The sequence below is a fragment of the Mus caroli genome, unplaced genomic scaffold (genome assembly GCF_978045245.1).
Source record: "Mus caroli unplaced genomic scaffold, Mus_caroli_1 scaffold_5, whole genome shotgun sequence".
Lineage (NCBI taxonomy): Eukaryota > Metazoa > Chordata > Mammalia > Rodentia > Muridae > Mus > Mus caroli.
The window spans coordinates 123,583,883-123,655,971 of NW_028227260.1; the positions used below are offsets into that span (position 1 = coordinate 123,583,883).

Genomic DNA, 72,089 nt, shown 5'->3' on the forward strand with positions numbered 1-72,089 from the left:
TTCACTATACCTACTTTTTTTAAAGATTTATTATTTTTACTTTTCCTTAATATCTCCTTTCTTAAAAATATTTTTATTAAATATTTTCCTCAATTACATTTCCAATGCTATCCCGAAAGTCCCCCATACCCTCCCCCCCACTCCCCTACCCACCCATGCCCACTTTTTGGCCCTGGCATTCCCCTGTACTGGGGCATATAAAGTTTGCATGTCCAATGGGCCACTCTTTCCAGTGATGGCCTACTAGGCCATCTTTTGATACATATGCAGCTAGTCAGGAGTTCCGGGATACTAGTTAGTTCATAATGTTGTTGCACCTACAGGGTTGCAGATCTCTTTAGCTCCTTGGATACTTTCTCTAGCTCCTCCATTGGGGACCCTGTGATCCATCCGATAGCTGAATGTGAGCATCCACTTATGTTTTTGCTAGGCCCCGGCCTAGTCTCACAAGAGACAGCTATATCAGGGTCCTTTTAGCAAAATATTGCTAGTGTATGCATTGGTGTCATCGTTTGGAGGCTGATTATGGGATGGATCCCTGGATATGTCAGTCTCTAGATGGTCCATCCTTTTGTCTTAGCTCCAAACTTTGTCTCTGTAATCCTTCCATGGGTGATTGTTCCCAAATCTAAGAAGGGGCAAAGTGTCCACACTTTGGTCTTCGTTCTTCTTGAGTTTCATGTGTTTTGCAAATTGTATCTTATATCTCGGGTATCCTAAGTTTCTGGGCTAATATCCACTTATCAGTGAGTACATATCATTTGAGTTCTTTTGTGATTGTGTTACCTCACGCAGGATGATGCCCTCTAGGTCCAACCATTTGCCTAGGAATAAAGATTTATTTTTTATTTATATGAGTACACTGTAGCTGTCTTCAGACACACCAGAAGAAAATATTGGATCCCATTACAGATGGTTGTGAGCCACCATGTGGTTGCTGTAGTTTGAACTCAGGACCTCTGGAAGAGCAGTCAGTGCTTTTAACTGCTGAGCCATCTTTCCAGCCCTACCTACTTCTTTTTGATACTGTTCCAAAAGCACCAGCTGGAAAAAATATCACAAGGTAAGGAATTTAATGAGGTAAATAGGAAAAGAAGGGAAACTACACTTTTTTTGTTTTGGATTCTTTGTTATTAGAATTAAGAGATCTCACAAATTCTATGACTAGAAAATGATTAATAGTTGGAGCAAAATGGCAGGAGAAAATTCACTTTAAAAATTGTTGTCTTTTATACACAAATAAAAAGCATGTTGAGAAAGATATCATGGAAATAGTCTAATCTATAAGACCCTAAAAAAAATCAAAGAGCAAGACCTAAGAGATGGGAATGGAAACCTAAAGAGAAATGCATATAATCAAAGGCAGATCTTTTTTAAACAAAAGAATAATAATTACAGAACTCTATCCAACTTAAAAAAAAAAACAGTAAAGACATAAATCGAGAAAATTGGAGGCATAAAGGAAGAAACAGACTCTAATTCCTGAATGACTAGGAAATAAATTGAAAAGTAGTTTTATAATAAAGCTGAAATTTTTTAAAGAAATAGGATGGTTCATTAGCAAATATGACATACCAAAATCAAAACCCAAACCATAAATACATGAAATCTCTTCAAATGTCTATGAAGGAATAAAATAAACAGTTTTAACAAAAAGAAAAGCCTGTGACAAGACTGTTATTAAATTTTATTAAACATTTAAGGACAGAGTTAAGATAATCAAGAAACACAAGCACACATACACACACACACACACACACACACACAAACATACACACACAAACTGTCAGATGAGTTTCTTCGATGATTCTAGATACAAATATTCTCAATATTATAGGTGCATATCGGTGTTTATAAAAGTCACTGGCTGGTGAAGATTGCTGCAAAACTGTGTCTTCTGGGCATCACATCACTAATGAATTCACTGGATCTACAGTTAACCTGTACAAGGCCTGCATAAAATTGTCCCTTGAATGTTCCATCATGGAAATGTAAGTGTTCCTGAAGCTTCCAACCCCTTCAGGGTTAATGGTGGTTGTAAGAAAGTGTGGCACTGCAATCAGGGATGAATTTAGTGACAATTTGTCTATATAGCTGTAGCAAATAGCCTCTTTTCCATGCTCATGCAGGTACTATACTTAAACTCATTGGGAAATTCATGAAAAGAAAAAAAAAAACCCTGTAAAAATGGGAAAGGGAATTTGTAAAGAAGGGTTTAAATAGGAGGAATAGGGATGGTATAGAGTTATAAAGGAGCTAAGAATTGCTAAAATTTATTAAATGTATAGGTATATACATATATGTGTATGTGTAACATACAGAAGTATGGAAAATAAAAAAAAACTTTTAAAAGTAGCTAAGCATGAATACCAAAAGTGTATTATTATCATTAAACTCATGTGTTAAAATGTTCTATATTTAAACATGTCCACCAACACACATTTTGTAGCTCTTTGTCCACAGGTAGTAATAATGTATTTCAATGTTTTTCTTGATGTTATAAGAGGAAAAAGAGAACGGAAATGGAATAACAAATATTCTTTGAAGACCGAAAGAGAACTTGATTGACAGTCCTTAGTACTTATGGGAACACTGACTATCAGCAGCTTCAGCTACTCAGCAGCTTGTGCATATTGCTCTAATGCAAGATACAATGGAAAGGGCTCAAAGGCAATTAATTTGAAAGAAGTTAAGTGAATCACTCTTTGCAACAGATATGGTTGACCTGTAAATTTCTCTGGCACAGTATGCGAATAGGAAGAGTCATTTGTAGCTGTAGTAAGTATGAATCATAAAAGTTAAGTCACCGGAACTGAGGAAATAGCCTGAAGAAAATTAAGCCTTAAAAGGAAATGTGCCACCACATAAGTTCTATCTGAAACAAATATCTAACAGAATATGATACTAAACTATTGCATTGGAAAAAGATTTACATTTCATCTTCAAATGAATATATTTTTGTACTATTTCCCCTCACTTATCTGCAGCATGCAGAAAGAAACAGAGTATAAGTAATATCTATGTATTTTTATTTAACTAAATCCTATGCCTGAAAATTCAAAGAAATACTAACAAACATGCATTCATATGTGTAGTTTATTAGATTATCAAAGTATAATTTATATAAGTTTTTCTCTATGATATTTGTTAGTAAGGGCATGGTGAGGGAGGAAATCTATTTTTCAAATCTAATATTAAATAAGCATAAATGTACTTGGCCAAAAATATGAGGGTATATGTTTTCTTGCCAGATCTTTATATATGATACAGCAGATATTATTTCAGGAAATTAAGAAGGAAAAGTAAATACCATTATTTAGATTGGAAAAATAAATATTTTAGTCTGTTTGCTCAAATATGACAGGATTCTTGACATTTGGCAAATTATAAAGGAAAATAATTTATTTCCTCTGATGAATGCTAATGTGTCAAGATGATGGCATATCAAACTTTGATGTCTGGACAAAGTCTGTTTTTCATAAGAGAATCAATTTAAGCATCCTTACTTTTGGGAAAGAATGAAGGTAGATGGCTGGTTTATCTTTAATGTAGAACAATAGAAGAGAGTGATCCCAATACTTCAATCACCTCAAAGCTTTGCTTTGTTTTCATTTTCCTTTTATTTTCTTTCTTTCTTTCTTTCTTTCTTTCTTTCTTTCTTTCTTTCTTTCTTTCTTTCTTTCTTTCTTTCTTTCTTTCTCTCTCTCTCTTCCTTCCTTCCTCCTTCCCTCCTCCCCTCCTTCCCCCTTCTCACCTTCCATCCCCTCCTCTCCCCTCCCCTCCCCTAACCTCCCCTCTCCTCTCCTCTTTTCCCCTTTCCTTTCTTTTCCTTTCCTTCCATCCTTACTTCCATTCTTCTTTCCTTTGTCCCTCCCTCCTTTGTTCCATCCCTTCTCTCTTCTCTCTTGTTTTCTTGCTCCCCTCCTTTATTTTTTAATTTCATTGCTTCTTAGTTCCTGGATATAGGCAAGTGCTCTAGCAATGATCTCTATCTTCATCCTTATATGTGCATATTTGCATGTGTACATGTGTATATGTATGTGTTTCTTCTACACTCAAGTCTAACTAAGGAAATCAAGCTGATCTTAGTTTCACTCTGTAACCAAGTCTTGCCTTGAATTTGAAATCCTCATATCTCTTCTTCCTGAGTAGCTTGGATTGCTTGTCTATGCTACCAAACACAGTAAGCTTAAACAATTCTATAAGGTCTTATCAGCCTATTTATAAAGAGTTTGTCTTTGAAAGTGAATAATAAGCTGAATTTTCTGTCTCTTATTGTTGTCAGACTTACTATTATATTTCAACACACGAATTTAAGAGAATATATTCAGGTTATATAGCCATATGCCATGGTCATCTATATGGTAAATCTTACCCAAATAAATATATATTTTTTATTTGTAATTGAGAAAACAGTACACAATGGGTAGAAAAACACAAGAGAAAATGAGAAGCTTTGGAAGAAGGGACATTAATATGATAAAACACTAAACTCTCAATTTTAAAACCAATTTACAAATAAAACTAATTTCATATACGAAGCATTCAAATGGTAAATTGGGCTAGAGGGGTTAACAGTGCTTGCTATTCTTCCAGAGGTTTTTAGCTCATGTCCAAGCACCCACATTAGATAGTTTATAACAATCTAGAACTCTAGCTTTAGGGCATTAAAGACCTTATTCTGTTCTCCGATGACTCTAGCACACATGGAGCATACACACAGGCTCATAAACAAGTGTACAAAAGTAAACTTTCAAAGAGTAAATTTACTGTAATAAGTGAAGTACTTATAAATTAAATGCTGTAAACATAACTTAGGTAACCTAAAGTAGGGATAAATAACTGGCCATGCACCCCATTGTCAATGTTTCAGCAAAGGGAATGCAGTTATGATTAAAACCCTTCTTGTATATTTATAATACTTTCTAGTTCCATCTATTTGCCTGCAAAATTCATGATGTCCTCATTTGGGATAGCTGAATCGTATCCTCCACAAAGCAAAATGTCATTAATTCTTTGAGAATTTTATGCAATGTATTTTGAAACTATTCATCTGCCACTGACCACTCCTCCCACAATCACTCTCAGTGCCCTATCCTCTCTATACACTAAACTCTGAGGTTTCTTCTCGCCCTTAATCTTCATTGAGTCTAGTATGTGTTGTCTAGAGAGTGTTAGAAGTGGAGCTTGCTTTGATATAAAGTTGGCCTAGCATGGGTCATAGCATTAAATAAAACCAACTTCTCCTTTCCCACTAGGTAGCAAATATCAATAGCTGCTCATCTACTGTTTGGATCTAATATAGACCATTCCTCTTCTTTATTCCTTGATTATGTCTAGCTTGAGATCACACAGATCTTTTGCATGTTGACATAACTGCTGTGAATTCATATGTGCAACTGGCCTGTTAGATCTAGAAAATACTGTTTTGTTTCCTTGATATTATTTACCATGAGTAGCTCTTACAGACTTTCTGTCCCTGTCCTCTTTTACATTTACATCCCAATGTCCTGAGAAGAAAGGAATGATATGAATGTCACATATAGGACTGTGTACTTCCCAATGTCTTTTTCTTTGCATATTGACCAATGTGTTAATTATCATCTACTGAAAGGAAAAACTTTCTCTGATGAGGTGTGAGAGATGTTTGGATTTTTGGATGCATCAATAAATCATTAAAAGTCATTTGTAATTTTAATCCTATATTTGTTTAACATAATAATAACATTCAATTCTCCCATAGGGCCTATGACCTATGTAGCCACATGTTGTGGCCCCTTTAGTGATTCCAGATATGTGTTCTTCCTCATGTAGCAAGCCTCATGTGCAGTCAGAAAATATTTAATCATTCTTATGATATGCATAACACTATTGCACAAATGGGCATACCTTGTCATTGCTTATCTACCCTAAATATGCCCATTTTCATCTGATCTTAGATGTTAAGCAGAGCTGGACCTGTTTAGTTGATGGACGAGATCAATGACTTCTTTGATCTATTATTAAATACATAAATAACAAAAGAAACTATAACTGACTAATTGAAACTCCTTGTACTTTGAAGAAGGAACAAGTGAAACACACAGGACAAAATAGAAAATTTTACATTACATACAGTTCTAGTTTACTTTGTTTTTTATGTAATAAAATGCTGACCAAAAGTAACTTGGAGAGGAAAGGGTTTACTAGATCCTAGTCCATCATTGAGGGAAGTCAAGATATGAAATCAAGCAGGAGCAGAGACCGGAACCATAGACAAATATGCTTACTGGATTGCTTTCCATTACCTGCTTTACTGCTCTAATCGGTGATTCTGACTAGAGAAGGGACACTCACATTTGTCTGGGCCCTCTTATGTCCTTCATTAATCAAGGAGTTTCCCTTACATATGTCCAAAGACCATCTCACTATAAGCAATTCCTCCATTGAGGTTCTCAACCAGTACATATACTGATAAATGATATGTATTAAATATAACTACATCATCCCCATTTCTCCACCCAACCAAATCAACACCATTTCCATCCTCTCAGATTAGATTACAAACAACAATCTAAAACGAGATAATAATGAGATAAAATAAAAAGAAATAACTAGAATAGGACAAAAAAAAAGGAAAAACAAAAAATAGCCAAGGAAAAAGCATGAGAAAAACATATGAATGCACAAACACATATGTCCTAAAACATACACATCCCATAAAAATCAAAACAATATAAATGTAACTCATAATTGTATAAGAAAAGGGAGAGGCCCTTGCTCTTGCAAAGATTATATGCCTCAGTTCAGGGGAATGCCAGGGCAGGAAGCAGGAATGGGTGGGTTGGAAGGCAGGGCAGGAGGAGGGTAGAGGGGACTTTCAGAATAACATTTGAAATGTAAATGAAGAAAATATCTAATAAAAATCATAAAAATAAAGAAAGAGAGAAAGAAAGAAAGAAAGAAAGAAAGAAAGAAAGAAAGAAAGAAAGAAAGAAAGAAAGAAAGAAAGAAAGAAAGAGAAACTAAGATGAAGTGGCACAAAGTTCAGAGCTGAGACAGAAGGAAGGACCATACAGAGACTGCCCCACCCAGGGATCCATACCATAACCAGCCACCAACAACAATATGAACTAACCAGTACCCCCAGAGCTCATGTCTCTAGCTGCATATGTAGCAGAAGATGGCCTATTCAGCCATTATTGAGAGGAGAGGCCCTTGGTCTTTGGAAGATTATATGCCCCAGTACAGGGGAATGCCAGGGCCAGGAAGTGGGAGTGGTGGGTTGGGGAGCAGAGGGAGGGGGAGAGTATAGGGGACTTTTGGGAAAACATCCAAAATGTAAATGAAGAAAATATCTAATAAAAATGTCAAAAAAATAAACGACCTTTCTGAATGGGAATTTTAAAAAATAACACACACACAGCAATAAATGAAAACATGTTTAACATTAATTATGAAAGATAAATTTAAATTAAAACCTTAACAAACTGGTATGTTACCTGCACTGTTTATAAACAGTAAAAATGAAAATGAAACATGTCAATTTATGAGGAGAATGCAGAAACTTCATGGTTTGGTAATCAGATTATCTAAGTGCCTCCACTCCAGGAAACAGTATGTTAATTCCTCCAACAAAACCAATAATAACAACAACAACTTATTTATTTTTGTAATCCATAGCTAGGCAAATTTCCAATGTGTTGAAATGCAAACTAACACAAATTATGTACATATATTAGTATCTTATTTATATCTGTTCCAAAGTAGAAGCTACATATATATCCTTTTATTGAAGATTCAACTCTAACCAATGCCAGAACATAGATAAACATTTAAAACTATGGGATAAGAAAAAACATCAAGATAAAACACATACTTTCATTAATTGATCATGGATATATGGATGATAAACACACACAAATGAAAAGACAGAGAACAAATTAGTAGTTACAGGGAGGATCTTGACACTGAGTGAATTTCTTCAAAGTTATTTTGAATGTAGAAAAGTTGTAAATTGAAATATTGATGACAAAATAGTGAATAAAATATGCACTTTAAATGGTCAATATTGCCATATAAAATTTATTTCAATAAAGCTGTTATAAAATAGCGAGTTAATCAACCAACTATGTTATCAACATAGAATGTACAAATTAAAATAAGAATAAGTTAGGAACTAGATTTAATTCTCCTCCAAGGTTAAATATCCGAAAAAGTAGTAATGCAGTATAAACTATGCCAACACATCAGGGAAGAGATAATCTTATGAATTACTGATGTGCTTGTAAATTATATAAAGAAGAGATTTGATTAGGTACAAGTTATATTCACTAGGTAATAAACATTATAAAATAGCAGCATCTGATAGAAAAACAAATTGCAGTATTATCCATTATGAATGCACATATTCACATTCATAGAAGCACATTCAAGTATTCAATCAGAAATCAACAGATTTTATAATACACTCATTAGTATACTTGGGAGACAATTTGGGGGTATAATACATACCATATGATTACTCAGAACCACAACAAACATTAATTAAATTACTAGTCTTATCTTTGAGTTATGGTTTAACATTCAATAAATACTTATTTTCAAGATTATGAGAAAATATTGAACTCACACCAAAAGAATATTTAAATCAATATTATATAACATGATGGTGAAGGCTCTGCCAGAGCCTGACAAATACAGATGCAGATGCTCGCAGCAGCCATTGGACTGAGCACTGGGTCCCCAATGGAAGAGTTAGGGGAAGGACTGAAGGAGCTTAAGAGGTTTGCAGCCCCATAGGAAGACCAACAATATCAACTAACCAGAACCCCTGGAGCTCCCAGGGACTAAACCAACAAACAAGGAGAACACATGAAGCTATTCATGGCTCCAGCTGCATATGTAGCAGAAGACTACATTATCTGGCTTCAATGGGACGGGAGGCCCTTAGTCCTGTGGAGGTTCGATTCCTCAATTTAGGGGAATGCCAGGAAGGGAATGCAGGACTGGGCGGGTTGGTAGAGGGAGACCCTTATAGAAGCAGGGGGAAGAGGGATGGTATAAGGAGTTTCTGGAGGGGACTGGGAAAAGGGGCAACATTTGAAATTTTAATACATAAAATTTTCAATAAAATTATTTTAAAACAGTAGAACAAAATCTGATAAAATAATGGTGGATTGAACAGTCTGTAAGGTAGAGTTATAGGAAGCATTAAGAAAAGTTTTCTCCCATTGAGCCAATTTTAAAAAAAAGAAAAGAAACATTTTCTTAGTTGATACAACAGAAAATATTCTGAGAGAGAGTATTTCATGTGGCAAACAAGTAAAATATTATAATTAAGTGCTGATTTTAGTTTGGGGTTGAAACTCGAAAGTGTTTACTTCTTTATCAAATTATAATTCATTCTAAGCAGTGTTTAAAATATCCATTCTTGTTACTTGCACATTATTGATCTTTTACTTTTAGTCTGTACTCTCTCCACTTCCTTACAGTATGTATTATCGTTTCTTGCCCTTAGATATACCATTTCCACAAGGAACCTTGATTAGCTTTAGGTTAAATGTAGAAGCCAATGTCTAAGGATGTAATATTATTGCCAGTGATTTATGCTTACTTTCACATTTTTTCTTATAAGTTAATATAGTATGCATGCCTATGGGACATAAAGCCATGTTCATGAATGCATGTTAGGTGCCAGATCAAGTTATTAATGAATCAATCAATTCACAATTAATTTTTGATGAGAAAAAATTAAAACTTCATTATCAGTTGCTTCAGAAATATATATTGTACTATCATTTACTGTTTTAATCATACTTTCTATGTCAAAAAATCCTATATTTCTTCCTAAGAAGCATCATGTACTTTGAATATCATCTGTCAATTACTTATATTAATTTACAATTCCATAACAGTATGGAGGTATTCCCTTTGATCCGTATTTGCAATCACATTTTATCTTTTGTCCTTGCATAAGGTTGACACCCTTACAGGCTTGAGGTAGTAGCCCATTGTGGTATTGAATTGTATGGTCCTGATATTTGGAGATATTGAGATTTTTAAATGCCATTTGACCAACTGTTTCCAAATAATGACTACTCAGATCTTGTTTTCATTTTCAAAATCCATTTTGTGTCTTATTTTTCTATAGTTGTTTGAGTTCCCTATGCACTTTGTATATTAATCCTTTATTAGATATATGAGCTGTTGCTATTGATTCTAGTTAAACTTTTACATGGGCATCTAAGAAATATATTAGCAAGAACAATAATAAAAATCAATCATTCCATTTATATTCTTAATTAAATTAAATATAAAATAAAATATCACAAGATTTATATTTATATATGTTCACTTTCTGATTATTAACAATTATTAAATCATTATATATATTAATTTATTTGACAACATATAAACAGCTTCAGAATTTCAATGTTAATATTGCCACTAAAAGTAAAATTACTAAGTAGATGCTGAATTGTCTTTTCCTTTTTAGTGATCTTGCTGTATCAAAGAATGCTGTTTCAGTATTCTGTTCAAATATCACTTGAAAGAATCATTTTTCTGTATGTTTATTTTACTAGTTTAACATTATATTAAATTTGTTTACCTGGGATTATTTTCATTTGTAGAGTTTATTATTATTTTAATTTAATTATGCTTTGAATTGAATAAAACACATGAGCCAAGTTCTACAAATAAATGACTCTTGCCTGGGACTCTGATCAGGTAATTACTCAGCCTTCATTAGACACAAGAAGGCTGATACATATATGAACACACAGAGAATGTTAAAGCACACACAAGACCTGACCAGTTTCAAAACAGACAAAAAACTATCATTGAAGGGGTACGTGAAGACAAAAAACAAAAAACAAAAAAAAACAAAAACAAAAAAAACCCAAAAAATAAAAAACAAACAAACAAACAAAAAACCTTATCTCAACCATTTCCAAAAAAATTTGCAATTGATACTTGCTTGGAGATGGAAAATTATTTTTCTCTAATGTACTGTCACTGGGTGTATCAACCACATTGTAGGGCAATCCTTAGTCACAAAGGTCAACATAAAGCAAACTATTGTATAAATGTACCACATTTTCTGTATCCACTCTTCTGTTGAGGGACATCTGGATTTTTCCAGGTTCTAGCTATTATAATTATTATGTGGCGGTGCATGCAGAAGGACTGGAGTATTACAAATCCATTGGAAGAACATACGCTGGCGTGACTACCCAGTTCTCCCAGAAACTAGACCACCAACCAAGGAGTGTACCTAGAGTGATCCATGGCTCCAGATACATATGTAGCATAGGATGGCCTTTCCTGGCATCAATGGGAGGGGAAGATCTTGGTTCCCATTGAGGTTTGATGTCCCAGTATAGGGTGATGCTGGAATAGTGGGGCGGGAGAGAGAGAGAGAGTAGTTGAGTGGGGGAGTACCCTCAAACAGGCAAAAGGGAAGGGAGAGGGCAGATGTGGGATGAGTGGCTTGTAAAGGGGTGACTGGGAAGTGGGATAACATTTAAGATGTAAACAAATGGAATGATTAATAAAAAACAACAGACTCAATATTCGTTGTTTTATTATTTTGTATTATTGTTTGGTGTTTACTTGTTTCCTTGTTTTAAATTTTTTATATTATTATTTTGTTTTGTTTTTAGTTTTTTTAAGAGAAATAAAATGAAGTTTAAGTGGGTAGAGAGGTTGAAAGGTCGGGAGAGAATTGGAGGAGGGGGAAGAATGTGATCAAAACGTATACAATTTTAATAAACATTAATATACAATTTAAAAATAATTAATAAATTATTTGAAATTAGCAAACAAACATTAAATGACCTAAATTTTTAAGTGTGAAACTACACATTATACAAGTCTTAAGTAAAATCCTTCCTATTGACTTATATTCCCTTTGAAATAGGGAAGATATGAGCACGGCAAACTGAAACTCATTCAAACATACTTAAGTAAACTTATTTTGGAAAGATAAATGAAGGAATATGTAGGCATATTCACAAAGGAACTCACACAATATGTACTCACTGATAAGTGGATATTAGCCCAAAAACTTAGGATACCCAAGATATAAGATACAATTTGTTAAACGCATGAAACTTAAGAAGAACGAAGACCAAAGTGTGGACACTGTGCCCCTTCTTGGAATTGGGAACAAAACACCCATGGAAAGAGTTACAGAGATAAAGTTTGGAGCTGTGAAGAAAGGATGGACCATCTAAAGACTGCCATATACAGGGATCCATCCCATAATCAGCTTCCAAACGCTGACACCATTGCATACACTAGCAAGATTTTGCTGAAAGGACCCAGATATAGCTGTCTCTTGTGAGACAATGCCGGGGCCTAGCAAACACAGAAGTGGATACTCACAGTCAGCTATTGGATGGATCACAGGGCCCCCAATGGAGGAGCTAGAGAAAGTACCCAAGGAGCTAAAGGGAACTGCAACCCCATAGGTGGATCATTATTATGAACTAACCAGTACCCCAGAGCTCTTGTCTCTAGCTGCATTTGTATCAAAAGATGGCCTAGTAGGCCATCACTGGAAAGAGAGGCCCATTGGACTTGCCAACTTTATATGCCCCAGTACAGGGGAATGCCAGGGCCAAGGGGTGGGGGTGGGTGGGTGGGGGACTAGGGGGGAGTGTATTGGGGACTTTTTGGATAGCATTGGAAATGTAATTGAGGAAATTACCTAATTAAAAAAAACACAAAAAAAAATGAGAGTCATATATGTTAGGTATAAAATCTTATCAAAGCAATCTAGTTGGCATAAATGGGTCAGCAAATTGTATTTCCATTATAATTTCATCATGAATTTTCAAATAGCTCTCATGGCCACTTGTAGTAGAACCTTAATTTTCATAAGACTCAAGAAAGATTATCATGAGGTATCCAGGTGGTTCATTTATACAACTCAGCTATTAAAAACAATGAATTTATGAAATTCTTAGGCAAATGGATGGATCTGGAGGGTATCATCCTGAGTGAGGTAACCCAATCACAAAAGAACTCACATGATATGCACTCACTAATAAGTGGATATTAGCCTAGAAACTTAGAATACCCAAGATACAGTTTGCAAAACATGAAAATCAAGAAGGAAGACCAAAGTGTGGATACTTCATCCCTCCTTAGAATGGGGAACAAAATAACCATGTAAGGAGTTAAAGAGACAAAGTTTGGAGATGAGATGAAGGAAAGACCATGCAGAGACTGCCCCATCCGGGCATCCATACCATAGTCAACCCCCAAATTCAGACACTATTGCACATGGCAGCAAGATTTTGCTGACAGGACCCTGATATAGCTGACTCTTGTGAGGCTATGCCAGTCCCTGGCATACAGAAGTGGATGCTCAGAGTCATCTATTAGATGTATCATATAGCCCCCAATAGAGGAGCTAGAGAAAGTACCCAAGGAGCTGAAGGGGTCTGCAACCCTATAGGTGGAACAACAATATGAACTAACCAGTATCCCCTGAGCTTGTGTCTCTAGCTGCATATGTAGCAGAAGATGGCCTAGTCAGCTATTAGTGGGAGGAGAGTCCCTTGGTCTTACAAAGATTATATGCACCAATACAGGGGAACACCAGGGCCAAGAAGTGGGAGTGGGTGAGTTGGAGAGCAGAGTGTGTGGAGGGTATAAGGGACTTTTGGGATAGCATTTGAATTGAAAATGTAGAAAATATCTAATAAAAATTGTAAGAAAAATAGAAAGATGATTATGCCTTTGTAGCCAACAGTCAAAAAAAGGAATAAAGAAATCCTGAAACTTCACTTACTTCTAGAGAAAGCAAAGTGCTACAAGGGAGTGAAATTCACATGTAAAAACCTCTGGTTGAGTGTCTCAGCATGTATATTTTCCTAATTGTTCTCACTAGTGCTACACTACCTATCCTGATACTTTCACAAGATTTCAGAGATGAACACACTTGCTTTTGAATTTTAAGCTACAGAAAGTTTGAGTTAAATATGTCCCCTGTATTTATAAGCAAGCAAAAATCAGAGAAGGTATTTTTACAGCAGAAACTGTATTAATATAAATGACTGCTACTTTTATGATTTGAGATATATTGTATGCATTAAGCTATTGTGACCTATTTAATATATCAATTATAAATGAAGGGTGATGTTAACTAACATAAGATAAACTATATTTATATGTACAAAAGTTGAAAAATTATTTTTCCAGTGTCCATCTCTAACAGATTAAAAGAACAGAAATTAAATCCAAGTAAATTAAAAGAATATAAATATTATCGAAAGAGAAAATATAAAATGTACACAATCCTATATATTTTAAGCAATCTTTTCTTTTGTTTTAATCAATTTTATCTTTTGTTTCAAACTTCTCCACAAAGAGTATTTCAGGACCATATTTCTTTTAAAAATATTTCTTATCTTTTAAAATTATGTGTGATTCTGTGTGGGGTATGTGTAGTTGTGCCAGTGCCTACATAGACCAGAAGCATTGATCTCCATAGAGCTATTGCTACAAGCAGTTAGAAGATGTCCAATATCAATGCTAAGAGAGAAAACTAGATTCCTCTGAAAGACCTGTACCTTCTCTTAACTTCTGTGTCATCTCCCTAGCCCTAGAGAAACACAAAAGATCAAGAAATTAATGTAAAGACAGCTGCAGAGTCATTAGTGGAGCACAAAGGAGAACATACCAGCAGAGAAACAGCAAGGATAGGCTGGCTCTACACAATGTCAAAAGCTGAAGGAATTAAAGCTCTATGGTCTTCTAGAGGCTTCTGGCAGCATTTTGTCCTACCATCACTCTGGTTTGGGACACTTAGCTTCCACAATACTAAGACAATAAAAATCTGTTTGTTTCAATTACAATATTTGTAACTAATTCATTGCATCTCTTCTACAAAACTAATAAAATACCCAGCTACATATTCATTAAAGATTAAGTGCAGCAATATATAAAAAAAACGTGTATACTGTTAGCATTACTTTAATGAAAGACATAATTACTAAGAAGGCGAAATTTGTTACTCATATTTGTTTAAATAGAAACAATATAAATTGAGACTAAACTAATCCTACTTCAGTTTGATATTTTTCCAATAAAAACAACTATACATTAAAATGTATGGGATTTCATCAATATGATAAAGAGTAGAGTTTTATTTTTAAGGAAATAATGATAAGATTGCCTTTAATGCACATAAGTCATAGATATTTACTCACTGGTACATAGAAAGAAAATACCATTATTATGAATAAAAACCACTGATGTTTTCTGAAATTTCCTAAATGCTTCTTTTAACAGGACATGTTATACTGTCTATGTAATCATATATGGTTATCCAGGATTTCAGTCACGATGGAGCAATTTCATAATATTAATAACAGTGTGCATGGGTGTTTCTATCTCTAATGACCAAAAGCTTCTAAAAGTTACTGTGAGATTTTCATGACCTTTTCAAATTACTTTTATTAGTTTTTTGGCTGTTACCATACCCTTTAAAGTATTGAAAATGCTTGAACAGGAAGTAGCTAATAACAAATTCTTTATTTTTTAACTTATGTATTTATTCATATTATATCCCTATCGCTGCTCTCCATACTTGCCACCTTCTTCCACAATTTTTTAAAGAAGATTTTGTAGAAATTGAGCCTAGGACTAATATTTTTAAAAATTTACTTAGTCCTTTTTTCTGCCAGTCCTCTAAATCTGAAATTAATTTGTCTTAAGCTCCATCAGAACATTTTCAAAATGTTTTGTGGTACTTATAATGGATGTAGTGTTTGTTTATTCATTTATTACATATTCATTTTATATTCTGCTCACTGCCACCCTTCCTGAATTCCCCACCCACAATACTTCCCCCACACTCCCTCTCCCTTCTCCACTGAGCAATAGGGGCCCACTTTGTATCCTACAAACTCTGGCACAGCAATTCTTTTCAGTGCTAGGCACTTCCTATCCCAGTGAGGTCAGACAAGGCAGCCCAGCTAGAGGAACATATCCCATAGACAGGCAACAGATTTTGGGATAGCCCCTGCTCCAGCTGTTTGGGACCCACATGAAGTTGCACATCTGCTAGGTATCAGGAGAGAAACCTGGGTCCAGTTCCTGTATGTTCTTTGGTTTTGATTCAATCTCTGAGAGCCCCAAGGGTTCAGGTTAGTTGACTCTGTTGACCTTCCTATGGAGTTCCTATCCCCTTCAGCCACAATCCTTCCTCCTATTTTTCCATAAGAGTCCCCAAGTTCCATCAACTGTTTGACTGTGAGTATCTGCATCTGTCTGAGTCAGCTGTTGGGTGGAGCCTCTTAGAGAACAACATGCTCCTGTCTGCAGGCATAACAGAGTATCATTAATAGTGTCAGGAATTGAGATGCATCTCAAGTTGGAACAGTCATTGTTTGGCTGTTCCATCAGTCTCTGCTCCATCTGCAATTCCTGCATTTCTTATAGACAGGATACACTTCGGGCCAAAAATTTTATGGGTGTAATTTGGCAATATTAATAATGGCGCTCTTGGGTGTTTCTATATGTAATGAACAGATAGACTTACCAGAAGCTTTTAAATGTTACTGGGAGATTTTCAGGACTTTTTTCTTTAGTTTATTAGTATGTTGTCTGGTATAATACCTTCTAAAGAAGTTTTGAAAATATTTTAATAGTAATAACTAATAAATTCTTACTGTCCGATAGCTTGCACAATGACATATAAAAGAATCACCTAAAATACTCTTACTTATTAATTCCCATTATTCAATATCTATTGCTACTCTATTGTTAGAATGTCAGTTCTAACAAAATGTGTTCTAAAAGAGAATAAACTCTGGAAATTAAATTCATATACCTATGATTTTATAAAAAGAAAAGTACAGAAAAAAAGACCAATTATAATTTAAAGGATGCTGGAGTGCAGAAACTATATTATTATAATTGAAAGAAGCATCATGTGGTTCTAAAGAACATATGAAATCAAAACATTTAAAAATAGATTTAACTGGACAAAGAATTATCAAATAAAACTGTGATAATTGAGTATTATATTCCAAAATTAATTTTATATATTATTTATATTTTATATAAAATAAAATTAAGATAAAGACAATAGGTTGTAAAATACATAACTCTATAGAAAATCTAGAAAAATAACATATGGTATATATGAGAAAGTAAGATAGATGAAAATTTTTAATAATGTGAAACCCTGAGAAAATTTTTAAAAAGGAAGACTGAGGTATTCAATTATAAGGAATGTGAAACCACTATCCAATAGAACACAAAATAAAATGGAAGAGAAGACTATTAACTGTTATTACATCTGACAAATGTACAATTAATGTCAATAGTAATAGAAGAATTTAAATCAAAAAGAACAAAAATAGTAAGTGTAATGAACCGTCAGTAAAATAAAAAATTGAAAGAGAAAACAAAACATCATCATCATTATCATCTTCACCATCAACAACAACAAACCCAAACCAGATATATCATGGAAATGCCAAGCCTTACTAATAAATAATGCCATTTGAAATAATATTGAAATGCTATTTTATGCCCATCGAGGCTAGGAAATAAGAAGTCAACTTCAGGCAAGAAAGCCTGTGATTTATTGATATACTTTTGCAGTATGAACTAGTATTAAATGGGAAGCAGTTTAGAACTATATATTGTAAACCATAAAATTTGAACCACTTATTTTACTCTTGGGATTTCAGCATAAGGAGATGTTTTCTACAGCATTATCTATAATAATCCAAAATTTGGAATACATATGTATGTCAAAACAGTTGAATAACTGAATTATATTATAGAAACAGTATTCAATTATAACTATAAATGTATGATGGTTTGGAAACATAAATGAGGAATTATTAAATAAGGAGGACATAATTTAGAAGACAGTAAATACATATACCAAATGTGGAGATGTTGATTTAACAAGTATTTATTTTAACATCTTGAATTTTACCCTTGAGATCTCTGTTTAGTATGCAATTATGTACAATACCACTTTTGATAAAGGTATAAAATTTTGAACAACTATCATTTACTTTCCTATAAATAACAGCAATAAAGTGAAGGGTAACATTTTCTAAAATATATTTACATCTCTACTAACTGTGTATCTAGGCAATGAACAGCAGCCATAATTCAAGGAAAATGTGAGTCTTTTCAAGCATTGCTAAAGTATTTATGTAGCTGGGTTTTTAAAACTACTTTAACTTAATATTCAAGAATTTGTTTATATTACTGTATTAATTAAAATCCTTTTGCTGTTGCATACATGAATGAGGGTTCAAAGCAATTGTTTCCTGATTAATTTCAGAGAAGTGATGAAATTTGAATTACATAGTTAATTTTAAAGGTGTAAATTGGTCTTCAGGTTCTCTCTTTAGAGTATTGATTTACAGTTAGACATAAGACTTGGCAAGTTAACATGGTCAAAAGTAGAAATACTGCTGATACAGTAAAAATAAGAGTGATTCTAAATCACCGTCTTAGTAACAAATTATTGTTTGTATAAAAGGAGATTTCTGAACATATGGAAATACTATATTATGTAAAACATACAAAATTATCTACTGATCAACATTGTGACAAACTGCATTTGTTTCTATTTTCTTAAAAAATAGTATAACCTTACTAGGTGTTGTGCATACCTTTAATCCCAGGACTCAGGAGTCAGAGGCAGGTGGATTTCTGAGTTTGACACTAGTGTGATCTGTATATGGTATGTTTGTGGGAATGTATTCCTTTGTGCATATGCACACATTAATTCATGCATGTGTGTATGTATATGTGCATTGAAGGTCTGATATAAATATCAGGCATCTTTCTGATTTGCATTTCATCATATTTATGAATACTGGGTATTTTACTGAACTGGAACCTCAGTTGGTTTACAAGATTGGATGATCAGTGAGCTATAAAGTTCTGGATTTTCCCACCTTCCAATCAATGGGATTAAAGAATACATTGTTAAACTCAGGTTTTTTTGTGTGTCTGCCGAGCATCTGAACTCATGTCCCCATGTTTGTGTGACAAGCATTTTACTGACAGGGTCAACTTCTCAGAATCTGCACATACATTTTCTTTCCCAGTAACTAATGACAGACATTTCTATTTATTTCAAATTTTTATTTTCATGTACAATCCTGTGGCTCACATGAAATTAGATATGATATGATAATAAAATATAACGAATATCTTGAAGTATAATCTGTGTATCATAAATGTATCTGCTGTAAATACAAAAATAAGTTGTATTAGATTTATACAATTTTGAGTCAATCTAAACCTATAATATTTCTTTTACTTTAATGATTCTATGTGTACTTGCAAATCAATATCCAAGGGCTGGAGCAAGGAATCTTAATCTGACCTTGCTAATTTAGGAATTCTTACTTGGAAGGAATATACTGATTTTGTATTTTCATCTACCCATAAATTTAACATAAACTTATGAATGTCAGGCAGCACTTAAAATAATATTTTCAAAGCGTATGAGTTTGACCCAAGTAAATTATATTTCTGTAAGGTTACTGCAGATTTGTAAAATATTCCATGATAATACTAAGTTGAAATCATTGTTAAGAGTACATATAATTAGGGGCTGGTGAGATGGCTCAGTGGGTAAGAGCACCCGACTGCTCTTCCGAAGGTCCAGAGTTCAAATCCCAGCAACCACATGGTGGCTCACAACCATCCACAACGAGATCTGGCGCCCTCTTCTGGAATGTCTGAAGACAGCTACAGTGTACTTACATATAATAAATAAATAAATCTTTAAAAAAAAAAAAAGAGTACATATAATTATTTAATATATAATGAAAGCTTATTATGTAAGCCAAATTTTATTTTATTTATTTTATTTATTTATAATTTATTTGTTAGCATGTACTGGTCTGGAAAAATATCAGCAAACATTCTGTTTCTGATGTAGGAGTCATGAATGGACTTTCCAAAGTGTTTATAGTGTCCCCAAAAATCATTATCAAAATGATTGTGGTGGTGAATGTAAATTGTGGTGGTTTTCACGTCATCAGATTCACAAAGTTTCCAATGTATTCCAACATCAGACATTTCAAAGTGATTTTGAATTTCCACCTACCAAGATACATTATATGGAAGATCTAAAACGTATTATGGAAATTAGGCATAGGCTCACATTTTATTCTTTACCTAGTTAACACTTAGAGCAAGATTACTTGAGTAATAATCATCATTGTGGTTGCCACTCATTTCCAGGCACATATAATTGCACAGCACAAAGAAAGAATGATTATAATATAGAAACACCTAGTCAGGTTCTGGTTTGACAACAGTAGAGCAGATACTTCAGTGGTGAGTCACTCAATTCATGCTATTTATTGACATAAAAATAAATAGATAAACCATAACATGACAAAAAAATAAAGCAAATCTGCCGTGTATCAAAAGGCGAATTCCTCAGTACATTTAATGGCTTTATCAGGGAATTATTAAAGACATTGGGGTTGAATTTTTTAAAAGAAATTTAATTTAAATAATGCAATGAAAAATTCTCCTTTATACTGTCTGAAATACTTTAATATACATTAGTTTCTTGCTCATTGATATTTAAAATCAATCAACCTGGGTTTGTAATTATGGCTAAATATGGGACACAGTTGACCTCCATTTGACTGACAGAGCCGAGAGTCTGACTCCTTTGTAGATCCTTGAAGAGAATCTTTTCTTAGCAGAGAAATGTAGGTATAATCCTAGGCTATATATCTTCATTAGTTTTCCTTCTAACATTGCATTAATAATTTGTCAAAATATACTCCCTTCTGCATAAGTCACTTCAAACCTTTCCTTCTTTTTTCTCTTTTGTTTATTGTCTCTATCATCAGACTAAAATTTAACCCTAACCCCCCCAAACAAACAAACAAACAAACAAGCTGGCAGTGAGAAATTCCACAAACAGATAATTTCAGTATAGAAAGAGCAGTGCATTTTCTTAGAAAAAAATAAATAAAAAAACCTGACAGGTACTGCAATGAGGAATAGCAAACTTTGCACTATAGTTTCATTTGATGGATTTATAGCTTGTCAATAAAGATGTTTTGACACTGCAGTGACATACATATACCTTTGACTCAGGAATGACAGCCTTTAATCTTCAGTCATGTATTACAGTTTTTAGGAAAAGACAATTACCTTGTCATAGATTTTGTCCCAAGATCCTTTAGGTAACATTCAATAGCTGATTTCTGTAAAGTCCTGCTCCTTTTGCTCCAACTCATTAGAGATGTGGAATTATCTAACTCACTCAACATCCTGTAAATTGACTGATACCTTTTATTTAGTTTTTATTAGAAATAAACTTTTCTCTTTTCTGAATCCATTTTTTATATTTACTTTCATATATTTTTCCATTCAGAATGTCCCCTAACCAGTGGATTAGCATTTTATAGCACATGCTTCCTTGGGAAATAATTGTCCAGAGTTCTAACCAGTAGCTATATAGAATGACTAGATTATGTTGAAATTTTTGTCTGAATTATCTGATCTCTAGCTGGTAATGAAATATCTAGATCAGAAGTAGAGCTCTGACAACCATTGGGATAATATAGAGTCTTAATGTTTTATCCATGCATTGGGATGAATTAGGATAGTATGCTATTAAAAATTTGTGGGGAAACCCTGCTAATTAAGGTCACAGTCAAACATGTCCAGATAGCTCCTCTGAGCTCAGCACAAAATGGAGTCCTCCATTTAACCACAGAGCTTCCCCTTCTCTGATAATATCTGGGGAGACCAAACCCCATCTTTTACCTGAGGAAGGTCTCATAGTTCTTGGCAAACGTACAGGTTTATCTTCCATTTTCCTGTTAAGAACCAACCCAATAAGTCCCTGGGATTACTGGGATGCCTCTCAATAGAAGTGAGGCATTAACACAGTATTTTAAACTCCAGCTAATTATTTCATTCACTCTGAAAACTCTTTCCCACTCTCCAGGGTTCATATATAGCTCTTGGTCACCCTGAATAAAGTATATGTGTACTAGCTATTTCACTGAAGATTGTCAGAGAAGGGCTTCTTCTAAATGCACTATAACACTAAAATATTGGCACTCCCAGCTGGACTGGGATCCTGTAGACCATATCCATTCTGGACTCAGCTTCATCCTTCCAGCCTGGTGTGCAGTGGCACCTGGACCTCCTGAGGGAGGAAAAAGGGGATGCAGTATGACAACTGGCCCCCAACCTGCATGGAACAGAAATTTATGGACATTTTGCAAAGTTGAAAGGAAAAGTAATCACTATATGGGCACCTATATTTGATTGTCTTAAAAGGCTTCATTTTGAAAAATGTAATACAAAGACTGAAAATAATTAATTTATAGTTACAGTAGAAATATTATGGGGGGCCATTTTGATTACAGCTGAAATAATTTTCTGTCCCAGTAAGAGTATCAGGTACAAGTATAGAATCAGTTTAACATGTCATTTTCAAAATATATAAATTCTAAATGAATCAAAGTTTCAACCAAAGTAGGTGTGTTACTAAAGGTAAATGCTCCTGTTGACAAATAATTTAAAACTGTATTTATTGCAATAACAAAAAGTTAGAGACTTGGTAAAAGCACAAATTCATTCAGTTCAGAGCTCTTAGAACTAGAAGTAAAACAAAACAAGGAGAAAAAAACCAAATAAATAAAACAGGTATTGGTGTCTGACCTTTTTGGTAGATTCCATATTTTGTTTCAAATCATGAAGAGAATAACAAACAATGCTACCTATAGAGAAGAACTCAGGGGCAAATGGTATGAAAACATTTAGAAGAGCTCACTTTTATTTTCTTTATGTTGTTGTTTGTTTTATTTAAGAAAGACCTGACCCTTTATCGCAGGGTTGCCTAGAGCTTACTATGCAGCCAAAGTTAGCCTGAAACTTTTGGCAGTCATCCTTTCTCAACCTTCATTGAAATGAAAGTTCATTCCCAGCTCAATTACCAACTCTCATAAGAATTTATATATTCCCATAGAAACTAACTTAGTCTTACAAGAAAGACATTTTTCTCTGTTAAATGAACCAGCCATATCACTGCATTGGTAGTCAACTTTGAAACAAGTTTTGGCCCTAAAAACCACATCCAGTTCACAGTAAATGGGCACATTTGGGTAAAGCCATAGGAAATTGTGGATTCACAAATCATTTGACAGCTCTGAAAAATAGGATACATTATCTAATAGAACCCTTATATTTGGGTACAAGGCAGAAATCTGACATGAAATCTAGTATCATGTTTCACTATAAAACAGTGAGGAATGTGATGAACCTAATATGTGAAAAAAAAGACCAGAAATAATCACATCTGGTCTTATGTGTCTCCCTCTTCTTTCTGGACTCACAGATGATACCACTATTTAAGGACCCCCATGATGGTTAGTTATTTTGCTGAAATGGGATCTTACATAACACTATGTCAGATAAGGAAACCAAATTCTCAGCAGAATATTTTGACAGAATTGTCTTTATATGACCTTTATTTCTGTGTACAGCCGAGACAGAGTCCAGGAATCCGAATCAAGAATGTAAAATTGGCCATGCTTGCAACCATTACATATTATTTACTGAAACAAGAATATATGGATCACTGGAACAGGCTTCCCAAAGAAAAATTCTTTTTCTACAGAATACAACAATTTCATTGAACCATAATCTATTATTAGTGAACAGGTACATTTGTCATCTTCTACTGAGTTAATTGCGGGGGGTGGCAGGAAGCAGCCACTTTGATAAAAAGGGTGATAAAGGATCTTGTACATAGTTCAGAGAGAAGAATATTTAGTTTAAAAGTCATTCAATTGTACATATCATATTCAGGTATAAAGATCAATAAGGAAGCACAACAAGCTCCATCTAATAAAAATATAGACTACCAGGAATGAGATTCTGAGCCATGTCAATCAAGCCACTGGGGCCAACAGAATTTCTACATTAAAGTAAGGGACCCTCAGAGATTGGGGGACACTGTAAAAGATGAGGAGGAAAGACATAGTAGTCAGAGGATTCCAGGAGAGAATGGTTCCCTGAATTAACAAAGCAGGGCTAATATGGGCTCACAGAGATGGAAAGCAGCAAGCATGGGGCCTTAATGGGTTTACACTAGATCCACTGAATATATGTTCCAGCTGTTAGCTTGGTACTCTTGTGACTCCTAACAGTGAGACTTTGAATCATTTGCCTGCTCTTCAGACTCTTTTCCTGCTGTTGGGTTGCCTTGTGCAGCCTCAAAATAACTTTTACCTTATTGTTGTATCCTGTTTTGTCATCTTTGGTTGTTGTCTCTTGGAAGACTGTTCTTTTCTGAAGAAGAAACAGAGGGAAGGTAGATCTGGAGAACAGATGAGGATGGGTCAGCTAGGAAGGATAGAGGGATGAGAAACTATGCTTGGGATTTATTTTTATGAGAGAAGATTCTATTTTCAATAAAGAAAATAAATTATTTTCTGCTAAAAAAGGATGAGAGAAAAATTATACTGTACTTGATAGACATTTCTGCTCAAAAAGTCAATTATTTTTAAATATTTCTAAATTTTCATTGATGTCATAACTTGGATTCATCCATGAAGAAGTATTTACATTCAAATGAGTATCTGGTTCTCATAAAATCCAGAAAAGGGTGAAATAAGATTTGGGGCAATTTGAGTTACAGGTGGTTGTAAAATACCATGAAGGTACTGTGATTCAAATCCTGGCCCTCTGGAAGAGAAGAGCAGTCAATCTCTTAAATACAGAGAAATTTCTAGGATGCCTGAGAATACATAATTTTGTAAAATATTCAAACTTTGAAAAGGAAACTTTTGAGTTCAAACTGCATAATTTTTCACTGATATGAACTGCTATAGAAACTAATGTAGGGTTAATCTATTAAGTTTAAATAAAGATTACTAGTAATCCTCTAAAACTACTGGTGATTTATGCAGATTTTTAATACTCCAAATATAATTTATTGGTATTTAAAACCAAATGAAAGTAGAAAATCCATGTGTTATGTGTTGTTTTTGTATGTTAAAACTTAAATATTTTAACATTTAAGATACTTGAAATTGTATCCTGTTAAAGTTGCAATCTTTTTACAAGAAAAATATTCAATTCTCTCTCTCTCTCTCTCTCTCTCTCTCTCTCTCTCTCTCTCTCTCTCTCTCTGTTTCAGGTTTACTATGTTTCATAAACTGGCTATGTCTCAGATAGCAAGACATCTGTCATCTTGCAAGGTGGAAACTGGAAGTCAGAAGTCCATTACTTGTGTTTTATAAATAAACAGTAAAATTATAGAATGAGGATTTTCATTAAAAACTGCTTGACTCCAGTACATCATTTTCTACATGGCTTCTATTACCTCTCCTGCTGTCCACAATAAATACCATTGATAATGAATTCTTTAACCTTTGAAATATATATATAAGCATTCTAAAAATGTACCATCAGATGTTAAGTTTCTCCTACAATAGAGTTTAAAATGTGTGATGGATAGCATACGATTTTCTTATATAAATAAATAATAAATCATTTTAATAGTTTGTACTGAAAATAAACCTAAGCATGATTTTCTGGTTTTGAAATTATGTCTTAAAAGTCAATGCCTATGTATGCTTAAATTAGTGAAATGAGTTTTAGAACATTTTTATTGCTTTTAATTTTTACAGTCCAGTGGTTGCCCCCTCCCTGTCTCTTCTCCCACAGTTTATCATCCCATTCCTCCTCCCCCCAAGAGGATCTTCATACACACACACGCACACACACACACACAGACCTACCCACTCCCTAGGCCCTCAAGTATCTTAAGGGTTAGGTGCATCCTCTTTCACTGGTGCTGGACCAGGCAGTCCTCTGTTGTATGTATTTTGAACCTCTGCTGTATATGCCTCAGACTAGCTTCTCTAAGTTGCCTGATTAGTAACTCAGTGTGCCAGTGATCTCAGAAGTCCAGGTTAGTTAATACAGATGGTCTTCCTATTAGGTTGCCCTGCTCCTCAGCTTCTTCCAGCATTTCCCTAAGGAACAAGGGTTCCCAAGTTCAGTCAAATGGTTGGCTGTAAGTATCTGAATCTGTCTCAATCAGCTGCTGGTAGAGCCTCTCAGAGGACAGGCATGCTAGGCTACTGTGTGTAAGCACAGCATGGCATCAGTAATAGTGTCAGAACTTGGAGATTCCCCTTGAAATGGAAGTGGGTTTTAGAATTTTTAAAGATAAATTACATTTTATATTTTATTAATAAGATAAAAATAACCATCTGGGAATAATTTTGTCTATCCATCTGCTTTTTAAAATTTTGTGATTATAATAAAATTACAGCATTTCTCACTTCCTGTTCCTCCATCAAAATCCATCCATATACCCTTTCTTATGCAAATTTGAAGTTACTAGACTATAGTATTTGAAAATTTTAAAGGAAAAAAAATTAAGCCCCATTTGAGCAATTAGTTAATCACAACTTTTATGTAATATGAAATGTTTTTCAGTTATTCTGAAAATAATCTTTGAACAAATGTTGTAACAGTGGGTCACTCCCTAAACTAAGTAGAGAACGCATATGAGTTCATTTAACCTAATCATTTTATTGAGTTTTCCTCATATTGTGTGGAAACAATTGTGCCTTATATACAAACATATTTACAAATTAACTCTTTAAGTTCAAGAGTGACCTTTCAAATTATTTTCATGCTCTTCATCCTGTAGTGCAAAACTTTACCTGGGCTTTATTTGCTCTGCTCCTTGATTTCCAAGAGAGTAAACATTAGAGTTAACCAGAATACCAGAGAAAAATCTTAGATTCTTTATTGCCACTTTAAAGGCCTAAGAACAGAATAAAGAAAGACAGGAATTTTCATGGACAGCATAGGGATGGTTTATATCAAAACTGAAATAATTTATTGAGATTAACAGAAATGAATAATTATAAATCAATTTTGTGAGTTCTATGGGAAAAGTGAAATTGTATTGTTACAATGTATTAGTTGATATATTAGATATATTTTGGCTACCGATATGATTATGAAAATTTGTTTTCTTCAGACATGGTCCCACTATACAATTCCCTCTACCCTCAAACTTACTATGTAGACTAGGCTGATCTTAAACTCACAGAGATCCCCCTGCTTCTGCCTCCCAAGTGCAAGGATTAAAGGAATGCACCATACACCTTGCCTGAGAATTTTCTTTATATGTTTAAATAATGATAGCTTTTTATTCTGGCATGCAGAAATTCAGAAGAAATAGGTAATTTAAAATTTAAAAATAACTATTTCTATATTTATTTTGTCACCTCCAGAATACACATAATTCTTTTGGTATAGGTTAATGAACCAGGGAAAATAGATAAAGGACTCACTTCATTTAGAAAATTTCATGTAAGTACATTCATGTTGTAATAAAGTTGTGAAACAGTAGAAAAGAAAATCAGTTGACAAGGAATATGATTAGGGAAGTTGGTTCTAGCTGTGAATTTTTGGTAGCTCCAGAATTATGTATAATAGCTCTAAATTAAACTTGCACTTAGAGAAGTTACTCATTGTGTCTCATGACAAAGATCTTCTTTGGTATCTCTTACGGCCCACTCTATAATAATAGCATATTCTACTATATTTACCTTCACAGAATATACAATTAGAGATTAAGGAATCACTATTGTTTGGATATTTCATGCTGAGTTTTCGTGTACCGTTATTATCAACATTTTTGACCTTTATGATGACCTTTCCAAACACAATCAACACAACAATCAAACTTAGCCCATATGTCTTACTCTGCACAAATACAAAATCAAAATGGATCAACTACCTAACCACAAGGTGAATGCAATTATATCAATGTAGAATAATCCAGGGTAACTCTTGAAATTATGAGTGCAAAAAAATGTATTTTGCATATATCCATCAAGGTACAAGAAATAAAAGCAGTCCCAAACAAATGGCAATATACAAAATTAAAAAGCTGCTGCATAAGCCGGGCGTGGTGGCGCACGCCTTTAATCCCAGCACTCGGGAGGCAGAGGCAGGCGGATTTCTGAGTTCGAGGCCAGCCTGGTCTACAAAGTGAGTTCCAGGACAGCCAGGACTATACAGAGAAACCCTGTCTCGAAAAAACAAAAACAAAAAAACAAAAAAACAAAAAAACAAAAAAACAAAACAAAAAAAAAAAAGCTGCTGCACAGAACAATCAATACACTGGAACTTTATTTCATAGAATGAAAAATATTTATTTTCCACATTTTGCAAAATAAAAAAATATCCTTCCCACCATTCATCTCAAAAATATTAATAAATAATATGCAAGGAATTGAAAACAAGCAATCCAATTAAAATATGCAAATGATCTGAATCAACATTTCACAAGAGAAGTAATAGAAGTGGCCAAACCACACATGAAACATTTACTATTAGTGAAATGTAAATCACCTCTACTACTAGGTGTCAGGTCTTTGCAATTGTCTATTAGAAAATAATAAAAGCAACAATAAATGTACTACTGAAGATACAAAGAACAAGAAACTCTTATGCACTGTTTGGAAGAATGTCAACTAATACAAGTTAATGTAAGTCTAATAGTAGACTAGAACAGATAAGCATCAAGAAACTGTATATGTGCAATAATACTATTTAATAAAAGGTAACTTGTACCTTGAAAGAAAAGAAATAACCATGTCTTAAGAGATATATAATATCTACAGAAGTAGAATGCATGATAACTATGGGAAAATAATGGAAAGTAGAAATATTTTTGAAAATTTTAATGGAAAAAATAAATATTACTTAAATTCATTAAAATAAAATAATGCTCTGAATTCTATAAAGCAAAAATCAATATAGATCTTATATGAATGAAGGAATAAAAGAGATTGTTTAAGCAAAAACATAAAAATTTATCTGAAATAAGAAAAGTTCTATTAGAAACAAAATAATTGGCTCAAATAGAAAAATGTCCATCCCCCCTCAAAAAAATCCCCCCAAAACAAACAAACAAACAAAACCAAAATGGCAGGCAAGGTGGCACACACCTTTAATCCCAGCACTTGGGAGGCAGAGGATTTCTGAGTTTGAGGCCAGCCTGGTCTACAAAATGAGTTCCAGGACAGCCAGGGCTATACAGAGAAAACTTGTCTCGAAAAACAAAAACAAAAAACAAAACAAACAAAAAAAAAAAAACAAAAAAAAAAAAAAAAGAAAGAAAGAAAAGAAAAATGTAGTATGTTATGAATTTATGATTATACATCTCCATTTGAACTAATATAAATAATGTAAAAGTGCCAGTCAATAGCATGGATTATTATACTGTGTTTAAAAACAAGAAATAGGTCTCAGCTGCTCTGGAGGATTCAGACTCGATTAGTGAAGTACCTCTGATCCAACCATGACCAGGTGGGCTAGAGTTACTACTTCAAATAGTAAGCGACCCCTGTCAGCAACATCATGGGAGGACATGAAGAAGGGGTCTGTGGAGAGAGCAGACCAAAGCCTTCCAAATCGTAAGCAGTGTCAAAGCAGTGGGCTGTCCCTTAGAAATGACTCACCTCAAGCAAAACGCAAAAAGAACAAAAAGAAAAAAGAGTACTTGAATGAAGATGTGAACGGATTCATGGAATACCTGAAGCAGAACTCACAGGTGCTTCACAATGGACAGCTGATAGCAGCCGACAGCCAGGAAGTGAGGGAAGAAATTGCCCTGGCCTTAAAGAAGGACAGTCGACAGGAGGGAAGGCGGCTAAAGAGACAGGCGGCAAAGAAGAATGCAATGGTGTGTTTCCATTGTCGACAACCTGGCCACGGAATTGCTGACTGCCCAGCTGTACTAGAGAGTCAGGACATGGGCACCGGCATTTGTTACCGCTGTGGGTCCACGGAGCACGAGATGACCACGTGCAGAGCTAAAGTAGACCCCGCGCTTGGTGAATTTCCTTTTGCAAAATGTTTTGTCTGCGGAGAAATGGGACACCTGTCCAGATCCTGTCCTGATAATACCAAAGGAGTCTATGCTGATGGTGGCGGCTGTAAACTCTGTGGCTCCGTGGAACATTTTAAGAAAGATTGCCCAGAAAATCAGAACTCAGATCGGATCATCACGGTTGGTCGCTGGGCAAAGGGAATCAGTGCAGACTATGAAGACGTGCTGGATGTGCCCAAACTGCAGAAACCTAAAACCAAAGTACCCAAAGTTGTTAATTTTTGATACTAATTGGTACAGTTGTTAATTACCACCTCAAGGTTACTTTCCAAAGTCAGCCTTTAGAGATAGAAGCTGGGCACCTGTGGAGGCAAACCTGTGTTACAGACACCACTCTGACCTTGGTGGGCTTAGCTTGCCTACAGTCAATCTATCAAGGAGTACAAGGGGATTAATTACACTCTCTAGAAATGTGTGTGTGTGTGTGTGTGTGTGTGGTCTATCTGTCTGTGTCTGTGTGTCTGTCTGTATTTGAAGCAGATTCTATGTAGCCCAGGTTGGCTTCAAACTAATAACCCTGCTCCAGCATCCAGAGTACTGTGCCTAAGAGCATCTTTTAACAGATGGAACTTAGAAATGACTAAATGCCTCTATACCTGATTATAGCAGTCATCACTATAAATGTAGATTATGAATCAAAATTGACCCCTAAACAAAGCACATGCTTTTCAGCTTGTGAATCAAAAAATATTTTGTTATATGCTCTTAATTCAGAGTATCAATTTTTTGTAATAGAAATTTATTTATATGTTGTCACAAAATCTGTAATTCTTAGTACTGAATAAAATTATATCAGCTGTTAAAAAATAAAAACAAGAAATATTAATAGATATGTAAAACTATAAAACAGTTATGAAGACAGGTTAATATTAAATCCAAAATATACAATTTGTACTTTCTGAACCATATCCCAATAAAATCATTTGCTTGGAAAATGTCTTAAAATAATAAATGAAAACGAAAAGAGTCCATGAAGATATTGTCAAAATCAAGTAGAAGTGACTGAATTAGTATGGTACAAAGATAATCTGAAAATAAGAAATAGCATAGTTTTTAAAAATGTAATGATGAAGGAAAATAAAACCTGACAGAAATGATAATATAATATGAGTGCTGATTCACAGATGGGAAAATCATGAACTTTCTTTTTTCTTTCCTTTGTTCATAAATAGAACAGGTATTAGAGGATCTGCAGAGAACCACAAACCAGAGCTTATATTTCCAAACAATGAGGTACAATGAAGCAAATAATACATATCAATGAATACAAGGTTCACTTATTCTCATAGATCATATAATAGAAAATCAAATCTCATTAAACTTTATGATATATATGGTATAGGTTTTCAGATCACAGGAAAAGAAAAATAAATGTCTAAGAATTTTTAAAATTAAAAAATTTAATAATATACCTTCAGTAATAAAATGATTAAAATTTAAAATTATAAAATCTTTGAGTACATTTTTTTATAAAAGATCTAATGATGAGGCCATTTGCTACAATAAAGATCTCACCCAAATTACAATTAAAATATCAATATTTCAAATGCATAGACACTAGATAACAGAATAACTTTATAATTGTAGGTGTTTACAAATAGTATGATGTTATAATTACATATTTAAGAAAGATGAAATAAAGAAATAGAAAATATATTGATGCACAACAATGTAAAGCAGTACTACAAATGGTAGGAATTAAAAAGAGCAGAAGGGCAGAACAGGAGAACAGAGACTGGTTTCAATGCAACGTTTTGTAGACCAGGGACTGGAAGAACGCAGGTCCACAGATATGTTATAGACTTTTGAGTTGCACATGTATTAAACAAGCTGTCATTGCCAAGGATTTTATATATTCTCTGTATATCTTTAGACTGTTTATTTTATTTTTTTATTAAGTATTTATTCATTTGCATTTCCAATGCTATCCCAAAAGTCCCCCACACGCTCCCCCACCCACTCCCCCAACCACCCACTCCCACATCTTGGCCCTAGCGTTCCCCTCTGCTGAGGCGTATAAAGTTTGCATGTCCAGTGGGCCTCTCTTTCCAGTGATGGCCGACTAGGCCATCTTCTGATACATATGCAGCTAGAGACACGAGCTCCAGGTTACTGGTTAGTTCATATCGTTGTTCCACCTATAGGGTTGCAAATCCCTTTAGCTCCTTGAGTACTTTCTCTAGCCCTGGGGGCCTTGTAGTACTGCTGATGTGTGAATAGGTGTAGTTCCTGGAGGGCAGTCAAGAACATCAAGCCAAACCAGGGGTCTCTTGACCTAACTGCTATATCCCCCAAGATGCACTGCTTTTGGCGCTTTGTGTTATTTCGGTTAGTCCGAAAGTGCAAGTAATAAGAGCACTTCTTACTCCTAAGACTCTCAGGGATGTTTAGGCACACCAGCTGTTAAAAACAGTTACAATGTCACAATTCAAATATCTGTTTCCTCTTGTTCTTAGAACTGGACTGTTCTTTCCAGGATGCTATACAGCAACTAAACTACCTTAATATATCTGCTCTGTTTCACTAGCTTGTGAAAGGTACATCTTTTCCATTGAGACTCACCTCATCTATCCAAATAAAAGGCACACAGTACTTTTAAAAAACTGTTAAGCACTCAGGAATAGTAAATGAAATACAAACTAGGAAAAGAGGGAAAAATCAAGGAAGCTAAATGTTATTTTTAGTAGAGTCAAATTTTTTATCCTCTAAATGATTCAGAGAAAAATATCAGTAAGTCACAAACCCTATGGTGAGTGGAGGTATTACTTGAAGTTTTCACCATGTTTTACCTTCTTTTAACATGTTAATTTAACAAAAATAAGGTGATATAGAATATTAAGACAAAAAAAGGCATTACTTAACAAGAATAACAATGAAAGATGTGAGTCAAGTACTCCACCCCCTCCCAAAACACACATTTGCTATAATCTCAGGGTCTATGCCAAGTGTGTGAAAACTCATTTCCCTATTATTTCTGAAATCTAACCCTACTTTATAAAGACAGTCATGTTGCCACATAGTTAATGCAATATTTCTTCTGAGATTCTCACCCCAACCAGGGACCTGTGTTGAGTGCCTCTTCTCTACAGAGGAAACATAGCATTCCTACATTTCTCCCTCTGTGATTCTGACCCCCACTATGAGGACCTATGCAGAAAGACTTCTTCTACACATAGCCTTCTCTCTTGATATCCAATTTGAGGATCTGATAATTATCTTCTTGCTCCATGGGAATCTCTCATTTCTTCTTTTTACTGACATGCACTAGACTACCAACATGGATATGTTCTGAATATTTCTATTCCTATTAACTGTTACTTCTAAATCTCCCTAGGATTCTAATTTTGGCAGAACCTTCATGTTCTACAAGGAATATGTTCTGAGTATTTCTATTCCTATTAACTGTTACTTCTACATCTCCCTAGGATTCTAATTTTGGCAGAACCTTCCTGTTCTACAAAACACCTGCTAATGAGATCAGAAACAACGTTTCTCTAGCTAAACTATTATTATATCTGCTACTACAGTTATGGATCAGGACTGAGTGGCTGCAAGAATGAACTTCAGACATCATCTAGCTGATCTAATCCTACCAAGCTTCATTAAGAGCAAAACAGTTCTAAATTCTTGCTCAACAACAGTGGGCCACAATGGAGGAGTAGAGAAAAAACTGAAGGAGCTGAAGGCATTTGCAACACCATAGGAAGACCAACAATATCAACCAACCAGACCCCCCAGAGAACCCAGGGAGTAAACCACCAATGAAAGGGTACACATGGAAGAACCAATCACTCTAGCTGCATATGTAGAATTAGAGGGAATTGTCTTGCATCAATAGGAGGAGATGTACTTGGGCCTGTGAAGGCTTGATTTCCCAGTTTTGGGGAATGTCATGGCAGTGAGGTGGGAATGGGTGTGTGGATAGGTGTGGTTGGGTGGGTGGGATGGAAAACATACTTACAGTAGCAGGGGGTTGGGGGAAGGGAGAGGGAGGATCAAGAGGGGAAACCAGAAAAGGGGATAACATTTGAAATGTAAATACATAAAATATCCAATAAAAATATACAAAGATTTATACCAATGAAAACATTAAGCCTTTAACAATATATTAATTCTGTACCAATGCAAGAAAAATATAACTTCAATTTTGCATCAAAATATGAAGATTACTACCTATATAAGATTATGTGTATATAATGCTTTAAGAGTAAATTTAATAACCTTTCTCAAAAAATAGTGGGTCAAACATCCGTACCAATAGACATAGCCAACAATGAAACTCAAGTTGTTCAGGTGTCATTGTGGTAATATAACATTGGAAAATAAGATAATACATCTCCTCCAAAAATGCCATAGTAATGTTCTGAAATGACAGCAAGATAATAACACTCAAGACAATTTTGCTAATAGAATATGGGTGGAAGAGATTATGGGGCTTATAGTATTCAGAGTGCATGTTCAACATGCATGGAATTATTAGAGTACACACTTAATATTTAAAAAGAGAAAATTGACAATTCTCATTGAAAGTCACATAGTAGGTACTACACAATTGATGTTTCTTTTTTTTTTTAAATTTTTAATATTTTTATTACATATTTTCCTCAGTTACATTTCCAATGCTATCCCAAAAGTCCCCCATAGCACCCCCCACTTCCCTACCCACCCATTCCCATTCTTTTGGCCCTGGCATTCCCCTATATTGGGGCATATAAAGTTTGCAAGTCCAATGGGCCTCTCTTTCCAGTGATGGCCGACTAGGCCATCTTTCGATACATATGTAGCTAGAGACAAGAGCTCCGGGGTTCTGGTTAGTACATCATGATGTTCTGACAATAGGGTTGCAGATCCCTTTACCTCCTTGGGTACTTTCTCTAGCTTCTCCATTGGGAGCCCTGTGATACATCCAATAGCTGACTGTGAACATCCAATCTTGTGTTTGCTAGGCCCCGGCATCGTCTCACAAGAGACAGCTATATTTGGGTCCTTTCAGCAAGATCTTACTAGTGTATGCAATGGTGTCAGCGTTTAGAAGCTGCTTATGGGATGGATCCCTGGATACGGCAGTCTCTAAATGGTCCATCCTTTCATCACAGCTACGAACTTTGTCTCTGTAACTCCTTCCCTGGGTGTTTTGTTCCCAATTCTAAGAAGGGGCACAGTGTCCACTCTTTGGTCTTCATTCTTCTTGAGTTTCATGCTTTTAGTAAATTGTATCTTATATCTTGGGTATCCTAAGTTTTGGGCTAGTATCCACTTATCAGTGAATACATATTGTGTGAGTTCTTTTGTGATTGTGTTACTTCACTCAAGATGATGCCCTCCAGGTCCATCCATTTGGCTAGGAATTTCATAAATTCATTCTTTTTAATAGCTGAGTAGTACTCCATTGTGTAAATGTACCATAATTTCTGTATCCATTCCTCTGTTGAGGGACATCTGTGTTCTTTCCAGCTTCTGGCTGTTATAAATAGGGCTGCTATGAACATAGTGGAGCATGTGTCCTTTTTACCAGTTGGGACATCTTCTGGATATATGCCCAGGAGAGGTATTGCTGGATCCTCTGGTAGTACTATGTCCAATTTTCTGAGGAACCACCAGACTGATTTCCAGAGTGGTTGTACAAGCTTGCAATCCCACCAACAATGGAGGAGTGTTCCTCTTTCTCCACATCCTCGCCAGCATCTGCTGTCACCTGAATTTTTGATCTTAGCCATTCTGACTGGTGTGAGGTGGAATCTCAGGGTTGTTTTGATTTGCATTTCTCTGATGATTAATGATGTTGAACATTTTTTCAGGTGCTTCTCTGCCATTCGGTATTCCTCAGGTGAGAATTCTTTGTTCAGTTCTGAGCCCCATTTTTTAATGGGGTTATTTGACTTTCTGGAGTCCACCTTCTTGAGTTCTTTATATATATTGGATATTAGTCCCTTATCTGATTTAGGATAGGTGAAGATCCTTTCCCAATCTGTTGGTGTTTTTTTTTTGTCTTATTGATGGTGTCTTTAGCCTTGCAGAAGCTTTGCAGTTTCATGAGGTCCCACTTGTCAATTCTTGATCTTACAGCACAAGCCATTACTGTTCTATTCAAGAATTTTTCCCCTGTGCCCATATCTTCAAGGCTTTTCCCCACTTTCTCCTCTATAAGTTTCAGTGTCTCTGGTTTTATGTGAAGTTCCTTGATCCACTTAGGCTTGACCTTAGTACAAGGAGATAAGAATGGATCGATTCACATTCTTCTACATGTTAACAACCAGTTGTGCCAGCACCATTTGTTGAAAATGCTGTCTTTCTTCCACTGGATGTTTTTAGCTCCCTTGTCGAAGATCAAGTGACCGTAGGTGTGTGGGTCCATTTCTTGGTCTTCAATTCTGTTCCATTGGTCTATTTGTCTGTCACTATACCACTACCATGCAGTTTTTATCACAATTGCTCTGTAGTAAAGCTTTAGGTCCGGCATGGTGATTCCACCAGAGGTTCTTTTATCCTTGTGAAGAGTTTTTGCTATCCTAGGTTTTTTGTTATTCCAGATGAATTTGCAGATTGCACTTTCTAATTCGTTGAAGAATTGATTTGGAATTTTGATGGGGATTGCATTGAATCTGTAGATTGCTTTTGGCAAGATAGCCATTTTTACAATGTTGATCCTGCCAATCCATGAGCATGGGAGATCTTTCCATCTTCTGAGAGCTTCTATAATTTCTTTCTTCAGAGACTTGAAGTTTTTATTATACAGATCTTTCACTTCCTTAGTTAGAGTCACGCCAAGATATTTTATATTATTTGTGACTATTGAGAAGGGTGTTGTTTCCCTAATTTCTTTCTCAGCCTGTTTATTCTTTGTGTAGAGAAAGGCCATTGATTTGTTTGAGTTAATTTTATATCCAGCTACTTCACCGAAGCTGTTTATCAGGCTTAGGAGTTCTCTGGTGGAATTTTTAGGGTCACTTATATATACTATCATATCATCTGCAAAAAGTGATATTTTGACTTCATCTTTTCCAATTTGTATCCCTTTGATCTCCTTTTGTTGTTGAATTGCTCTGGCTAGAACTTCAAGTAAAATGTTGAATAGGTATGGAGAAAGTGGACAGCCTTGTCTAGTCCCTGATTTTAGAGGGATTGCTTCAAGCTTCTCACCATTTACTTTGATGTTGGCTACTGGTTTGCTGTAGATTGCTTTTATCATGTTTAGGTATGGGCCTTGAATTCCTGATCTTTCCAAGACTTTTATCATGAATGGGTGTTGGATCTTGTCAAATGCTTTTTCCGCATCTAACGAGATGACCATGTGGTTTTTGTCTTTGAGTTTGTTTATATACTGGATTACGTTGATGGATTTCCGTATATTGAAACATCCCTGCATCCCTGGGATGAAACCTACTTGGTCAGGATGGATGATTGTTTTGATGTGTTCTTGGATTCGGTTAGCAAGAACTTTATTAAGGATTTTTGCATCAATATTCATAAGGGATATTGGTCTGAAGTATTCTATCTTTGTTGGGTCTTTTTGTGGTTTAGGTATCAGAGTAATTGTGGCTTCATAGAATGAGTTGGGTAGAGTACCTTCTGTTTCTATTTTGTGGAATAGTTTGTGAAGAACTGGGATTAGATCTTCTTTGAAGGTCTGATAGAACTCTGCACTAAACCCATCTGGTCCTGGGCTTTTTTTAGTTGGGAGACTATTAATGACTGCTTCTATTTCTTTGGGGGATATAGGGCTGTTTAGATCATTAACCTGATCTTGATTCAACTTTGGTACCTGGAATCTGTCTAGGAACTTCTCCATTTCATCCAGGTTCTCCAGTTTTGTTGAGTATAGCCTTTGGTAGAAGGATCTGATGGTGTTTTGGATGTCTTCAGGATCTGTTGTTATGTCTCCTTTTTCATTTCTGATTTTGTTAATTAGGATGCTTTCCCTGTGCCCTCTAGTGAGTCTGGCTAAGGGTTTATCTATCTTGTTGATTTTCTCAAAGAACCAGCTCCTTGATTGGTTGATTCTTTGAATAGTTCTTCTTGTTTCCACTTGGTTGATTTCGACCCTGAGTTTGATTATTTCCTGCTGTCTACTCCTCTTGGGTGAATTTGCTTCCTTTTGTTCTAGTGCTTTTAGGTATGTTGTCAAGCTGCTAATGTGTGCTCTCTCTAGTTTCCTTTTGGAGGCACTCAGAGCTATGAGTTTTCCTCTTAGAAATGCTTTCATTGCGTCCCATAAGTTTGGGTATGTTGTGGCTTCATTTTCATTGAACTCTAAAAAGTCCTTAATTTCTTTCTTTATTCCTTCCTTGACCAAGGTATCATTGAGAAGAGTGTTGTTCAGTTTCCACGTGAAGGCTGGCTTTCTATTATTTATTTTGTTATTGAAGATCAGCCTTAGTCCATGGTGATCTGATAGGATGCATGGGACAATTTCAATATTTTTGTATCTGTTGAGGCCTGTTTTGTGACCAATTATGTGCTCAATTTTGGAGAAGGTACTATGAGGTGCTGAAAAGAAGGTATATCCTTTTGTTTTAGGATAGAATGTTCTGTAGATATCTGCCAGATCCATTTGATTCATAATTTCTGTTAGTTTCACTGTGTCCCTGTTTAGTTTCTGTTTCCATGATCTGTCCATTGGTGAAAGTGGTGTGTTGAAGTCTCCCACTATTATTGTATGAGGTGCAATGTGTGCTTTGAGCTTTACTAAAGTTTCTTTAATGAATGTGGCTGCCTTTGTATTTGGAGCATAGATATTCAGGATTGATAGTTCCTCTTGGAGGATTTTACCTTTGATGAGTATGAAGTGTCCCTCCCTGTCTTTTTTAATGACTTTGGGTTGGAAGTCAATCTTATCAGATATTAGAATGGCTACTCCAGCTTGTTTCTTCATACCATTTGCTTGGAAAATTGTTTTCCAGCCTTTCATTCTGAGGTAGTGTCTATCCTTTTCTCTGAGATGAGTTTCCTGTAAGTAGCAAAATGTTGGGTCTTGTTTGTGTAGCCAGTTTGTTAGTCTATGTCTTTTTATCGGGGAGTTGAGTCCATTGATATTAAGAGATATTAAGGAAAAGTAATTGTTGTTTCCTGTTATTTTTGTTGTTAAAGTTGGCATTCTGTTCTTGTGGCTGTCTTCTTTTAGGTTTGTTGAGGGATTACCTTCTTGTTGTTTCTAGGGCGTGGTTCCTGTCCTTGTATTGGTTTTTTTCTGTTATTATCCTTTGAAGGGCTGGATTCGTGGAGAGATAATGTGTGAATTTGGTTTTGTCGTGGAATACTTTGGTTTCTCCATCTATGTTAATTGAGAGTTTGGCTGGGTATAGTAGCCTGGGCTGGAGTTTGTGTTCTTTTAGTGTCTGTATAACATCCGTCCAGGATCTTCTGGCTTTCATAGTCTCTGGTGAGAAATCTGGTGTAATTCTATTAGGCTTGCGTTTATATGTTACTTGGCCTTTTTCTCTTACTGCTTTTAGTATTCTGTCTTTATTTAGAGCATTTGTTGTTCTGATTATTATGTGTCGGGAGGTATTTCTTTTCTGGTCCAGTCTATTTGGAGTTCTGTAGGCTTCTTGTATGTTCATGGGCATCTCTTTCTTTAGATTTGGGAAGTTTTCTTCTATAATTTTGTTGAAGATGTTTGCTGGTCCTTTGAGTTGAAAATCTTCATTCTCATCCACTCCTATTATCCGTAGGTTTGGTCTTCTCATTGTGTCCTGTATTTCTTGGATGTTTTGAGTTAGGATCTTTCTGCATTTTACATTTTCCTTGATTGTTGTGCCGATGTTCTCTATGGAATCTTCTGCACCTGAGATTCTCTCTTCCATCTTTTGTATTCTGTTGCTGATGCTCGTATCTATGGTTCCAGATTTCTTTCCTAGGGTTTCTATCTCCAGTGTTGCCTCATTTTGGGTTTTCTTTATTGTGTCTACTTCCCTTTTTAGGTCTAGTATGGTTTTGTTCATTTCCATCATCTGTTTGGATGTGTTTTCCTGTTTTTCTGTAAGGACTTCTACCCGTTTGATTATGTTATCCTGTTTTTCTTTAAGGATTTGTAACTCTTTAGCAGTGTTCTCCTGCAATTCTTTAAGGGATTTTTGTGCTTCCTCTTTACTGTCTTCTACCTGTTTACCAGTGTTCCTTTGTATTTCTTTAAGTGTGTTATTAAAGTCCTTCTTGAAGTCCTCTACCATCATCATGAGATATGCTTTTAGATCCTTGTCTAGCTTTTCCGGTGTGTTGGGGTGCCCTGGACTGGGTGAAGTGGGAGTGCTGGGTTCTGATGATGGTGAGTGGTCTTGGTTTCTGTTAGTAAGATTATTACGTTTACCTTTCGCCATCTGGTAATCTCTGGGGTTAGTTGTTGTTGTTGTCACTGTTTAAAGATTGGAGCAGAAGCTGTGTTCCACTCTCCAGAAGTCTTAAGATCCTGTGGTGGGTGTTGTGGGTAGCTGGCGGGTGTCAGCTGACCCTGCGCCCTAGCTACCCGGCGCTTTTCTGACCGGAGAGGCTTGTGGCCCTACTGAGGCCGGATTTCTGCCTCCCCAACCAAAGCAGTCTCAGGTCCCGTATGATTGGACTGGAGCAGAAGCTGTGTTCCACTCACCAGCAGTCTCAAAATCCTGTGGCGGGGGTCCTGGGTAGCTAGCGCATGTCAGCTGACCCTGAGCTCTAGCTACCCTGGTGCTGGTCTGGCCGGAAGAGACAATTGATGTTTCAAAAGGTACACACAATATTATTCATCACCAAATAAATATAACTAAAAACACAGTGTCATTAAATAAATTATTAATATCAATAAAATGAAAATCTGACAAAACATTGTATTCACAATAATGAAGAGCATTTATTTTTCCTCTGAATAGATATTAAAAGATGCCTTCATTTCAATAATTTATTCTTCCTATATTACTAATTACTGATGCCTATGTACAATAATGCTCACAGGTATTAGAAAAAATGAAATGTCAACTATTCATACAAAAATACTCATAGAATTTATCAAAGATTTATGTGAAAAAACCATATATCTACAAGTTATCAGTGTATCTACTTAAAGATGAATGGATGAGTCACATACAGTATTTCGATGAAATATATTAGTCAATAATAAGAGGATGAAAACCTGAAATATATAATACTGTGGAAAAATATGTTAAATAATATATTTATAATGAGATGAAACTGAATGTTTATGCTCATTGGTGTCCTAATATTCATTAGACCCCTATGCCTCTTTTGAAGAAGCAATTAAAATGAAGTGTAAACATAAGGATATGTAAAACAAGACCAAATTAGCTTAATTCTCTTAAAGGTATAAGCAAAAGCTTGCTTGCCATTTTTTATCTGTCTTTAGATGAACACATGTACCTAGTAAAAGCAGTATGAAGATATCTGAAAGGCAAGCTAAATATCTCTGCAAGCTAGGGATAATGCAATTTCCAGAAACAGACTCTACCTGGTATTGAAATAAGTTTTCTTGGCCTTACAATGTTGAGTAATTAAATTTATTTTTTCAGATTAGACAATTTTATTGAAAGCAATCAGACTTTTTTTACCTTTATCGGAAACAAAGTACAATGGTGACTGCCAAGATCAACACAGTCAAAGTTTCCAGGATAAAATGACATTTGGAAACTATAAAGGGTACACAGGATTACTATCTAAGACCAATTGTTTTATTAAGCTTTCATATGTCTTTGACTTTTATGTGACAGTACAGATAAACACATAGCAGCTTGATTGCTTCACTGACTGAGGGAGTGAATCAGTCTCAGAAACTTGGAGGCTCATGGTGCCCCAGGAACCCTGGACATTAACTTGAAAAACCTATGCTGGAAGTATCTCAAGAAAGCCAGGCCAGGGCAACATTATGATTCCTTACACTCCAATAGTTATAGGTCGATGTTTTTGTGGCTGATTTGATAAAATGTTTTTCTTTCAGTAATCTGCAGAATGCCTACCTGTACCCAAGAAGATAGAATGTAGGGGTAAGGGGTTTCATGTAGGCCTCAGTTCAACTTCTCCATGTTCAATGAGTTGTGTGGGCATTGTCTCAGTAACAGGTCCCCACTGTAATTTTCCAGAGAGCAACCCTTTGTCTTAGCAATATTCTGGATAATTTCACCCCTGGGCCAACAACTCACTTGAATGTAACCCAGTTCTACCAATGGAAACCTTGCCTGGCTACAAGAGATGGCAAGTGGAGACTTAGTATTACCATTACTAGGAGACCTCATTAGGAGCATATTCATAGATTTTAGAAAGTTTTCACATCACTAGCTTTACATACCAGTTGGTTTTCTTCAAGTGCCCTATCCTCCATCGCAACTGTCTCCCATTATATTCTTCCCCTTAATCCCATCTCCGCTAACCCCTGACCCAATAACCACTCACAACCATTTCATCTGAAAGTTTTAATAAAATATATCCTATTTTCCATTCCCAGAGAGAGCTATTCATCACCTCAAGACTCCTCTTGGTCTAATTTTTCTGGGTCTGTTGATTGTGGCTTCGTTATCATTCACTTAAGAGCTAATATCCACTTATAGGATTAAGGAACTCCGCATAAAACCAGAGACACTGAAACTTATGGAGGAGAAAGTGCAAAAAGCCTCTAAGGTAAGGGCACAGGGGAAAAATTCCTGAATAGAACAGCAATGGCTTGTGCTGTAAGATCGAGAATCAACAAATGGGACCTCATAAAATTGCAAAGCTTCTGTAAGGCAAAAGACACTGTCAATAAGACATAAAGGCCACCAAGAGATTGGGAAAGGATCTTTACCAATCCTAAATCAGATAGGGGACTAATATCCAATATATATAAAGAACTCAAGAGACTCCAGAAGATCAAATAACCCCATTAAAAATGGGGCTCAGAGCTAAACAAAGAATTCTCACCTGAGGAATACCGAATGGCTGAGAAGTATCTGAAAAAAAGTTCAGCATCCTTAATCATCAGGGAAATGCAAATCAAAACAACCATGAGATTCCATCTCATACCAGTCAGAATGGCTAAGATCAAAAATTCCGAATGGCTGAGAAGTATCTGAAAAAAAGTTCAGCATCCTTAATCATCAGGGAAATGCAAATCAAAACAACCATGAGATTCCATCTCACACCAGTCAGAATGGCTAAGATCAAAAATTCAGGTGACAGCGGATGCTGGCGAGAATGTGGAGAAAGAGGAACACTCCTGCATTGTTGGTGCGATTGCAAGCTTGTACAACCACTCTGGAAATCAGTCTGGTGGTTCCTTAGAAAACACCATTGCATACACTAGCAAGATTTTGCTGAAAGGACCCAGATATAGCTGTCTCTTGTGAGACTATGCCTGGGCCTAGCAAACACAGAAGTGGATGTCACAGTCAGCTATTGGATGGATCACAGGGCTCCCAATGGAGAAGCTAGAGAAAGTACCCAAGGAGTTAAAGGGATCTGCAACCCTATAGGGGGAACAACATGATGAACTAACCAGTACCCCGGAGCTCTTGTCTCTAGCTGCATATGTATCCAAAGATGGCCTAGTCGGCCATCACTGGAAAGAGAGGCCCATTGGACTTGCAAACTTTATATGCCCCAATACAGGGGAATGCCAGGGCCAAAAGAATGGGAATGGGTGGGTAGGGAAGTGGGGGGGGGTATGTGGGACTTCTGGGATAGCATTGGAAATGTAATTGAGGAAAATACGTAATAAAAAATATTAAAAATTAAAAAAACAAAGAAAGAAAATTGGACCTAGTACTACCAGAGGATCCTACAATACTTCTCCTGGGCATATATCCAGAAGATGTTCCAACCGGTAAGAAGAACACATGCTCCATTATGTTCATAGCAGCCTTTTTTATAATAGGCAGAAGCTGGAAAGAACCCAGATGCCCCTCCACAGAGGAATGGATACAGAAAATGTGGTACATTTACACAATGGAGTACTACTCAACTATTAAAAAGAATGAATTTATGAAATTCCTAGAAAATTGTTGGACCTGGAGGGTATCATCCTGAGTGAGGTAACTCAATCACAAAATAACTCACATGATATGTACTCACTGATAAGTGGATATTAGCCCAGAAACTTAAAATACCCAAGATATAAGATACAATTTGCGAAACACATGAAGCTCTGGAAGAACGAAGACTGAGGTGTGGATATTTTGCCCCTTCTTGGAATTGGGAGCAAGGCACCCAAGGAAGGATCTACAGAGTCAGTGTTTGGAGCTGAGAAGAAAGGATGGACCATGTAGAGCCTGCCATATCCAGGGTTCCATCCCATAATCAGCTTCCAAACGCTGACACCATTGCATATACTAGCAAGATTTTGCTGAAATGACCCAGATATAGCTGTCTCTTGTGAGGCTATGCCGGGGCCTAGCAAACACAGAAGTGGATGCTCACAGACAGCTATTGGATTGATCACAGGGCCCCCAATGGAGGAGCTGGAGGAAATACCCAGGGAGCTAAAGGGACCTGCAAACCCATAGGTGGAAAAACAATATGAACTAACCAGTACCCCCCAGAGCTCGTGTCTCTAGCTGCATATGTATCAGAAGATGCCGTGGTCCGCCATCAGTGGAAATAGAGGCCCATTTGTTGTGCAGATCTTATATGCCTCAGTACGGGGGAATGCCAGGGCCAAGAGGTGGGAGTGGATGGGTGTTGGAGTGGGTATGGGAGGGTGTGCGGGACTTTTCGAATAGCATTGCAAATGTAAATGAAATAAATACCTAATAATAATAATACAAAGGAGCTAATCTCCACTTATAGGGGAATGCATACAATATTTGTCTTTCTGCATCTGGGTTTCCTCACTTAAGATTAATGTTTCTAGTTCCATCAATTTGACAACAAATTTCATTATGTCACTCTTTCTAATGGTGGAATAATGCTCCTATTTTTTTTTTTTTTAATTTTCACTGTCCATAGAATTGTGATAGTATACAAAGCAGACTAGTAAAATGCTTACAAATTTTAGCTATATATAGAATCCATCATGATCCTTCTATTAAATGAGATATTACCACAGAGTTACTCTGTGTAATTATGCAAATCAAAGAAAATATTCATTAAAACTTTGGTTTGGAGGGTATTGAATAAAAAAAATATTAAAAACCATTTTGTAGATATGGAAATGGTGGTAGTATTTACTTGGTTAATAAACTTGTCACAACTTATAGGAATTTACAGTTAAGGTAGATTACTTTTCTTCATGAGGATTGTATTCAAAATGTTTGTTTTAAAAACAGAACTTAAAAAAAAATAGAATTTAAAACTCAAGCAGAAATAAATGAATTTTATAGAACAAACACTAAAATAACAAAAAAATTATGTCTATGCTATATTCAGGATACATGTATCTTTAAGAAAGTGAGGTTGACATATTGACAATATCCACAAAAATTCAATTAAGATTAATAGCAGTTTTAAAACGTTATTCAATGGTGAACAAGTGAAAAATCAGTTTCTCAGTCTACAGCCTGAAATAAGAACATGAAAGTGAAGGAAGAAGATATGCCTTTGAAAATATATGGTAACTTTTATGTTGGCAGTTAAGTGAGTTAGAAGTCTGTGTGACTTCAAAATGTTCATAGATTGATTAGATGGAAATGAAACTAGAGTACACTTAATATTAATATGCTGTATTAACAGCTTCATTTAGCATAATACCTATACAACTTACCATTGTCTGATTGTATCCTTGATGCTAGAAATAAGTGATATTTTTTTAGAGTCTAACCATGCCAGTTAATATTGAATAAAAAGTAGAAATAAAAAGGCATGGGAGACAAGCCTCTTCCGGTCAGAAAAGCACCTGAGCAGCTGGGGCGCAGGGTCTGCTGACACTCGCCAACTGCCCACAACACCCGCCACAGGATCTTAAGACTTCTGGTGAGGGGAGCACAGCTTCTGCTCCAATCCAATTGCGCGGGACCTGAGACTGCATTAGTTAGGGAAGCAGAAACCAGCCTGAGTAGGGCCACAGGCCTCACCCGGCCGGATCAGCCCCAGGGTAGCGGGAGCGCAGGGTTGCCTGACACCCGCCAGCTACCCACGACCCCCGCCACAGGATTTTGGGACTGCTGGTGAGTGGAAAACAGCTTCTGCTCCAGTCCAATCACGCGGGACCTGAGACTGCTCTGGTTGGGGAGAGAGAAATCCGGCCCACACAGGGCCACAACCCTCTTCCGGTCAGAAAAGCACCTGAGCAGCTGGGGCGCAGGGTCTGCTGACACTCGCCAACTGCCCACAACACCCGACACAGGATCTTAAGACTTCTGGTGAGGGGAGCACAGCTTCTGCTCCAATCCAATTGCGCGGGACCTGAGACTGCATTAGTTAGGGAAGCAGAAACCGGCCTGAGTAGGACCACAGGCCTCATCCGGCTGGATCAGCGCCTGGGTAGCGGGAGCGCAGGGTTGCCTGACACCCGCCAGCTACCCACGACCCCCACCGCAGGATTTTGGGACTGCTGGTGAGTGGAACACAGCTTCTGCTCCAATCCAATTGCGCGGGACCTGAGACTGCATTAGTTAGGGAAGCAGAAACCGGCCTGAGTAGGGCCACAGGCCTCACCCGGCCGGATCAGCGCCAGGGTAGCGGGAGCGCAGGGTTGCCTGACACCCGCCAGCTACCCACGACCCCCGCCGCAGGATTTTGGGACTGCTGGTGAGTGGAACACAGCTTCTGCTCCAGTCCAATCACGCGGGACCTGAGACTGCTCTGGTTGGGGAGAGAGAAATCCGGCCCACACAGGGCCACAAGCCTCTTCCGGTCAGAAAAGCACCTGAGCAGCTGGGGCGCAGGGTCTGCTGACACTCGCCAACTGCCCACAACACCCGCCACAGAATCTTAAGACTTCTGGTGAGGGGAGCACAGCTTCTGCTCCAATCCAATTGCGCGGGACCTGAGACTGCATTAGTTAGGGAAGCAGAAACCAGCCTGAGTAGGGCCACAGGCCTCACCCGGCCGGATCAGCCCCAGGGTAGCGGGAGCGCAGGGTTGCCTGACACCCGCCAGCTACCCACGACCCCCGCCGCAGGATTTTGGGACTGCTGGTGAGTGGAAAACAGCTTCTGCTCCAATCTTTAAATAGTGACAACGATAACAACTAACCCCAGAGATTACCAGATGGCGAAAGGTAAACGTAATAATCTTACTAACAGAAACCAAGACCACTCACCATCATCAGAACCCAGCACCCCCACTTCACCCAGTCCAGGGCACCCCAACACACCGGAAAAGCTAGACACGGATTTAAAAGCATATCTCCTGATGATGATAGAGGACTTCAAGAAGGACGTTAATAACACACTTAAAGAAATGCAGGAGAACACTGCTAAAAAGGAAGAAGACAATAAAGAGGAAGCACAAAAATCCCTTAAAGAATTGCAGGAGAACACTGCTAAAGAGTTACAAATCCTTAAAGAAAAACATGATAACATAATCAAACAGGTAGAAGTCCTTACAGAAAAACAGGAAAACACATCCAAACAGATGATGGAAATGAACAAAACCATACTAGACCTAAAAAGGGAAGTAGACACAATAAAGAAAACCCAAAATGAGGCAACACTGGAGATAGAAACCCTAGGAAAGAAATCTGGAACCATAGATGCAAGCATCAGCAACAGAATACAAGAGATGGAAGAGAGAATCTCAGGTGCAGAAGATTCCATAGAGAACATCGGCACAACAATCAAGGAAAATGGAAAATGCAAAAAGATCCTAACTCAAAACATCCAAGAAATACAGGACATAATGAGAAGACCAAACCTACGGATAATAGGAGTGGATGAGAATGAAGATTTTCAACTCAAAGGACCAGCAAACATCTTCAACAAAATTATAGAAGAAAACTTCCCAAATCTAAAGAAAGAGATGCCCATGAACATACAAGAAGCCTACAGAACTCCAAATAGACTGGATCAGAAAAGAAATACCTCCCGACACATAATAATCAGAGCAACAAATGCTCTAAATAAAGATAGAATACTAAAAGCAGTAAGAGAAAAAGGCCAAGTAACATATAAAGGCAAGCCTATCAGAATTACACCAGATTTTTCACCAGAGACTATGAAAGCCAGAAGATCCTGGACAGATGTTATACAGACACTAAAAGAACACAAATTCCAGCCCAGGCTACTATACCCAGCCAAACTCTCAATTAACATAGATGGAGAAACCAAAGTATTCCACGACAAAACCAAATTCACACATTATCTCTCCACGAATCCAGCCCTTCAAAGGATAATAACAGAAAAAAACCAATACAAGGACAGGAACCACGCCCTAGAAACAACAAGAAGGTAATCCCTCAACAAACCTAAAAGAAGACAGCCACAAGAACAAAATGCCAACTTTAACATCAAAAATAACAGGAAACACCAATTTCTTTTCCTTAATATCTCTTAATATCAATGGACTCAACTCCCCGATAAAAAGACATAGACTAACAAACTGGCTACACAAACAAGACCCAACATTTTGCTGCTTACAGGAAACTCATCTCAGAGAAAAGGATAGACACTACCTCAGAATGAAAGGCTGGAAAACAATTCTCCAAGCAAATGGCATGAAGAAACAAGCTGGAGTAGCCATTCTAATATCTGATAAGATTGACTTCCAACCCAAAGTCATTAAAAAAGACAGGGAGGGACACTTCATACTCATCAAAGGTAAAATCCTCCAAGAGGAACTATCAATCCTGAATATCTATGCTCCAAATACAAAGGCAGCCACATTCATTAAAGAAACTTTAGTAAATCTCAAAGCACACATTGCACCTCATACAATAATAGTGGGAGACTTCAACACACCACTTTCACCAATGGACAGATCATGGAAACAGAAACTAAACAGGGACACAGTGAAACTAAGAGAAATTATGAATCAAATGGATCTGGCAGATATCTACAGAACATTCTATCCTAAAACAAAAGGATATACCTTCTTCTCAGCACCTCATGGTACCTTCTCCAAAATTGACCACATAATTGGTCACAAAACAGGCCTCAACAGATATAAAAATATTGAAATTGTCCCATGCATCCTATCAGATCACCATGGACTAAGGCTGATCTTCAATAACAAAATAAATAATAGAAAGCCCACCTTCACGTGGAAACTGAACAACACTCTTCTCAATGATACCTTGGTCAAGGAAGGAATAAAGAAAGAAATTAAGGACTTTTTAGAGTTCAATGAAAATGAAGCCACAACATACCCAAACTTATGGGACGCAATGAAAGCATTTTTAAGAGGAAAACTCATAGCTCTGAGTGCCTCCAAAAGGAAACTAGAGAGAGCACACATTAGCAGCTTGACAACACACCTAAAAGCACTAGAACAAAAGGAAGCAAATTCACCCAAGAGGAGTAGACGGCAAGAAATAATCAAACTCAGGGGTGAAATCAACCAAGTGGAAACAAGAAAAACTATTCAAAGAATCAACCAATCAAGGAGCTGGTTCTTTGAGAAAATCAACAAGATAGATAAACCCTTAGCCAGACTCACTAGAGGGCACAGGGAAAGCATCCTAATTAACAAAATCAGAAATGAAAAAGGAGACATAACAACAGATCCTGAAGACATCCAAAACACCATCAGATCCTTCTACCAAAGGCTATACTCAACAAAACTGGAGAACTTGGATGAAATGGACAAGTTCCTAGACAGATACCAGGTACCAAAGTTGAATCAAGATCAGGTTAATGATCTAAACAGCCCTATATCCCCCAAAGAAATAGAAGCAGTCATTAATAGTCTCCCAACTAAAAAAAGCCCAGGACCAGATGGGTTTAGTGCAGAGTTCTATCAGACCTTCAAAGAAGATCTAATCCCAGTTCTTCACAAACTATTCCACAAAATAGAAACAGAAGGTACTCTACCCAACTCATTCTATGAAGCCACAATTACTCTGATACCTAAACCACAAAAAGACCCAACAAAGATAGAAAACTTCAGACCAATATCCCTTATGAATATTGATGCAAAAATCCTCAATAAAGTTCTTGCTAACCGAATCCAAGAACACATCAAAACAATCATCCATCCTGACCAAGTAGGTTTCATCCCAGGGATGCAGGGATGGTTCAATATACGGAAATCCATCAACGTAATCCAGTATATAAACAAACTCAAAGATAAAAACCACATGGTCATCTCCTTAGATGCGGAAAAAGCATTTGACAAGATCCAACACCCATTCATGATAAAAGTCTTGGAAAGATCAGGAATTCAAGGCCCATACCTAAACATGATAAAAGCAATCTACAGCAAACCAGTAGCCAACATCAAAGTAAATGGTGAGAAGCTTGAAGCAATCCCTCTAAAATCAGGGACTAGACAAGGCTGTCCACTTTCTCCATACCTATTCAACATTGTACTTGAAGTCCTAGCCAGAGCAATTCGACAACAAAAGGAGATCAAAGGGATACAAATTGGAAAAGATGAAGTCAAAATATCACTTTTTGCAGATGATATGATAGTATATATAAGTGACCCTAAAAATTCCACCAGAGAACTCCTAAGCCTGATAAACAGCTTCGGTGAAGTAGCTGGATATAAAATTAACTCAAACAAATCAATGGCCTTTCTCTACACAAAGAATAAACAGGCTGAGAAAGAAATTAGGGAAACAACACCCTTCTCAATAGTCACAAATAATATAAAATATCTTGGCGTGACTCTAACTAAGGAAGTGAAAGATCTGTATAATAAAAACTTCAAGTCTCTGAAGAAAGAAATTATAGAAGATCTCAGAAGATGGAAAGATCTCCCATGCTCATGGATTGGCAGGATCAACATTGTAAAAATGGCTATCTTGCCAAAAGCAATCTACAGATTCAATGCAATCCCCATCAAAATTCCAAATCAATTCTTCAACGAATTAGAAAGTACAATCTGCAAATTCATCTGGAATAACAAAAAACCTAGGATAGCAAAAACTCTTCTCAAGGATAAAAGAACCTCTGGTGGAATCACCATGCCGGACCTAAAGCTCTACTACAGAGCAATTGTGATAAAAACTGCATGGTACTGGTATAGTGACAGACAAATAGACCAATGGAATAGAATTGAAGACCCAGAAATGAACCCACACACCTATGGTCACTTGATCTTCGACAAGGGAGCTAAAAACATCCAGTGGAAGAAAGACAGCATTTTCAACAAATGGTGCTGGCACAACTGGTTGTTAACATGTAGAAGAATGCGAATCGATCCATTCCTATCTCCTTGTACTAAGGTCAAGTCTAAGTGGATCAAGGAACTTCACATAAAACCAGAGACACTGAAACTTATAGAGGAGAAAGTGGGGAAAAGCCTTGAAGATATGGGCACAGGGGAAAAATTCCTGAATAGAACAGTAATGGCTTGTGCTGTAAGATCGAGAATTGACAAGTGGGACCTCATGAAACTACAAAGCTTCTGCAAGGCTAAAGACACCATCAATAAGACAAAAAAACCACCAACAGATTGGGAAAGGATCTTCACCTATCCTAAATCAGATAAGGGACTAATATCCAATATATATAAAGAACTCAAGAAGGTGGACTCCAGAAAGTCAAATAACCCCATTAAAAAATGGGGCTCAGAACTGAACAAAGAATTCTCACCTGAGGAATACCGAATGGCAGAGAAGCACCTGAAAAAATGTTCAACATCCTTAATCATCAGGGAAATGCAAATCAAAACAACCCTGAGATTCCACCTCACACCAGTCAGAATGGCTAAGATCAAAAATTCAGGTGACAGCAGATGCTGGCGAGGATGTGGAGAAAGAGGAACACTCCTCCATTGTTGGTGGGATTGCAAGCTTGTACAACCACTCTGGAAATCAGTCTGGCGGTTCCTCAGAAAATTGGACATAGTACTACCGGAGGATCCAGCAATACCTCTCCTGGGCATATATCCAGAAGATGTCCCAACTGGTAAAAAGGACACATGCTCCACTATGTTCATAGCAGCCCTATTTATAATAGCCAGAAGCTGGAAAGAACCCAGATGTCCCTCAACAGAGGAATGGATACAGAAATTATGGTACATTTACACAATGGAGTACTACTCAGCTATTAAAAAGAATGAATTTATGAAATTCCTAGCCAAATGGATGGACCTGGAGGGCATCATCTTGAGTGAAGTAACACAATCACAAAAGAACTCACACAATATGTATTCATTGATAAGTGGATATTAGCCCAAAACTTAGGATACCCAAGATATAAGATACAATTTGATAAACGCATGAAACTCAAGAAGAATGAAGACCAAAGTGTGGACACTGTGCACCTTCTTAGAATTGGGAACAAAACACCCAGGGAAGGAGCTACAGAGACAAAGTTCGTAGCTGTGATGAAAGGATGGACCATTTAGAGACTGCTGTATCCAGGGATCCGTCCCATAATCAGCTTCTAAACGCTGACACCATTGCATACACTAGCAAGATCTTGCTGAAAGGACCCAAATATAGCTGTCTCTTGTGAGACGATGCCGGGGCCTAGCAAACACAGGAGTGGATGTTCACAGTCAGCTATTGGATGTATCACAGGGCTCCCAATGGAGAAGCTAGAGAAAGTACCCAAGGAGCTAAAGGGATCTGCAACCCTATTGTTGGAACAACATGATGTACTAACCGGAACCCTGGAGCTCTTGTCTCTAGCTGCATATGTATCGAAAGATGGCCTAGTCGGCCATCAATGGAAAGAGAGGCCCATTGGACTTGCAAACTTTATATGCCCCAATATAGGGGAATGCCAGGGCCAAAAGAATGGGAATGGGTGGGTAGGGAAGTGGGGGGCGCTATGGGGGACTTTTGGGATAGTATTGGAAATGTAATTGAGGAAATTATGTAATAAAAATATTAAAAAAAAAAAAAAAAAAAAAAAAAAAAAAAAAAAAAAAAAAAAAAAAAAGGCATGGGAGAGCAGGAGGTTTATTGTAGATAAAAGAGGCATGGACATCTGGGATAGTCCATAGTAAATGTGACCCTGAGTGGCCATGTGAGGAGACAAGGGAGGCATGGGTTATTTGAATATGCTTGGCCCATTGAGTGGCAAGATTAGAAAGCATAACCTTATTGGAGTAGTTATTGACTTGGAGGAGATATATAACTGTGGGGGTGGGTGTTGAGACCCTCCTCCTTGCTCCTTGGATACAATCTGTTCCTGGTTTCTTTTGGATGAAGTTGTAGAATTATCAGCTCCTTCAGTGCCATCTCTGTCTGGATACTACCATGCTTCCTTCCATGAAGATCATAGACTGGACCTCAGAACCTGTAAGCCAGCCCCAATGAAATAGTATCCTTTATAGGATCTGCCTTACTCCAGGTGTCTCTTTATGGCAATGGAAACTCTAACTTAGAAGTTAGTACCAGGGACTGGATTATTGCCGCGATAGACCTGTCTATGCTATTGACTGGAAGAATGTGGTTTGGGGGACTTTGGATTTGGAAAGCAGTAGAATGCTTTGCATGGGGCTTTATTGGTCATTCTAGTAGGAAAATTAAGACTTTGGTGCTGAGGGTGATTTAAACTGTTCAGACCTGGCCCAAAATATTTCAGTGGAGAAGAATTTCAGCATGTGGCCTAGAGACTTTTTTGGTGGATTGTGGTGCTTCATTCCTTTTTTTTTTTTTTTTTTTTTTTTTTGGCTTTTATAGCATAGCATGCATAATGCTACGAAAGGAGAAATAGCCATGATCCTTATTTAGTTTTCAACCCAAGCTACAATAGTAGTCTTCTTACCATGATATTCCCCAGTGGTGGAATAGTAGAATGCATCATAGGAGTAACCAACAACCTTAAGATTGGTCTTAAGTCTCACCTAAAAAGATGATACTCATTTGACACTATTTTCAGGCTAAGAAACAGGGTAAGCACAGATCACAGGCCTTAGGGTAGAACCTAATAATATTGCACTTCTAAATGGACACAGTATTAAAGTGACTCCTACTGATATTAACTAACTAAATAATCATCAAAAGTCATGTACCTATGGGCTGAATTGGGATTGTAGGTGGCAGTTTGTGATCATATATTTATAAAAATAGGAAATCACTATTATACATGAACAAGCAGACATATAAAGAAAACTTTTTCTAGGGTAATTGTATGGCATTATGAAAAGCAAGCAAGTGCTTTAAAATAGTATTTAATCTTACTTTAAGAAAATATTAATCATTTCATCATTAACCTGATAGCTTGTGTCAATATGCCACTAATTTTAGTAACTGGAATAGAATCAGTAAAATTTGGAAATCTAAATTAAGTTGCTTAATGATTAGAAATAGTTATTTTAAATGTAGCTTTATAATCTAGTTGTAGCATAATGGTACTCAAATTTGAGTTTTGAATTATTATTTTTTAAGTATTGCTGATTGATTTCAGCTTATTTGAGAAAAAAATAAGAAAACAGCAATTATATGTATTTAATTCATACTTTTAGGCATTTTCTTCTTTAATATATGTATTTAAAAATAATTTAGTGAATGTATCAGTTAGTATAGAAGTAGTTGAAATAATATGGTTCCTGATATTAATTTTATAGATACATGTTAAACAGGGGAGAAAATATTGTAACTACAATTAGGCAATAATTCCATTGTTCACATCCCTTACTATGGAGTTAATGACTAGCTCAAGGAGCCGTGAAAAGCAGAGAGAGAATGATGTTTAATGATCCAATAAGTCATTAAATGCCTTAAAAGGAACCACAATGTCAGGTATCATTGCCCTTATAAATTCTACTGCGACAAGAATAACATTTGAAGTTATGTTTGCATACATTTCTGAGTTATTATATATCATTATGTCAAAATAAATAAAAAAATATAACTGGGTGTCTGATTTGTCTGTTGAAACATTTTTGTTCCTTACTAATAGCAAACAAACTAGCTCCACTAGAATGAAGGTATCATTTTTATATTTAATACTAAGGTGATACGGAAAACTCAGTTATGGATTTCCAGTAGGTCAACTCAATTTTCAAATATGTCTCAGAGAGTGAAATATAAAGATCATTTGAGAATCTAAACAATACCAAACTTAAATGTAGACCTCACAACATAAAATATAATAAATTAAGGAGAGAGATCCATCAAGTCTTATATCAGCTTTTTCTTTGCTTATTTCTAAATGCTAAAAATAGAAAGCAATGGAGTCTCAATTTAAAGAAGACATGGAATGAATTTAAAAAAGACCAATTGTTTTAAATGACATGATGATATGAATTGTAGTTTATTATTCCTAAAATGGGATGATGTGACCTAAATTAGTAATATGTGTGCATATGTATATACCACTCGATTTGTACATGAAAGAGTATCAGATAATGGGTATAACATGCTCTAGAGATATTACATGAACTTCATGCCCATTGGTTTTCAAACAAATAACAATAAATTTAGGTCAGCCACAGATAGCACATTAATTGACATAGAATATACTCATTTTACACCATCCTTCTTTATCACAACCTTATTTCCTTTTATGAAAAGTCAATGTGTTTAACAAAAAAATCAATAATTTATTGTTATTTGAAAAATGCAAGACAGGTGTTGAGACACAACTGTATAAAGAAAACCATCAGTAGAATACATAGTGGCCAAACAACTCAAATTATTCAAATAAAGGCAAGGTACAAAAGGAACTGAAGTTCTAATTCTTCTTTTACTGAAAATCCCTGTAAATAATTTAGACACATTGAATTAAAAATTTAATGTTCAACCTGTTTTTAAAATACAGCTTAAAATACAAAAGAAGACTAGTGTGATTCATTTTATCAAGGCATTACTGATCAAATAAAATATTTAGATTTGCTATAAACCAAAATAATGTTTCCTCCGAAGCAAAATATGAAATAATACAAAGTTTAAACATTAAATATCTGTGGATAGTTAAAGACAATTATGGATATAGAGAAAAATAACCTCAACAAATATTTTGTATTGAGCCCTACTATTTAGTGACACTATATTTACAAGGCAATGTTTAATTCTATAAATTGTATTTATCCAAGAGTATTTTTCCTTTCTCCCCCAGATTAGTGGGATTTAGTGTGCATTTCCATATATATATATAATTGCTCACCTCTTTTTAGCTACTTTTTGTTGCTATGAAATCATAACATGAGAAAAACAACTTAAGGAAGAAAAAATTTTTGAGTTACATTTCTATAGGGCTAAATTCCACAATATTGAGGAGAGCATATCAGGGCTAGAGGATCTCAAATGTGGTTTATCAGGAAGGAAAAAAGAAATGGAGGAAAGGTTACAAAGCTACCCTCAAAGCCCACCCCTAGTAATGTATTCTACCAAGTCTCTATGATCCTGAAAAGCACCTCCAAATAACACCACTGAATAAGACCAGGTATTCAAAACCCTGCAGCAATGAATGAAGGCTGTTTCTTATTCCAATGACTACAATGTCCAGTCCTTCTTCTTCTTTGTCCGCATCACCAGTTCCTACAAGTCACAATTTTATTATGCTGCAATAGTTACACATGTCTGGCTTATTCTATATAGCATTCTAAAGTTCATCCACCTTTCCCCAAATTTCAAGATGTTATTCTTTTTAATCTTCTGTTTTAGTTTATGTATGAGTTGATGCTTATGTACAAATATATTGGGTGCTCATGAAACCTATACATTCATGATGACTGACTTCAATATCTCTCTTTCTTGATTCTTTTCACAATTTTTTTTTAATGTATGGTCTCTCGGTGAATAGAGTTCACTGATTTGCTTAGAATTCCTAGCTTTCTTACTATAGGCATCCTTACATTTTTGTGTTACCAGACCTTGGATTATAGTAGTGTGCTGCCATGCCAAGATTTTTATGCGGGTGCTGGGATTCTTAACTCAGATCCCCTAGGTTTATGAAGTAAGGCCCCTGATGACTGAAACATCTCCCCAGTCCAAAATTTCATCTTTAATGAGAGAAAAATGTTGTGTATGAATATTCTATAATTCCAAAATCAGTTAATCTTTTAATAGGCTTGTTATAATATGCATGTTGTAAATATTGTCACAATAAATATGCTTGCCATCTTTGAATATAAATCAGACAATACTATATCGGGGTTATATAGTAGTGCTTATTATAGTTTTGGACAAAATTACACAATAGCTATACTTATGTACATTCCTCAAAATTTCATTTATAGGCGGTATAGGCAATAACACCCTGAAAAGGACACCAAAACACAATTATGAACAAATCTTGAAAAATTATATTATAGTGAATGAAACAACTATTTTGCTTTCAAGAGGAGATAACCTACAAAATTGGAGGAAATATTGACCAGTAATTCTTCTGATGGACACTTAATACCTAAAACATATAACTCAAATGTTTTTTTCTTATTTCTTATTTTTTTAATTAGATGTTTTCTTTATTTATATTTTAAACATTATCCCCTTTCCTAGTTTCCCCTTGGATGCCCACCATCCCACCCTACCTCCCTGCTCACTAACCCACCCACTCCTGCTTTCCTATCCTGGCATTACCCTACACTGGGGCATTAAACCTTCACAGGAAAAAGAACCTGTCCTCACACTAGTATCTCACAATGCCATCCTCTGCTACATAGGTGGCTGGAGCCATGAGCCCTTCCATGTATATACTTTGGACTGTGCTTTGAGCTCGGGGGGGGGGGTGCTTACTGATTGGTTCACATTGTTGTTCCTCCTATGGGGCTGCAAACCCCGTGAGCTCATTGAGTCCTTTCTCTTGCTCCTCCATTGGGGACTCTCTGCTCAGTCCAATGGATGGTTGTAAGCATCCAACTCTATTTTTCAGGTGCTGGCAGAGCCTCTCAGGCAACTGCTATATCACACTCCTGCCAGCAAGCACTTGTTGGCATCTACAATAGTGCCTGGATTTGGTAACTATATATAGGATAGATCTCCAGGTAGGACAGTCACTGGATGGCCTTTCTTTCAGTTTCTTCCCTACAGGTTGTCTCTGTATCTTCTGCCATGGGTACTTTGACCCCCATTCTAAGAAGGACCAAAGTATCCACATTTTTGTCTTCCTTCATCGAGAGCTTCATGTGGTCTATGAATTGTATCTTGGGTATTCAGAACTTCTGAGCACTTCAGTGAGTGCATACCATGTGTTTTCTTCTGTGATTGGGTTACCTCACTTTGGATGATATTTTCTAGTTCTATCCATTTGCCTAAGGATTTCACAAATTTGTTGTTTTTAATAGCTGAGTAGTACTTCATTGTCAAAGATCAAGTGACAAATAGGTATGTCTGTTCATTTCTGGATCTTCAATTCTATTCCATTGATCCACTTATCTCTTTATGTACCAATACCATGCAGTTTGTATCACTATTGCTCTATAGTATAGCTTGAGGTCAGGCATGGTGATTCCCCCAGAAGTTATTTTTTTATTGTTGAGAATAGTTTTCGCTATCCTAGGTGGGTTTTTTTCCAAATTAATTTCCAAATTGTTCTTTCTAAGTCTAAAAAGAATTGAGTTAGAATTTTGGTGGGGATTTCACTGAACCTGTAGATTGCTTTTGGCAAAATAGCCATTTTTATTGTACTAATCCTGCCAATCCATGAACATGGGAAATCTTTCATCTTCTGAGATTTTCTTTGATATCTTTCTTCAGAGACTTGAAGTTCTTGTCATACAGATCTTTCACTCTCTTGGTTAGAGTTATATGAAGGTATTTTATTTTATTTATGAATATTAAGAAGGGTGTCATTTTCCTAATTGATTTCTCAGCTGTTTATCCTTTAAGCTACTGATTTGTTTGACTTAATTTTATTTCCAGCCACTTTGCTGGAGTTGTTTAGCAGCTGTAGGAGGTCTCTGGTAGAATTTTTGGAATCGCTTATGTATACTATCTTATCATGTGCAAATAGTGATATCTTGACTTCCACTTTCCCAATTTGTAACCCTGTGATCTCCTTTTGTTCTCTAATTGCTCTAGTTAGAACTTTGAGTACTATAATTAATAGATAGCGAGGGAGGGGGAAACCTTTTCTAGTCCATGATTTTAATGGAATTGTTTTGAGTTTCTCCCCATTTAGGTTGATGTTGGCTATTAGTTTGCTGTATATTGCTTTTATTATATTTAGGTATGTACCTTTAATTTCTGATCTCTCCAATATTTTTCACATGAATGAGTGTTGTATTTTGTCAAAGATTTTTTCATCCAATGAGATGATCATGGGTATTTTTTTCCTTTGAGTTTTTTTTTTTTAAATGTAGTAGATAATGTTGATGGATTTCCCTATATTGAACCACCCCTATATCCCTGGGATGAAGCCTGTTTGATCATGGTGGGTAATCATTTTGATGTTCTTCAATTTAGTTTGCAAGAATTGAATTGAATATTTTTGTATCAATATTCATAAGTGAAATTAGTCTGGAGTTTTCTTTCTTTGTTGGGTCTTTTTGTGGTTTAGATATCAGTATTACTGTGGCTTCATAGAAAGACTTGGTTAGTGTTACTTCTGTTTCTATTCTGTGGAATAGTTTGAAGAATATAGGTATTAGATGTTCTTTGAAGGTCTGATAGAATTCTGCACTAAAACCATCTGGCCCTGTGCCTTTTATGCATGGGAGACTTTTTTAATAGATATTTTATTTTCTTTATTTGCATTTCAAATGTTTCTCCTTTCCTGATTTCTCCTCTGAAAATCCTCTATCCCCACTCCCCTCCCCCTGCTCACAAACACACCCACTCCTGCTACCTGGCCCTGGCACTCCCCTACACTAGGGCATAAAGCCTTCACAGGACCAAGGACGTCTCCTCCCATTGATGACCAACAAGGTTATTCTCTGATACATATGTGGTTGGAGCCATGGGTCCCTCCATATGTACTCTTTGGTTGGTGATTTAGTCCCTGTGTGCTGTGGTGTACTGGTTGGTTCACATTGTTGTTCCTCCTTTGGGGATGCAAAACCCTTCTGCTCCTTGGGTCCTTTCTCTAGTTCCTCCAACTACCTCTACTTCTTTGGTGGTTATGGTGATGTTTAGATGGTTTAACTGCTCCTGATTTAACTTTGGTACCTGGGTTCTCTCTAGAAAATCATTTATTTCATCCAGATTTTCTAGGTTTGTTGAGTATAGATTGTTTTTAAAATAGGATCTCATGTTTTTTTTTTTTTTAAATTTCCACAGTTTCTGTTGTTATATCACCTTTTTCATTTCTGATTTTGTTAATTTGGATTCTGTCTCTGTGCCCTGTGGTTAGTCTGGCTAAGGGTTTGTCTATCTTGTTGTTTTCTCAATGAGCCAGCTCCTACTGTTGTTGATTCTCTGTATAGTTCTTTTTGTTTCTACTTTGGGTGATTTTGGCCCTGATTTTGATTATTTCCTGCTGTCTACTCCTTTTGGATGTATTTTCTTCTTTTGTTCTAGATCGTTCAGGTGTGCTGTCAAGCTGCAAGTTTATGCTCTCTTTATTTTTTTGTTTTGTTTTTGGTTTTTAATTTTGTTGTTGTTTTTTTTTTTTTTTTTTTTTGAGGCACTCAGAGCTAAGAGTATTTCTCTTAGCACAATGGTTTATGCTTTAAGAGCAACAATCAACAAATGGGACCTCATAAAATTGAAAAGCTTCTGTAAAGCAAGGGACACTGTCAATGGGACAAAATGGCAATGCACAGATTGGGAAAAGATATTTACCAACCCTGCATCTGATAGAGGACTAATATCCAAAATATTCAAAGAATTGAAGAAAGAATACACAAGAGAACTAAATAACCCTATTAAAAAGTGGAGTACAGCTGGTATATGCTGCCTGTTTGGTGGTCCAGTGTTTGAGAAATCTCAGGGGTCCAGATTAATGGAGACTGCTCGTCCTTCTACAGGATTGCTCTTCTCCTTAGCTTCTTTCAGCGTTCCCTACTTCAACAACAGGGATCAGCTGCTTCTGTCCACTGGGCAGGTGCAAACATCTGCATCTGATTTTTTCATCTGCTTGTTGGGTCTTTTGGAGGGCAGTCATGATAGGTCCCCTTTTGTGAGTGCTCAATAGCCTCAACTGATATGAGGACCCCAACACACATTCAGTGGAGGACTGCCGGGTCTGTGTTCATTCAGAGATGATACACCTAACCCTCAAGAGACTGGAGGTCCCAGGGAGTTTAGAGGTCAGGTGAGCAGGAGGGTGGGGGCATCCATGTGGAGATAGGAGGGTGCGGAGGAGGTAGATATAGATGTGGGGGGGAATAAAATATGGAGTGTAAAAACTAAATTAACAATAAAAAAAGGTGGAATACAGAGCTAAATAGAGAATTCTAAACCCAGGAATGTCTAATGGCTGAGAAACTTCTTAAAGAAATGTTAAATACCCTTAGTCATCAGAGAAATGCAAATCAAAACGACCCTGAGATTCCACATCTCAGCATTGAGATAACCCAGACACAAAAGAACACTCATGGTATGTACTCACTAATAAGGGGATATTAGCCCAAAAGCAAACAATGTCCATGATACAACCCACAGACCATATGGAATATAGAAGGAAGACCGGGGGTGGATGCTTCAGTCTTGCATTGAGAGGGGAACAGAATAATTGTGGGATATGGAAAGAGAGGAGGAAAAAGGAAGGAGAAAGGAGGAGAAGGTGGAAGAGGAAATGAATGTGGCAGTGTCAGAATCTGAAGGAGTCATGAGAGGAGTACAGAGGGTCAGTAAAAGGGAGCAGGATGGATGAGGAACTGAGTATAGCCATTGGGGAGACCCCAGACATCAGAGAAATGTGAGGCTCCCAGGACCAAATGGGATTGATTTTAGCTTTAATGAGCAGTGGATAGGGAGATAGAACCTGTGGAGACCACCTCCAGTAGATGGGCAAGGCCCCTGCTTGAGGGAAAGGGCCATTCACCTATGTTTGTTTTTTTTTTTTTTCACCCAGAAATGTTCCTGTCCAAAGAAAGAACAGGGACAAAAAATGGAAAAGAGACTTAAGAAAAGGCCAACTGGTGAATGGTCCCACCTGGGTATACATCATGTCTGCAGATACCAAACCCAGCACTGTTGTCATGGTCAAGAGGTACTTGCAGACAGGAACCAAATGTGGCAGTTCCTTAGAAGGTCCGGCCAGCAAGTGACAAATGTTGATGCTTAGATCCAGCTGTCAGACTGAGCTCAGGGAACCTGATGGGGGAGCTGGCATAAAGAGTGAAGGAGCAGAGGGAGATTGCAACCCCATTGGGAGAACAGTATAAACTGGCCTGACCACCCAGTTCTCCCAGATACTAAAACACCAACCAAGGAGTATACCTAGAGGGATCCATGACTCCAGATACACTTGTAGCAGAAGATGCCCATACCCAACAGCAACAGAAGGGGGAGCCCTTGGTCCTGGGGATGTTGGATGCCCCCAAAAAGGGGGATGCTGAAGCAGTGGGGAAGGAGAGTGTGGGAAGATGGGGGAGTACTCTCATACAAGCAAAAGGGAGGGGGAAGGGCAGATGTGGGATGGGGCGAGTGGCAGAGGGGTAACCAGGAATTAGGATAAAATGGGAAAAATTAAAAAAAAAGAAAAAAAGAAAAATAATGAGTAATAAAATAATCATGCTTTTAAAAAATGATTAAATTCTGTCTATTCTAAAAAAATCAAAAACAAACAAACAACAGAAGTTGATAGCTCTATCTCCTCCTCTTTGCTAAAATCATCCCTGTTGGGTGGTTGTGGGGGGTATGGGGAGCCTCCAGTGGGTATCCCGAGTTCCTCATACCCATTGCTACATATTTTTATTCGATTTCCTGACCCTCTGTACCTCTCTCCTGACCCCTTCAGTTCCTGATACTGCCCTTTATATGCCCCCTCCTTTCTTTCTCCCATGTCCCTACTCCCTTCACCTCCTGTGATCATCCTTTTCCCTCTCAATGCAGAACTGAAGCATCCTCAACCTTCTCAAATTTTTCAACCCAATAAAGTACCTGTCCAAAGGAAGAACAGGGACAAAAATGGAGCAGAGACTGAAGGAAGGGTCATCTAAGGACTGCCTTACCTGGGGATCCATCCTGTCTCCAGACACCAAACCTGATACTGTTGCTCTTGCCAAGAGGCACTTGCTAAGAGGAACCTAGTATGACTGCTCCTTGGGAAGTTCAGCCAGCAATTGATTAATAAAAATGTGGATGCTTGGAGCCAAATATACTGAGGGACCCTGCTGGGGGAGCTGGCTGAAGGACTGGAGGAGTTGAGAGGGATTGCAGCCTCATAGAAAGAATAATATCAGCTGGCTGCACCACTCAGTACTTCCAGGGCATAGACCATTAACCAAGGAGTGTACAGGGAGGCATCTATTGCTCCAGATACATATGTAGCAGAGAATGGCCTTGTCTGACATCAATGGGAGGGGAGGCCCTTGGTCCTATGGAAGTTTGATGCCCCAGCATAGGGTGATGCTGGAACGGTAGGGTAGGAGAGTGTGGATAGGTGAGGGAACATCCTCATAGAGGCAAAGGGGAGGGAGGAGAGGGAGGTTGTGGGATGAGAGGTTTGTAGAGCGGTAACTTGGAAGTGGGATATCATTTGAATATAAATGAATTGAAATAATAATAATAATAATAATAATAAAGGTGATGGCTAATGCATGAATTCATATCTGTTCTAAGTGCTGAGAATAATTGATTGATTAGTGAACATCTCTAATTGGACATCATTTATTGCCCCCTTTAAAGCCTTGTGAACATCACAGAAAAGGAGACTGAAAGACTAAGATTTAGAGGAGGGGAAGGAATGCTATGAAATATTACCTTCTGACATGACCAATGCAATCATGGCCACATTATCAGCTATGGCTCCCTGTAAATAACTGCACAGAAACATACAGAAGGAAGACTAGTTGGCATGAAGGATGTCTGTAGGATTGGGCAGAAGATAGCAGAGAGTAATGAATTTTATACATGAATAAAATTGCCAAAAAGTAAGATATAAGCTAAAATGTGCCAACAACAGAAAAGAAAGGTTTCCCTAGAAGTAAATCTTCATATATATGGCAGGTGCTTCTGTAAAAATAAAAGGAAAATAGGGTCTTTAATGTTTCATTTATTGGTTCTTGGCTTCATAGAAAAATACATATACTTCTCTTTTGTTGTTGTTTAAATTTGTTTTTAATCCAAATATTTTAGCAATAGTGATATCCTTCAATTATTCCTGCTAATTTGTCACAACTCAAAAGGCTCTTTTTTGTCACATTTCTGAGCATTTTATAAAGATTTTGGCAACATGAAACAGGCTAATAACATTAACTCTATACTAATGAACATTCCGTAAAGGGAATTTTGGTTTTGTAGAACAGAACTTAAATCTAGTAGGAATTAAGACTGGGAGAGCAAAAAGACATCTACAAAGTCACATGGTAGCCCAGTAAAAGATATGACCAAGTGATATAAAGAACAGGGATCAAGTAAACTCTCCTTTGGGGTTCTTTCAATCACTTTTTAATGGGGTCTCATTTCTTTTCCAAACAGCTGCATTTTCTTGTTGTCTACCTGTGTCACTTTCAGCATGTGGCTGTTTCCATCTTTCTCTTCTTTTGTCTGTATCTTTCCTCAGTCTGTGTCTATGTATATTTTTCTGTTTGTAGATGGATCTCTTTGTATGTTTATATACTCATTTTTCAAAACTACCCTCAGTTACTTCTTTTAAGAAAAGTGCCAGGGCTATAAATGTTTTTGTGGACATGTTACTTCTTCATTTGAAGTAAAGGTTTTAATAAATTTTAAAAACTTTTCCTCGGACAGTTTTCATCAAACAAACACTTTTTCTTTTGTGTGAACATATACTGCTTTGATGAATTAATCAGCATTATATGTGGTCATATATTAACACCAACAACATACTGAAAGACCATGAGAAATGCTAGATTACAGTGGAAGCCATGTGAGGAAAGCCTACAGTGTTTTTTTTTTAAATTAATAGCTTATACTATCCAACTGGAACTATTATTTTTATGAATGAAGGTAATTCATGCTTAAATCATCAATCATGTTGTCCAAAAAAAAAAAAATCACACCAACAAAGACTGAGCACAAATAGGAATTGAAGTCTTTCTGTGTCCAAGGGACATTTTTTTTCCATTAGGTAATTCTTCTAAAATAAAATTCAGAAGAGAATCTTAGCCTTTGACCTAGAAAATCAGTGTTAAGAATTTATGCTTAATAAATAATTCACCCACAGCTAAAAGTTATTCATTGCAGCATTATGTATGCAACTGAAATGATTCTACATATGCTAGGCCTATTGGGTAACCATTTTATTTAATATCCAAATAAAGTTATATGGATTTTCATTCAGCATTCTTTGGGAAATCCACCTTTCTTAATAATTTCACTGAGGATTTGCCTGCATGAACATTCCCACTCAATCTTCATACTCCCAGGGAATTAATTCTTCATTAGTAAGGCCATGCCTTCATTATATTTTCCACAATATTTCTTATTACATTGGGATATTAATTATTTTGATAAATGTTCATTTTGTCAACATTTTATATTTAGTATAGTGGTATCATTCTTTTATGAGCACTGACTTGATGGTTATTTAGATTTAATCAGAGAATTATTACCAAGAAACCAAAGGAGACTAAGAACAGTAACAAAGAGAAATTGTCAGTTTCTTTCATCCTCTTCCTCCTCCTCTGCTTCTTCCTCTTCATCCTCCTCATCCCATTGCACAAGGTTGTGCTTGTGAATACACACACACACACATACACACACACTCATATTCTACATATCATATTCCTTACTTTCAATACATAGGTAGAATCAAACTCTATGGAAGAAAGGGTAGGAAAAGAAGAAAATAGACTATTCATCGCCACCCTAGATTACTCTATGTAAAAAAAATGGCTCACTAAAAGCAATGGGATCATAAAAGTTTTAATTCAAAAGAACTATGCATGGCTGAAATGCAATTTAGTGAAAAAAAGTCATTGAATGACAGAAAAGAAACATAGAAACATATACCTTAAGTTGAGTACACTAACTGAAGAAAAAAACACAAAAAAAATATGTAATTTGTTTTGTGCTTAATTGAAATTGAAGAAAAAGTTTATAACATCAGATTGGAAACAGCTACCCAATTCTATCTAGCATAGTGCAAGTGTTATAATTAGAAATCAACATTCTGGCACCTTTTTCATTACCTGGTTCAAAAAAGGAAGTGCTAAATGGTCATGGTTAAAAATATTTTTCTTTGAATTATAAAATAAGAAGTGTCACAGGACGGAACCATGGTTTAATAATATTCCCTTCAAGGACCTACCTCAAATGACGTACATAGTCTAGGTATGTCCCTCCTCCTAATGTATCTAGAACATCTCAAGCTAAGACCACCTCCTGGGTACTAACCTTTCAATACATGAGTTTATACATGTATTCATATTCAAAACAGAGAAGCCCTAAATCATAAACAAAGCAAAAAAATTAGAAAGGAGTATACTCAATGGAAACTAATTTATACTTAACATGAAATATTCAATCATGAAATCATTTTAGTACTAGAAGGTTATGATTTAATTAAAGGGAAAATAATAATGGGTTATTTTTAAATGCACTAGTGTTTTAGGATATCAAAAGCATATTGGTATATGTTGTTTCTTAAATAACCCATGCCAATGACATAGTCTAAGAGCTTTTGCTCATGATTAAGTCATAAAAGATAAATTAATTCCAATTAATTCATAGGCCTACTGATACATTTGAGATTTGACAATCAAGCAATTGAGAAATGAGAGAAATTTAGGAGGTGATACCTAGCTGAAAGAGTAGTTATCTGAGAACATGTCCTTGTCCCTGCCACATTCTCTCTCATACTGATGACTGTTTACTACTAGGCCAAGGCCCCACTTCACACATCTATCCACTATAGTATACTGCCTCACCATAAGGCCTGAAATATAAACCCAAATAAGTCTGGACTGAACCTTCTGACAATGTGATAGAAAATTAAATCTTTGCTGCTTAAAACCTATCAACTTAAGTTCTACTTTATTTTTTATAATGTCTGCATGGTATACATTGTTTCAAATTATGTTTTATATGCAGTTTTTTTAGTACATACAATATTGATAATTTTCTATTCATCATAATTCAATGAAAAGATAAATTATATAAATGTCATGAAATTATTATAGCAGAATTCATGAACTTTTATTACATGCTAAAATATATTAAAATATAATTTATAGATATAAAATATGTCACATGTCACTATGCTTATCTTATACATAATGTCTTCTAGAAAGATTAAATAACTGAATCCCATCTTATGAACAACTCATTTTAATATACCAGCATCTATCTAACTCAAGTTAATGAAAAATGGATGCTTTGTATCTTCAAAAATTCTTTAAAGAACATGAATATTCAAAGTATAGATACAGTAATCAAGAAAATTCATGAATCTCATATGAAAAACAAAACTGTTTAAATAATATTAAAAATATATTAGCCAATATAAGATTGCTTTTGTGTTCCTTCATTCCCAAAACTCATTATAAGAGTATAACTAATTTTAAATTTTTATGAAAGAGGTGGGCAATAATTGGCTTTATTTGATTACAGAAACCATTTGTTGTATATTCTGTATGTATCAGTGTTCTTTAAAAAAAGATTTTATATTAAAAGTTTTTGAAAATAGATTTTAACATTTTACTTTTTTTTTCCTCTTTTTTTAATTAGGTATTTTCTTCACTTACATTTCAAATGCTATCCAAAAAGTCCCCCAAACACCCCCCACTCCCCTACCCACCCAAACCCACTCCATTCCCCTGTACTGAGGCATATAAAATTTGCACGACCAATGGGCCTCTCTTTCCATTGATGGCCAACTAGGTCATCTTCTGATACAGATGCAGCAAGAAACTCGAGCTCTGGGGGTTAATGGTTAGTTCATATTGACGTTCCACATATAGTATTGCAGATCCCTTTAGCTCCTTGGGTACTTTCTCTAGCTCATCCATTGGGGGCACGTGATCCATCCAATTGCTGACTGTGAGCATCTACTTCTGTGTTTGCTAGGCCCCAGCATAGTGTCAGAAGAGACAGTTATATCAGGGTCCTCTCAGCAAAATCTTGCTAGTGGGTGTCAGTTTTGGAGGCTGACTATGGGATGGATCCCCGGGTATGGCAGTCTCTAGTTGGTCCAGCCTTTCGTCTCAGCTTCAAACTTTGTCTCCTTAACTACATCCATGGGTGTTTTGTTCGCAATTCTAAGAAGGGGGCAAAGTGTCCACACTTGGTCTTTGTTCTTCTTGAGTTTCATGTGTTTAGCAATTTGTATCTTATATCTTGGGTATTCTAAGTTTCTGGGCTAATATCCACTTATCAGTGAGTACATATCATGTGAGTTATTTTGTGATTGGGTTACCTCACTCAGGATGATGCCCTCCAGGTCCATCCATTTGCCTAGAAATTTCATAAATTCATTTTTTTAATAGCTGAGTAGTACTTCATTATGTAAATGTACCACGTTTTCTGTATTCATTCCTCTATTGAGGGGCATCTGGGTTCTTTCCAGCTTCTGGCTATTATAAATAAGTGTTCTATGAACATAGTGGAGCATGTGTCCTTCTTACCGGTTTGGTCATCTTGTGGATATATGCCCAGGAGAGGTACTGCAGGATCCTCTGGTAGTACTGGGTCCAATTTTCTAATGAACCACCAGACTGAGTTCCAGAGTGGTTGTACAAGCTTGCAATCCCATCAACAATGTTGCTCTTTCTCCACATCCTCAACAGTATCTGCTGTCACCTGAATTTTTGATCTTAGCCATACTGACTGGTGTGAGATGGAATCTCAGGGTTGTTTTGATTTGTATTTCCCTGATGATTAAGGATGCTGAACATTTTTTTCAGGTGCTTCTCAGCTATTCGGTATTCCTCAGGTGGTAATTCTTAGTTTAGCTGTGAGCCACATTTTTTAATGGGGTTATTTGAATTTCTGGAGTCCATCATCTTGAGTTCTTTACATATGTTGGATATTATTCCCCTATCTGGTTTAAGATAGGTAAAGATCCTTTCCCAATCTGTTGGTAGTCTTTTTGTCTTATTGATGGTGTCTTTTGCCTTACAGAAGCTTTGCAATTTTATGAGGTCCCATTTGTCTATTCTCAATCTAACAACACAAGCCATTGCTGTTCTATTCAGGAATTTTTCCCCTGTGCCCATATCTTCGAGGCTTTTCCCCACTTCCTCCTCTATAAGTGTCACTGTCTCTGGTTTTATGTGAAGTTCCTTGATCCACTTAGAATTGACCTTAGTACAAGGAGATAGGAATGGATCAATTCGATTTCTTCTACATGATAACCACCAGTTGTTCCAGCACCTTTTGTTGAAAATGCAGTCTTTCTTCCACTAGGTGGTTTTAGCTCCCTTGTCGAAAATCAAGTGACCATATGTGTGTGGGTTTATTTCTGGGTCTTCAATTCTATTCCAATGATCTACCTGTCTGTCATTGTACCAGTACCATGCAGTTTTTATCACAATTGCTCTGTGGTACAGCTTTAGGTCAGGCATGGTGATTCCACCAGAGGTTCTTTTATCCTTGAAAAGAGTTTTTGCTATCCTAGGTTTTTGTTATTCTAGATGAATTTGCAGATTGCCCTTTCTAATTCATTGAAGAATTGAGTTGGAATTTTGATGGGGATTGCATTGAATCTGTAGATTGCTTTTGGCAAGATAGCCATTTTTATTATATTGATCCTGCCAATCCATGAGCAAGGGAGATCTTTCAATCTTCTGAGATCTTCTTTAATTTCTTTCTTCAGAGACTTAAAGTTCTTAACATACAGATCTTTCACTTCTTTAGTTTGAGTCATGCCAAGGTATTTTAAATTATTTGTGACTATTGAGAAGGGTGTTGTTTCCCTAATTTCAGTCTCAGCATGTTTATCCTTTGTGTACAGAAAGGCCATTGACGTGAGCTAATTTTATAAGCAGCTACTTCACTGAAGCTGTATATCAGGTTTAGGAGTTCTCTGGTGGAATTTTTAGGGTCACTTATATGTACAATCATATCATCTGCAAAAAGTGATATTTTGATTCTTCCTTTCCAATTTATATCCCCTGATCTCCTTTTGTTTTCGAATTGCTCTGTCATTGTACTTCAAGTACAATGTTGAATAGATAGAGAAAGAGTGGGCAGCCTTTTCTAGTCCCTGATTTTAGTGGGATTGCTTCCAGCTTCTCACCAATTACTTTGATGTTGACTACTGGTTTGCTGTAGATTGCTTTTATTATGTTTAGGAATGGGCCTTGAATTCTTGATCTTTCCAAGACTTTTATCACGAATGGGTGTTGGATTTTGTCAAATGCTTTCTTGCATCTAATAAGATGGCCATGAGGTTTTTGTCTTTGAATTTGTTTATACAGTGGATTACATTGATGGATTTCCATATATTAAACCATCCCTGTATCCCTGGAATGAAGCCTAATTGGTCAGGGTGGATGATTGTTTAGATGTGGTCTTGCATTTGGTTAGCGAGAACTTTTTTGAGGAATTTTTCATTGATATTCATAAGGGAAATTGATCTGACATTCTCTATCTTTGTTGGGTCTTTTTGTGGATTAGGTATCAGAGTAATTGTGGCTTCATAGAATGAGTTGGGTAGAGTACCTATTGCTTCTATTTTGTGGAATAGTTTGTGAAGAACTGGAATTAGATCTTCTTTGAAGGTATGATAGAACTCTGCACTAAACCAATCTGGTCCTGGGCTTTTTTTGGTTGGGTGACTATTAATGACTTCTTCTATTTCTTTTGGGAATATAGGACTGTTTAGATCATTAATCTGATCTTGATTTAACTTTGGTACATAGTATTGTCTAGAAATTTGTCCTTTTCATCCAGGTTTTCCAGTTTTGTTGAGTATACCCTTTTGTGGAAGGATCTGGTGGTGTTTTGGATTTCTTCAAGATCTGTTATGTCTCCCTTTTCATTTCTGATTTTGTTAATTAGGATGCTGTCCCTGTGCCCACTAGTGAGTCTAGCTAAGGGTTTATCTATCTTGTTGATTTTCTCAAAGAACAAGCTCCTCCTTTGTTTGTTTCCTTGAATAGTTCTTCTTGTTTCCAAATGGTTGATTTCTCCCCTGAGTTTGATTATTTCCTGCTGTCTACTCCTCTTGGGTGAATTTGCTTCCTTTTGTTCTAGTGCTTTTAGGTGTGATGTCAAGCTTCTAGTGTGTGCTCACTCTAGTTTCTTTTTGGAGGCACTCAGATCTAGGAGTCTTCCTCTTATAAATGCTTTCATTGTGTCTCATAAATTTGTGTATGTTGTGGGTTAATTTATATTAAACTCTAAAAAGTCCTTAATTTCTTTCTTTATTCCTTCCTTGACCAAGTTATCTTTGAGAAGAGTGTTTTTCAGTTTCCACATGAATGTTGGCTTTCTATTATTTATGTTGCTATTGAAGATCAGTTTTAGTCCTTGGTGTTCTGATAGGATGCATGGGACAATTTCAATATATTTGTATCTGTTGAGTCCTGTTTTGTGACCAATTATATTGTCAATTTTGGAGAAGGTACCATGAGGTGCTGAGAAAAAGGTATATCCTTTTGATTTAGGATAAAATATTCTGTAGATAACTGTTAAATCCATTTGCTTCATAACTGCTGTTAGTTTCACTGTGTCCCTGTTTCGTTTATGTTTCTACGATCTCTCCATTGATGAAAGTGGTGTGTTGAAGTCTGCCACTATTATCCTTGAGGTATAAGGTGTGCTTTGAGCTTTACTAAAGTTTCTTTAATGAATATGGCTGTCCTTGTATTTGGAGAATAGATATTCAGAATTGAGAGTTCCTCTTGGAAGATTTTACCTTTGATGCTTATGAAGTGCCCCTCCTTGTCTTTTTTGACAACTTTGGGTTGGAAGTCAATTTTATTAGATATTCGAATGGCTACTCCAGCATGTTTCTTCAGACCATTTGCTTGGAAATTTATTTTCCAGCCTTTCATTCTGAGATAATGTTTGTCTTTTTCCTGAGATGGGTTTCCTGTAAGCAGCAAAATGTCGGTTCCTGTTTGTGTAGCCAGTCTGTTAGTCTATGTCTTTTTATTGGGGAATTGAGTCCATTGATATTAAGAGATATTAAGGAAAATTAATTTTTGCTTCCTATTATTTTTGTTGTTATAGTTTGCATTCTGTTCTTGTTGCTTTCTTCTTTTAGGATTGTTGAAGGATTAC

The 72,089-nt window shown here is 36.4% G+C and overlaps 1 pseudogene; it reads left to right on the plus strand.

Annotated features, from left to right (window-relative positions):
• The first annotated feature begins 29,315 nt into the window (after positions 1–29,315).
• Positions 29,316–30,741, plus strand: LOC147004794 (zinc finger CCHC domain-containing protein 9 pseudogene; annotated as a pseudogene).
• Positions 30,742–72,089: the final 41,348 nt, after the last annotated feature.